The sequence below is a fragment of the Furipterus horrens genome, unplaced genomic scaffold, assembly GCF_987537825.1.
Source record: "Furipterus horrens unplaced genomic scaffold, mFurHor1.1.pri manual_scaffold_10, whole genome shotgun sequence".
Classification (NCBI taxonomy): Eukaryota; Metazoa; Chordata; class Mammalia; order Chiroptera; family Furipteridae; genus Furipterus; species Furipterus horrens.
In genome coordinates, this window is record NW_028327180.1 from 47,515,060 (window position 1) to 47,578,543 (window position 63,484).

Sequence of the window (63,484 nt, forward strand, 5' to 3'; positions counted from 1 at the left end):
GCTGGGGGAAGTTAGATTTCCTAGGGAAGGAGGAGTTGTCACTAAGTGAAGACCTAGCCACCCTATTGGATCTATGCCAGATACATCAGCTCCTAGGCCATAAACTCTGGTAGCCACATGGGGTTCCTGACTTAAGGTCTGTGGCTGGTTAAGTGTTAGAAGAAGAGGGTTGCACTGGAGAGGCTGGCAGTTTGGGGGAGGAGCTCCTTTGCTTAAAGTTATTTTAGGCAGGAGGAGTTTTACTTGCTCAGAGAGAGTGGCCGTTTGCCCACCGGGTTTTGTTGTCCACCAGATATTTTCCCAGGTAGGACAAGGGCCGTTCCCTAAATATGTAAGATTTCCATTATTTTCTAGATAGAGACAGATTTTTTTTTTTTTTTGAGACGACAGCCAGAGTTGATAAGTAAGGTCCCCACAAGACAAAACTTGGCATGCATCAAACTTCAGAGTTTGGGGATTTGTACTTTTAGTTACATTAATAATTAGGGTTATTGGCCTGACCCAGCCCAGAGTACCCTGGAAGGAGACTGTTATCAAGCAGAGCATTATAAAGGGCCCACAACCCCACCTAGGGGACATGACTTTTTCTAGAGAGTTAACTTCAGAGGGTCCCTCCCCTGCTCCGAGATTACTTCCCACTTAGCCTCTGCCTTTTCTTCTAGGGGTCCCTTTACCCTAGTGTAATGAGTCCACCCCTTTTCAGCAGTTCTCATGGCAGTCTTGGTGGTCAGGAGCACCTGGAATGGTCCTTCCCACATGGGTTGAAGTTTCTCTTCTCTCCACGACTCGATCAGGACCTCGTCACCAGGCTGGAAGCGGTGAACTGGAAACTCAAGCAGTGGGGTCTGGACAAGATCTTTCACTTTGAGAGAGGCACAGGTAGATGAAATAGCTAATATATATTTCTTTAAGAACTGATCCTTGGTCTCCAGGGTGGGTAGCTCAGTCCTCTTTCCTAGGTAAGGGAGTCCATATAGGAACTCGTAGGGTGATATCCCAATATCCTTCCTAGGAGCTGTCCTGATCCTGAGGAGAGCCAATGGAAGACACTTGGTCCATGGTAACTTGGTCTCCAGGATCAATTTAGTTAGTTGTTTCTTTAGGGTCTGGTTTATGTGTTCTACTCAGCCTGAGGAAGGAGGGTGCCAGGGGGTATGATATTCCCATTTGATGTCTAGACTATTCATAATGCCCTTTAACACTTGGGATGACTCCCATTATCTGAGTCAATATTTTCAACTAAGCCAAATCTGGGGATAATTTGTTCAAGAATTATTTTAACCACCTTTCTTCCCCTGGATAACTTTCTCAATGGTTGAGACCATGATCCAGGCCTTCTGCTTCTCCTCCTCTCTTCTAACATACACTTTCTGAGCTTCCCTGAGGAGTTCCTCAATCGTTCTTTCATTCCATCCATCTTCCTTCTGTAATTTCTCACTAATATCTGACCAGCTTTTTGTTACAAAGGTGACCTTTAAGAGTCCCTGCCCTACAGCATCCTCTGGATCTAGACCAGAATACTTTCTCATCTGGTCCCTGAGCCTCTGTAGGAACACAATGGAGCCTCATTTCTTTCTTGCTGTATCTCAAATGCCTTTGAGACATTCCGTGTTCTAGGGACGGACTCTTTAATTCCCTTGATGATGAGACTCCTAAGCTCTCTCGTCTGAGTCCTATCTGCTGGCCTGTTATGATCCCACTCAGGATCTACACCAGGGAACTTCTGTTCAGCTGGGACAACTCCCGGACCAGGAGGGTGTTCTCTTTCCCATATCCTCATAGCAGCCCATCTGATCATTCCCTTCTCTTCTCCACTAAAAAGGATGTCCAGAATAGACATTAATTCTGTCCATGTGTATGTGCAGGGTCCAAGGAACTGGTCTAGCTGTTCCACCAGTCCAAGGGGGACCTCTATCAAGCACTTCATCTCACGCTTGAAATTTCTAACTTCAGTGCTTGTTAAAGGAGCATTGACATATCCAATTTGCCCTGGACCTATGGGGACCTCCCTGAGGGGAAACATCAGCTGCTCTGAGGGAATGGGGAAGTTCTTTAGGTCTTGCTTACATTGTTCTAAATCCTTTCTTAATCTAGAATAAGTTCCCACTAGTGCTGTAGGTGTCATGGGGGCGGATACGGTGGGTTATCTGCTAGGTGTTCCTGGCCTCTTCGGTCTGTACTGTCTGTCCTCGGTGACTCTGCCCAGTTGGCCACCATCTGGCCAGGGCCATAAGGTGATGGGAGACAGGAGAGGGTCCCAGGCTTTATATATTCTTTTTTTTTTTTTTTCATTTACAGGGAAGAGACTTGTAGACCTGCTGGTAGGTTGCAACCAGCAGAGAGCATATTCCTTCTCTTCCTTAGAAGCTGATGCCTGATCACTCACATATAAGACCAGGGCTTGACAAACCCAATATTCATCAGACCCAAATTGGGGCCAGAAGACGGATTTCTCCTTAATGGGTTCCTTTGGCCAAAGGAGAAAACAATATTTTAGCTTTGTCTGTTTTTCCTTACTTTTGGCCCGGGGATCCTCTCCCCAGCGCTCTAACATTCTCCCCAATGGACTGTTGGGTGGAATGTCTATGGGGCCTTCCTTGGCCCTGTGAGAAATGCTCACAATAAAAACCGGGACACAGGACTTGAGCAGCAAAGCCAGGCGTTTATTCATGAGTCTGCAGAGTCAGGCGCACCCTCAGCCAGGAGAATGTGTGTGCAAAGTAGACCAAGAAAGCTGGTTTTATAGTAAAGTGCCCCACCCTAAAGTGAAAGTGATTAGCTTTCCTGCCCTAAAGTGAAAGTGATTAGCTTCCCCGCCCTAACACAATTAGCTCCCCCACCCCTCTCCTTCTCCCCTGTTTCTCCATTACTGGTTACTCCAGAGTTACAATCTAACTCCATCATCTAAATGCCCCTATTGTGATTTGTAAATATGCTAATGCTGTCAACTCCCTTCTCAGAGACCCTTTAATTACATTTGCCCTTTGTTATTATTGATTTTCTACTGGTTTGGGAGTCACTATTTCCTTGTTTCCTACATGACTGAAGAGGGGAGGAGTACTCATGTGGTTCCTAAAGGCCTACTGTGTGCTTGGCAATGTGCTGAGTACCTGACATATGCTATCTCCTTTAAACCAATCTCTAAGGTCAGGGATTGGACAAAGAAAAGGAGGAACTGCGGGGTGTGGGAGAAGGCTCTGATTGGGGTGTTGGGAAAGGATTCCAGTAAGAAGGAAGCTGGAGAGTGAGGAGGTTTCAATAAATACAGTGAAACTTGGAGGAAGGGCATTCCTGGCAAAGGGCTGGTGAGTGCAAATGCTCTGGGCTGGACCTCCTGCTGGGTCTAGTTGTGACAAAGAGAAATCGATGAAGACAATCTTGGTTTATAGCTCATAAAATGGAAATAAAAAAACAGTTGTTTTCTAGAGAACTAATAGTGTGAAGGCAACACTGACCGACCCCTTGCAAATTTCAGGACCTGCAGGTATGTACCTGCATGGCTGGATTGGCCTGGGGAAGGCTGATAATAAAAAAGAACAATTGAATTGGCCAAGAGAATGAGATGGGGTGGATCCACAATTTGGGGGGATGGGGCTTTGGGTCTGGAGGAGGGTCTCAGCCCAAAGTCCCCAGAGTGACCAGCAGGGACAGCACTGGGTGAATGGTTGATCCCAGAGCTGGGTGTGGCCTGGAGATTGAACCCTCTGGAAACAAGCTAACTTAGTTTACAAATGCCTGCAGTGTGCCAGGTCCTGGATAGAACTCTACAAATATCTACTCATTTAATCCCCATAACCAATTTTATACAGTGTGGGGTAAAAGTACATTTACAATTGTATCCACCTTTGAATACAATAATTAATTAATTAATTAATTAATTAAATACAAGAATAAACTGTGACTTGTGAAACACAGAGTTTATTCTGGCATTTTTATTTATTAATTATTGTATTGGAAATTGGATATAGCTGTAAATCTACTTTTGCCTCACCCTGTAAATAGGGAAACTGAAAACAAAGACATTAAGTCATACACCATAGGTCACAGAGCAGGCAAATGTCAGAGGTGGGATTCAAACTCAGCAGCCTAGCTGGGCCCCTTAATCCCTACATTCTACTAGCTCTCATTCTCCCAAATTCCCTGAAATGATAGTTTAAAAACCCAAAAACAAGGCTCTCTCTCAACAATTATTTAGCTCTTCCTGCGTACCTGTTATGTGCCATCATCTCTCCAGGTATGTACAATCATATCCATTTTACAGATGGGGAAACTAAGGCACAAAAGAGTGACACTGAGGGCCAAAGTGGTGCTTTATCCCTTGTGAGAATCCCAGGAGCATGTGAGGCTCATCTATCATTAGACCTGAATCCAGCTCAGGAGAGCAACCAGTGAGAGCCCCAAGCCTCTGCTTTCGCCAACCTCCAGGCCCCTGATGCCACTGCTGCCCCTAGCCAAATCCTTCAATGTGCCCTGGCTCAGGGCTGCACCCTCATTCACGCCAACCCATCAGTCCTCCTTCCCCACCCCAGACTAACTGGAAACAGTGGACTCACACCCAGCCTGGTAAGAGGGCTGAGAACCTTCCACAAAAGAGCCCCAATGATGTTATCTTTGACAGGAGGGAAATTGGCACCTCAGAGAAGCTATGGTATTTGTCCAGACTGAGCAAGCAGTCAGAGGTACAGCTACACTTGAAGCAGAGCTTCAGCCTCTCATGCCTCTAGGACTACCACTAAGGCACTAATAAGCAATGCTGTGTAAGCCCCCTGGTGCCCCGGGATCCCAAACAGCCCAGAGTCTTATAAAAATGTTTGACTCAAGGTACCTAAACACTTTGGCTCCAGAATGCAAAAGGAGAACAGCAACGTCCAGGTGAATCCATGTTTAATTACATTCAGGAACAGGTTGTCAATTTTATAGGGACTAACATCAATACATCTAGAAACAGCCCTGGGAAGACCCTAGGCAGCTCGCAGCCAGCTGTCTACTGAAGAGAGCTCCCTGTGGCCAGGCGATTTCCAAAGCAAAATGATAAATTACAAGAATAACTAACTGGTGAGCAGTTTGCACGTACAGGAGCTGGTTCATACTCAGCGTGTTTTTAATTCGTGCAATCCCCATAGCGACCCTACTAAGTGGAGGCTGTTGAAGCGATGGAGAAACTGAGGCACCAAGCGACTGTACAGCTGGGGAGAGACACAGCTTGGGTTTGAACCCCACTTGGCTTGGCCCCTGTGTTGTCGACCCCTGTGTTGTCCTCAACCTTGTGTTTCACTACCGGGAAATTAGTGCGATGGAAGATGCAGGTTCAGCAGTGACTTTTTTACTTGATTCGGGTCTAGATGTTGGGACACGTCACTGCCTGGGGGGTCCAGACCTGGACGAGGTGAGAAGCCGGGTGGGGATCCAATCCCCACCAATCCCCTCCAATCCCTGCCATAAACCTGCAAGACACGAGGGCAGGTTGTCTTCAGCTCTGGACCTACAAGCCCAGGATGGGATACAGCTCCGCCTCTGACCACGCCCCCATAACCGCATCTGATTGGACCATCTGACAGCCAATGAGAGGACGCATATTGCAAGCTCCGCCCGGAAGGTTCTTCTCACTTGGTGATTGCGACCCTGCCCGCTGTCCCCTCACCTTTCGCGAATCCTCTTCCAGACTAGGCCTCCCAGGATGTCTTTAACTGCTCCCTCATGCCTTGCCAGCTGGCCTCTACACGCGTTGTGTCCTCCGCCAGAAACACTCCTTCCTCTCTTCTGGATAAGTTGCTTTCTCTCCTGCTTTCAGCTGAAATGGTCCTTCCTCCTGCAAACCTTCCCTGATTCCCCAGACTGGGTAGAGACCACCCTCTGCGCCCTCAGCACCCAGTGTTCTTTTCGTACCAGTTTTATTGTCTGTTTCCCAATCAGGGAGCAAGCTCCTTAGAAACCAGGACGGGGTCTCAGGAAACATTGTCTCCCCTAAGCCTGGTATATACTAGGTGCTCAAGAAATATATGCTGAGTGAAATAATTAATGAATTAATCTGGTATCAAAGATTAGGGAACCCTCAGCCCTCTAGAGAGCAGTGGGGGCAGACTTGGACTCGCCCGCAGCTGGCTCAGCACAGCGTCTACCAAACAATGCTTGCTGAATACATGTATGTGGGAAGGAGGAGGGAAGGGATGCACGTCGTTTCTTAGAATGACATGCTTAATGGTGGCTCGTGATACCATTTCAGGAACTTCTGCAGCCCTCAAGGACCTAAACCGGTCTAGCTTGCCACCTCCCTCCGCACTCGCTGCCCTGAGGCGGGGTTGGGGAGTAGATTGAAGGAGAGGAAGGGGCACTGTCTTGTCCTATCCTCTCTTGGAGTAATGCTTGATGAGACCCTGAGTGGGAAGGGGCTTTTCAGTTTCTGTGGGTGTCTGCACTAGTTGGGTGAGTGCGGGAGGCCCTGAAGGCCCTGAAGAGGACTGGATTATAAACAAACAAAATACAACCCTGGCTGGTGTGGCCCAGTGGATTGAGCGCCAGCCTGCCAACTGAAAGTTTGCTAGTTTGTTTCCCAATCAGGGCACATGCCTGAGTTGCAGGCCAGGTCCCCGACTGGGGGCATGAGAGAGGTAACTGATGGCTATTTCTTTGCACATTATGTTTCTCTCCCTCTTTCTCTCTCATTTCCCCTCTCTAGAAATAAATAAAATCTTTAAAAAGAAAAAGAAAAAGCATTAAAAACATAAACAAACAAAATACAGCCTCTCTCCACTTACCACCCCCCAACTGCATCATGGTGATTTTACAAAATGAACTAATTGCAAGCAGGTGCCCACCTGGGCCAGGCCTCCCCCAACTCCCTCTTTCCTCTGCTCTTCAGAGTGGTGCTTAAGAGCCCAGCCCCTGAAACTGAGGGCATCTAGATTCAAATCCTGGGTCTACCACGTGCTGTTTATATGATTCTGGGCCCATGACTATAATTTTTTTGTCCTCAGTTTCCCCACCTATGCAATGGAATGGGTAATTACATGTGTCAATCTTGTAAAATGCTTGAAACCAGCTCACAGTTGTTTTTACAGTTCAATTTTCATGCCCACCTCTGCTCCCATACCTTCCATGGTTCCTCATGACCCTCAGAGTAAAATCCATGCCCTTTCCTGTGAACCAGGAGGCCCTGCATGGTCCAACTCCCACCAACCTCCCTGCATCTTCCTGTCACAACATCTAGTCACTCTGTGGCCTTCTTATAGTCTTCACACACACACACAGCCTGTTCTGGCTTCAGGGCCTTTGCACCTGCTACTTCTTCCGCAGGTGAAGCTCTTCTTTCTCCAGGTGCTTGTCCTTATACTGTCCCATGCCTGTGCTCAATTCCTCCTCCTCTCTCAGGTCTGACTTAAGTGCTGCTTTCCCTCTTAGATGCCCTTATGTCAGGTTTGGACACCCTTATTACATTCACAAGTCCCTGTTTATTTCAAATGCATGGACCTCTACCCACAGACAGCAAACTGAAGTTCTCTATCACCACACCACCAGGTCTATGGGGAAGTTTTTCCTGGGTATGCTTTTCTTCCTGTGTATTTCACCTGTGGAAACTGAGGCTCTGCTGCTGGGAGGTGGCTTGGAGCAGGTCTAAGCATATCTTTGCAGCAGAACCACAACATCTTGGCCTTATATAACCCAAGCAATGTATTTCAAAGCAAAAACATAAAGCACTAGGTCTTTCTGCTCTGGGACAGTAAATTGGAGTCACATGCTCCTCCCAGAAAACACCCACTGGTGGTCCCCTGAAGAACCCCCATGTTTCTCCACTCAGGACTCCTCCAGCCCCTACTTTTCCTTTCAGCCCATTCGTGACCCCCTTGGGGAGTGTGTCTGGTTTTCCTTGGGACAAGATTGGTATGAGTTTGGCTCAGAGGATTTGGCTAGGAGCTGTTTGTCAAGGTAATGAGTGCATCATCTCCCTGATGAACTCCTGTGCACCTTTCAAAAGCCCAGCCCCAACATCCCTTTTTCAGGATACCTTCCCTCTCTCCCCAGACAGAACCCCCACTTCCCCACTCCTCACTCCTCCAACTCCAGGACCCACCCTCTAGCCCAGCCTTGACTGCGCATGGCTGGGGGCATCTGTGGCCAGCTGTTTTTCATGCAAGCTGGGGTCTTCTTGGGGACCAGGACTGAAACCTCTTGGGTGCACAGGAAGATTGTCAGGAAGTGTTGAATGAATAGAATACCTGTTGCAAGGCATGGAGTCAGATGCTTTGAGTTCACATCCTGGCTGAAGTGCTAGACACTGAATTCATCTCCTGACCTCTCTGAACCTCACTTTCCAATTTATTAAATGTGTTTACTCAGGGCTTGGGTCCCAAGTTGTTGCAAGGATGAACTGAATTAACACATATGATCTCAGGGACCTCAGGTTCCCTCCTGTCCCATATGGGGAGTGATTCAACCCAAGACCAGCAGCTTTGTTCCTGTCTCCATCACACAGAACTTGGGCATTGTCAACACACATGCTTCATGAATGTCGACCAACAGGGCTGGTGAGAGAGGTGGGGAAAAGAGGAAAGAAAGGTGAATATTGAAAAGACTGAAACCTAAGTACTGATGAGGACATGGCATGGCACGACCTCCCTTGCAGACCACTTAGGGAAACAACCTGATCATTTCTCACCCCGTGACTCAGCCATTCTACCCATGAGTGTTTACTGGGGGAAGAGGGGGTATAGTCATCAAAAGATGTGTGCAAAAAGGCTCAGAAAAATTTTATCCATGATAGTAAAAGATGGAAATAACACAAATGTCCACCAACAGGTGAAATGGACAAATAGTGAATAATTGGTACAATAAGAAAAAAATACCCAAGTATTAGCAAGAATGTGTAGAAATGGGAACCCTCATACACTGCTGATGGGAATGTAAAATGGTACAGCTCTGTGGAAGCAATGTGGCAGTTTTTCAAAAAGCTAAACATGAAATTACCATATAACCCAGCAATTCCACTGCTAGGTATAGATCCAGGAGAATGGAAAGCTGGTACTCAACAAGAACTTGTACACAAATGTTCAGAGCAATCTCTTTACAATAGCAAAATGGTGGAAACAGCTCAGATATTCACCAATGGATGAATGGCTAAACACAATGTGTGGATAAACATCCATAGAAAAGAATAAAGTAGTCATGCATGCTACAATATGGATGAACCTTGAAAATATTATGCTGAATGAAGGAAGCCAGATAGAAATGGTGATACATTGTATGAAATGTCCAGGACAGGAAAATCCATAGGGACAGAAAGTAGATTAGGGGTTGCCAGTGACTGGAGGTTGGGGAGGATGAGAAATGACGGCTGATAAGGATGAGGTCTCCTTTGAAGGGGATGAAAGTGTTTTGCAGCTCAATATTAGTGAGGATTGCACAACATTGTAAATGTACTAAATGTACCTGAGTTATAAGTTTTAAATGGTTAAAATGATAAGTTATATGCTATAGGTAGTTTACCACAATACAAAAATAAGAAATGATACCCATGAAAAAGCTCAAACACCTGCTCCTCGTCATAACAGGAGGAGCAAGAGAAACCAGATCCAAGAGTGGAAACCTTGTGTGACCCCATTTCTGTGAAGTTCAAAATCAGGTAAAATTCACCTATAGTGACAGAGATCATGGTAGTGGTCACCTTGAGGAAGGAGAGAATCAACTGGAGGGTCCAAGGAACTGCCAGGGCTTGGAATAACCTAGATTCTCTGGAATGTTCTAGATTCCACCCTGAAAGCTGTCCCCTCATCAAGCCCCACTTGACTAAGCCCATGTTAAAAAGAGAAAAAATTACCAGGGGAAGAAAATGAGGACGTTGAGCAGTCATGAGGACCCAGAGTTCCATTTCCTTCACAACGTCATCACCTGGTCCCTGATGACTGAAACTGGCATGGACCTGGGCACAGACAAAGGTAGGAGGGCAGTGACCTGCTCCCAGTTCCTGGGATTCCAGAAATGGCCCCCTGGCGCTTCTTCATCTCTGGGGAGATGCTCCTCACATTTTCCACACCAGATTCCCCAGGCTGGGGACATTCTGGAACAGGGAAACCTCAGGGCTCCAGAACACTAAGAACATCAGAGGTCTATGGGGGCACTCTTCCCTCTCAATCGGACTCTAGTGAAGACACATCTTGACACCTCAGGGTCCTGTAAGACCAATTTGAATGAATAACTCACAGCTTTGAGCAGAAGGAAGGGTAGAGACTTCAGTCAGAAGATCCTGGGTTTGAGTGCTGAACCAATCAATAAATACACATGAAGGAATAAATTAATGAATAAATGGTGGGCCAGTGGGCTTTTCATCCCTGTTCCACAAGATTTTATCATATGATTCCCAGACACCCAGCCTTGTCATGCAAAGGCCAGGGCCCCAGAGAGGCCTCAGCCTGGTCTGGCCTCCAACAAGCTCCAATCCTGGTGGGGAGACAGAGCCTGACACAGACACTCGTACTCTCATGATTACTCAGAGTAATAATTTAAAAAATTATGAGCAACCAGGACACAGGGAAGGGAGCCAAGAAGGAGGGATTGAAATAGAGGAAGGATGCCAGGGCCAAAAAGAGAGAGGGGAAGTAGAGTGCCAGAACGTTAGATGGCATGTGGCCCGTGACTGTTACACACTGACCAGGAGGAAGTTGGGCTGAACAACTCAGATAGTAAAGAGCAAAGCCCAGCTGATCTTGCTTCCCAGACATTTTCATCTGTCTTGATTTCTTTTGTATACCTCCAGAGACAGGGAGCTCACTCCCAAGGGAGGCAGCATGGGCATAGGCAACTGTCAAAATGTTTGATGCAATGTGATTTTTCAAGTAGTGGCTGTCATAGGTAAAAGGGGTGAGTGAATGAGGTTGTTTGGGGAGGGAGGGAGACCCATGTGAGCTGGGCAGTCAGTCCTTGCCACAGGCTGGATCTGGAATCCCACCCCCCTGAATCTGAATCTCTGCTCTACAACTTATCGGCCTGATGACTTCATTTCTCCAAGCCTCAGTTTTCTCTTTCCTCTGAAATGACCCTAATAACAGCACCTCATAGGTTCGTGCATACATTCAATGAGCTAACAATAAAATGTGTGGCGCACAGCAGGTGCAGAAGTGTTTTGCCATGCTCCAGGCCCAGAGTACTCTGGAATGCATCCCCCCCCACACTGCACTTCGTTAACTAAAACTTCGGATGTGCTCACTTCTGCTTCATGTGCTCTTGCCCCATCCCATCCCCACCTGGCAAACTCTGACACATCACTCAAAGCCTCAGCTACAAAATACTTTCCTCTGTTCAAGCCGTGACCTAGGGAGCTGGGAACAGTTCCGATTGGGCCTACTGTGATGTGATGCGAGCTCCTCGAGGGCAGGGATTCTGATTGGCAAGTGGTAGACATGCAGCCAAAGCTTGTTGAATGGGTGGATGAATGGATAGGTGGGTGGGTGGATGGGTAGATGAATATATGGATGGATGATCGTTTGGCAGTTGCAAAGCGCAGACCCAAAAGTCGACTTCAAGAGGCCAGTAGGGGGCAGAAAACGCGCGGGAGGGGGACTTCCGAGTCGGGTCGTCAGCGTTTCCGGTACGGCCCCTTTAAGGGGCGGGGCCAGCGGGCAGGCTCTCGCAGCCTCAGGGCGGTACGAAGATGGCGGCAGCTGAGGCGGCGGCGACTGCGGCTGCGGCTGAGGCGGCGGCTGCAGTGGCGGCCGGGCCCTGGGCAGCTGAGACGCCGAGCTCATTACTACTCGTGGTGGGCGGCGAGTGCAGCTGCCCGGGGCTGCTGAACTACGTGCTGGAGGAGCTCGAACGAGGTGGGGCGGGAGTGGGGTGGCAGGGGTGGGGCGGCCCGGGTTGGGGGTTGGGCGGGGGCCCGGGAGGGTGGGACTGCTGGGGCGGAGGGCAGCTGATTCCCTGGAGCCGGGGATGGGGGATCGGGGCGGGAGGTGATGAAATCCAGCGGGCCGGGGCTTAGGCCGGGTGGCCGGTAGCCTGGGCGGCGAGGTCTATGGGTCGGGGGCTCAGATCCCCTCACTGTTAGTCGGACGGCTCGGGCCAAGACCGTGGGCGTCCGCCTTGGGCTGGGCTACTCCTCTCGGACCCGGGTCCAGACCACTGAAGGGACAGGACCTGGCTTTGGGACCGGTGCGATTGGGCAACACAGGTGACAGCTCCGCTTCCCGCCCGCTGGGCCTGTCAAGGTGACGGTGGCGTTGCCTGGAATCCCAGGCTGTTAGCAGCCTGGATGTCCTAGAGGGAGGAGCAGAGATGGGGAGGCCGGGCCTGGAGCCCCGGGGCCCACTTTCCAAGGCTCCAGGAGGAACGACTAATTGGGGTGTGGGCGGGTGCGGCCTATCTATGGGATTTGGCACCAGGGGAGGTGAGTCATAGGTGCACCTTCAGGCTTCAATTCACCTGCAGCCACTTGGCATACCACACCTGGTGTGCACCCCACACCATGGTTGGAGGGCATTCATTTCTCCAATTGGCAGTGCCTGGGGTCCACTGCTAGTATAGTGGGGCAACAGCACACTCAGTTCACAAGCTTGGAAAATGTTCCCCTGTGAAGTATTGGGTGGGGAAGACTGGAGGCTCAGCCCTGCTGTCACAGGGCCAACAGTGTGTGTGTGTGTAGAGGGGCTGGACCCAAGGTGAGTGAGGAGACTGAACCAGTTTTAAGCTTCCATAGTGTCTGGTTGGCGCAGAAGGATGCAAAAGGCAAAGAGGACCTAAAGAGAGGGAGGCCTCCAGACAGTGGGAACAGCTGGAGCCAAGGCTCAGAGGTGGGAATACGTCTGGTAGTGCGGTGGAGCAGTGAGACCCGTGGTGGGGTTGGGGCAGCTGCTGGAGGGGAGATGACTGAGATGATCAAGATGCGGGGGGGCAGGTTGAGGGGAGGGGGCTGATTTCCTACCTCGGTTTCCCTCCCCCACTACTAGGTCTCAGGTCCTGGGACATCGATCCTGGCATCTGCAGCCTGGATGAGCAGCTCAAGGTCTTTGTGTCCCGGCACTCAGCCACCTTCTCCAACATCGTGAAAGGTGAGACTGGAGACCCTGTGTGCCCCAGCTGCTCCCCTTTTGTGTTCACTGGGCAAGTGTCCTCTGAATGGCGAAACAACGGTAATAATACACCTGAGCTCTGCTGAGTGGAGCAGGGGCAGACCATGACCCAGAGGTATCTCCCTTGGTCATCCACAACCCATGAAGTAGGTACTTGTGTTTTTGTCCTTATTTGACAGATGAGGCAGCTGAGGTGTGTGGGACAGGGAGACCTGTGATGAGGGGGCTTTTTGGAGGAGAAGCATCTGGGATTGCTGTGTTAGGTGGAGGGAAGGGCCCAAGCAAAGGGACAGGACATTTGGAAAGTGAGGGGCTGCTGGGTGGGCCTGGAAGATGGTGTGTGCGCTTCGTGTATCAGAGAATATGTCTGGTGCATGGCACTGACCCCTGCACAGGGTTGGGCAAATAACAGGTAAGAGAAAGGTGCAAGATCTAGGAGGGGTTAGGGATGCTTGAGCTAGCCCCACATAGTCTGTGGCTCCCTGGGGATTCTGTGATAACAGAGCAGCAGCTGCTGGGCGGGGCCTGGGTGTCTGCAGCTTCCCCACCTCAGCCAGCCCCTTGAGTCACCTCCAGGCTGCTGTGAGAGTGGAAGGAAGTGACCAGTCGCCTCATTGTCCCAGCAGTTCTGGGTGATTTCCTGACCCCTCATGGGATGGGGGTACTGGAAATCCTGTCGGCCCTGTGTGACCTCAGTGACCACTTCCCCTCTCTATGCCTTGGTTTCTGTACCTGAATGTAGCAATATCCAGGTGTGTGATAAGAAGCACGTATGTTAGCCCTGGAGGGTCCTTGCCTCTCTAGCCTTCAGGCCTGATGCTCCATATTGGAAGCACATCTGGGCTCCATGGGACAGACTGGGGTTCGGATCTCAGAATCAGTCCCATTCCCATCTCGTAACTCCTGAGGCCTCCCAGCTCTGGGCTTCCTCCTGCTGCCCCTCATTCCAACCTGACTTGCCAGTTCCCTGTCCTCCCACAGTCCTGCCTCAGGGCCCATGTTGTTCCATCATTGGCCCTCCCTGGGCTCAGGTTCCTTGCCTATAAAATGAGGGTGATGATGGCATCCCTCACAGGGCTGACAGCTGTGAATTGGGCCTGATAAGCAGTGATGGCCTTGTTGTCACCGCTGTTTACAGTGGGAGGCCTGCTGAGGTAGGCTTCCTGTTCTTGCTTCATCCTGACCTGTGGCACTACTGTGTAGGCCAGCTCTGCCTGGCTGGGGTTCCTGGGAAACAGATCCTGGAGGGGCTTGTGGCTGCCTGGGGTCACACAGGGAGGCAGAGTTTGAACCCATACAGCCTGACCCTGCACACATGTCCCAGCTCCAAACTTACAGGATCCAATTCTCCAATAGGCCAACGTAGCCTGCACCACCGAGGAGACAGCCTGGAGACTCTGGTCCTTCTGAACCCATCAGACAAGTCCCTATGTGATGAGGTAGGGACATCTGGCTCGTGGAGGGAGTGGGCTGTAGAGACCAGTGCCATTCCCCATCCTTATCTCCTGTATCCCTGTCTTTATGCTGCCTGGAATCCTCTTTTCAGCCCCCAGAGCAGTGCCCTCTTCCCCAGGAAGCCTTCCCCACCCCCCAGTGCTCAAGTTTGGGAGAAAGGAATGGGAGAGAGAAGTCTGGAGGAGGGAGGTGGGAAGGCAGGGCCTGATTGATGATTGCGGTATGTGTGTTCCCTCTGGCTGGGCCCTAGTAGGTGTCTGAATTGACTTCTTAATACTGCTAGTTTGTGGATGTCTGTGTTCTCCTAACTATGAGAAAGATGAACAAGGTAAAGCCCCAGGACACCCCTGTAGAGACCCTTGTACAGGTTGATTCCTCTCACCAAAAATGCTCCCTCAAGGGGCTCATGAGGAGACAGCCAGGTGCATGGCATTGGGGCTGGGCCATGGGGAGAGGGGCCTTGAGGGAGCCCTGAAAGGGTATAGAGGACTTTTAGGAGGAAGGGACACTGAAGCTAGGCATTTTAGGATGAGCAGGCGTTTTGGTGGGGGATGGGCAACAGGAAGCCGAGAGACTACATTCCTGGCTTCTTGTCAAGCACTAGCCTGGCTGTGGGGTGAGGACAGGAGTCAGGGAGGTTATACATAGATTTGGGTTGGGGCCCACCTCAAAGTGGGGTGCTGGTCATGTTACTATGCAGAATAGGGCCTTTAACATTCTCCCCCTTTCTCAGCTCCGGAACCTTCTCCTGGACCCTGCCCCTCACAAGCTTATGGTGTTGGCTGGGCCCTGCCTGGAGGAGACAGGGGAGCTGCTGCTCCAGACTGGGGGCTTCTCGCCCCGTCACTTTCTCCAGGTCCTGGGAGACAAAGAGGTAAGCTCTCTCCTCCCTACCCTGCCTCCCTGGGCCCTGAATCCTAGCTCTTTCCCATGGGCTCTGTGGCCCCTGATGACCTGCTGTCTGGAACCCCATCGCCTCCTCTGTGGAAGGATGGTGGTGACATCTGTCCCTTGTGTTATCAGGGCACAGCTTCATCACTCACTACAGTGTGTGGTTCAGTGGTGGTCCTGTGAATTAACAGGTGTCCCAGAGGCTTCAAGTGGCACCCCACATTCCCTTCTGGAGTCCTTAGTCTGGGTGGGGCAGACAAGCAGAAGAAACCCTGAAAACCACAGGTTTATGGTTATAGTGAGTGATGTAGCCATGGGGAGAGATGAGCCAGTGAGAGGGCAAGGAAGGCCTCCCTGGAGGGAATAGCAAGTGTAAAGGCCTAGGGGCAAGGAGAGTGAGAGAAGGCAGAAGGGGGAGAGGGGGTCAAGAGGTGAGGCAGGACCCAGGGAGGACTGGATTTTGTCCTGAGGGTGACAAGTGACCCTTACAGCCCCAGGCAGTAGGACACAGTGTTCTTGTCAAGTTTTCCCAAGGTGCTGGGTGTTCCCTGGCTCCAGGTGGCCCCTTCATCATTTTCCCCCTCTGCAGATCCAGGATATCCTGGCTTCTGCACCCCTATCTGCAGATCCGCCCAAGCTCACCATCACTTGCCCAACCTTCGGAGACTGGGCCCAGCTGGCATCTGAAGTGTCTGGCCTCCAGAATGGGGTCCGGCTGCAGCTGAACCCACCAGTGCAGCGGCCGGCCTCCGAGGGCCTGCGTGAGTTCCTGGAGTACGTGGCCGAGTCCCTTGAGTTGCCATCCCCCTTCGAGTTACTTGAGCCACCGGCATCTGTGGGCTTCCTCAGGCTCGCCCGGCCTTGCTGCTACATCTTCCCTGGTGGCCTTGGGGACGCTGCCTTCTTTGCTGTCAATGGCTTCACCATGCTAGTCAACGGTGGCTCGAACCCCAAGTCGAGCTTTTGGAAGCTGGTGCGGCACCTGGACAGGGTGGACGCTGTTCTGGTGACACATGCAGGCGCCGACAGCCTCCCAGGCCTCAACAGCCTCCTGCGGCGCAAGCTGGCGGAGCGCGATGAGGCAGCAGCTGATGGGGGCTCTGGGGACGACAGGCTGCGCAGGCTTGTCTCGCCAGGCCTGGGTGTCGTGTTCCTCAATGCCCGCGGGGCCACCTCTCGTCTTGTGCGTGGTGAGGATGAGGCGGAGCTGGCCTGGAGCCTTCTGGCTCAGCTGGGCATAGAGCCCCTGCCCTTGAGCCGCGGGCCGATGCCAGCCGAGCCCACTGTGCTCTTCCAGAAAATGGGTGTCGGCCGGCTGGACATGTACGTATTGCACCCTCCCTCAGCTGGTGCCGGACGCACGCTGGCATCTGTGTGTGCCCTGCTGGTGTGGCATCCCACAGGCCCCACTGAGAAGGTGGTGCGTGTGCTGTTCCCTGGCTGTACGCCACCTGCTCGCCTCCTGGATAGTCTGGTCCGCCTACAGCACTTGGGTTTTTTGCGGGAGCCCGTGGTAACCCCCCAAGACCTGGCGGGGCCTAGGCGCACTGAGAGCAAGGAAAGTGTGGGTTCCCGGGACAGCTTGAGGAGAGAGGGCCGGACTACGTTGCCTGCCAGGCCTGCCCAGGAGCGCCCTGGGGTGGCCCGGAAGGAGCCACCACGGGCTGAGGCACCTCGCAGGGCTGAAAAGGAAGCTAGGCATTCCCGCGATGTGAAAAAGGATCCCAAGCCAAGCGCCCCTCGGACCCAGCCCAGGGAACTGCACCGGGCATCCTCTACTGTGGTCAGCGGCAAGAAGGCAGGTGTCCAGGCAGCCTCCAAGCCCCGAAGAGCTCCCAACAATCACCGCCCAGGTGTCCCATTGGCCGCTAATGGGCCCCACAGCCCCCCCAACTTCCGGTGTGGAGAGGCTGGCCCCCCAACTGAGGCCTGCAGTTCTCCCATCCCCGAGCTGGTGGCTGCACCCAGCCAAGGGAGCAGCCTGGAACTGGGGCTAAGCCCCACAGGGGAGGACAGTAGCAGCCTAAAGACTCAGGAGCAGCTGGTGGCCAGTGGCACCCCTCCACTGCACACCCCTTCACCAGCTGGAGCCCACCAGGGCCCAGCTGAGGGCAGTAGGCAGCTGTCACTGAGCCCTCTGCGGTGTGGGGAGGTAGGGCCAGATGCCTCTCCCACAGTGACCACACCTTCCCTGCCCGCTGAGGTAGGTTCCCCCCACTCCACAGAGGTGGATGAGTCCCTGTCCGTCTCCTTTGAGCAGGTGCTACCACCGCCCCCTCTCCCCATGAGTGAAGCAGGGCTGAGCCTCCCACTTCGAGGCCCCCGGGTTCGGCGCTCAGCCTCCCCGCATGATGTGGACCTGTGCCTAGTGTCACCCTGTGAGTTTGAGCACCGCAAGGCCATGCCCACGGCAACGGCCCCCACATCTCCTGGCAGCTCCAATGACAGCAGCGCCCGGTCCCAGGAGCGGGCAGATGCTCTGGGTGCTGAGGAGACACCGCCCACATCTGTCAGTGAGTCCCTGCCCACGCTGTCTGACTCAGACCCCCTGCCTGCTGCCCCTGGCACTGCAGACTCAGATGAGGACATGGAGGGCTTTGGGGTCCCTCGCCGCAACCCACTGCCTGACCCCCTCAAAGTACCCCCACCACTGCCCACCCCACCCAGCATCTGTATGGTGGACCCCGAGCTGTTGCCGCCTGAACAGGCCCGGCGGACAGAGGGCCTCAGCCGTACCCGGAAGTCCCTGGCCCGCCCTGCCCCCAGCACTGCCGCCCCCAAAGCCACTCCAGCAGTCAGTGCCAAGACCAAGGGGCAGGCTGGTGGGAACCGGGCCAATAGGCCACTCAGCGCCCGGAGCGAGTCCAGTGACAAGGGAGGTCGAGCACCTCTGTCCAGAATGTCCTCAGTCCCCAAGATGACCACTCGGGGCCCTTCAGGTAAGTACCTAGGGGTTGGAAACCTACAGTTGGTTACCAGCCCAAGCCCTGTCCTTAATGCTGTGTGGCCTTAATTACACCTGCCACCCTCTCTGGGCCTCAGGTTCCTCAATAAAACGGAAGCTCTGACCTCACTGTTTCCACATTTGGTGATTCCCAGTTGCTTAAGCAGTGATGTCAGTGGAAACACAGTGTCGTCGTGGATTTGCTAGTAACCACAGTGCCACAGTGCGTGAAAAGAAACAGGTGAAATTAATAGTATGTTTTACATAACCATTTGTGTCCAGGTTCTTAAAACTAGGTTGATAGTTGGCTGGGAGGCCCCAGCTGTACTGGCTACAATATATGGGAGGACACAGCTGGATCTGCAGAGGGAAAAGACTTGGGGGAGGCTCCCCTGCTCCCAGTGCCTGGTCCTGGGCATCCCTGGGGAACCAGGCCCAAGCTTCTGGCATCCTCTTGCAGTGGAGTCACACACCATCTGTTTAATTCCTGAGCAACAAGCTGTGATAGCATGGGAGAAGTGTCTTCCTCTGGGGAGACCCATTAGAGACTCAGCTGCAGGGTTTTCACTGAGGGCTGATCATATCGGCACTTCTGCCTGGCTTGTACCATAGTTCCAGACTCCCCAGAAAGAGGAAAGCCAGTGTTCAGCCTAAACCACATTATTACATGAACAGTGCAGGATTGGAGAGCCACCCTTACCGTTTACAGAAAGTTGGGACCCCTTCTGAAATCTTTTCCCAGGTCCCACCCGCTCCAGCCTGGTTAGCAGGCCTTCCTAAGAATAGCAGTCTCAAGCCTGCTGTTTACAGTTTTTAATTGTGATGTTATATACAGAACATGACATTTACCACCTTAGTAGCTATTTTTAAATGTCCAGTTCAATGGTAATTAGTATGTTCACATTGTGCAGCCATCATCACCACCGTCTCCAGACCTCCCTTCATTTTGAATAACTGAAACTCCCACTCAACACTTAACTCCCCGCTTCTCCCTCCAGCCCCCATCCTTTCTGTCTCTCTGAATTTGACTCCTTGGGGACCTCATGTAAGTAGAATCATAATATTTATCCCTTTGGTGACTGGCTTATGTCACTTAGCATAATGTCCTCGTGGTTTATCCATGTTATAACGTGTCAGAATTTCTTTTCAAGACTGAATAATATTCCATGGTATAGATGGACCAACCACATTTGTTTATTCATTCTTTCATGGACACTAGGCTCGCTTCCACCTTTTGGCTGCTATAAATAATGCTGCTGTGAACATGGACGTATAAACATCTTTTCAAAACCCTGCTTTAAATTCTTTGAAATAAATACAAAAGTGGAATTGCTACATTAAAAAAAATTTTTTAACTTGGAGTGCACATGACTCCCAGTTTTCCTGTAAATTATAGGAAGATTGGGTCAGAGCAGAAGGTGACCCCACAATTTGCGCAGATAATCTCTGCTCCTAGGCAGTTGTACAGTAATGTATAGTATAGCTGAACTAATGGACTTACAATGGATAATCGCTTATAATTGACACCAGCATCTAGTTTGATATTTATCTCAGTTGCTATGCCATTATGGCCATTTACTGATAGGAATCTTTATGGTTATATTGTATAAGCTTACAGGACACAATCACTAATTATGAGGCTTTGGTGCTGACTGAGCTAGTTGGGTCAGGTCCAGAATATGGAAATATGAAAGAAATCAGGACACACAAAGATGGAGTCAGCTTTGTTTACATCTGTGTCTACACAGGGATAGTTTTGGAAGTTGCCATAGATACCAAATAGAGGATTTTAAACTCTTGATGAAAAACATGAAATTAATACAGAATCAGAACAGTTTATAGTCTATGTATAGTTAATAGATTATCACTTCAAGTAAAATGTAGAAACCTTACAACCATATGGATCCTTTTACTCTCCTCCCCTCCCCCTTTTATATTATTGTTAATATGAACTATGTCCACATACATTGGAAACCTGACGAGATACTGTTAAATTGTTTGCTCTCAACAGTTAAACGTATTTAAAAGAATTAAGAGGATACATTTACCATTTATGTTTCTCCTTCATTCCTTAATTTTCACTCTGCTATTATTTCCCTTCAGCCTAAAAAGCTTTCTTGAGCTGGATGGTTCAGTTAATTGGAGCATCATCCCATACGCCAAAATGTTGCAGGTTTGATACCAGGTCAGGGCACATACTAGGTTGCAGGTTTGATCTCTGGTGGCGACATGTACAGGAGGCAACCAATCGATGTTTCTCTCTCTTTCTCTCTCCCCCTGCCACCCTCTCTAAAAATCAATAAACATATCTGGGTGAGGATAAAAAAAAAACAGCTTTCTTGAGCATTTCTCACAGAGCAGGTGTGCTAACAATTCTCTTCATTTTCCTTCTGAGAATTGTCTTTACTTTGCCTTCATCTTTTATCAATGTATATTTTCTCTGGATACATGAATAGGCATCTTTCTTTTGGCACTTCAGGATTAGCCATCCTAATCGGTGTGAAGTGGTATTTTGTAGTTTTGATTTAGGTTTCACTGACGATTAGTGATGCTGAACAGCTTTTGATCTGCTTGTTGGTCATTTTTATATCTTTAGAGAAATGTCTACTAAGTCTTTTGCCCATTTTTGAATGGGGTTGTTTGTGTTTTTCTTGTTGGGTTGTGAGAGTTCTCTTTGTATTCTGGATATGACTCCCTTATCAGGTATATGATTTACAGTATTTCCTCCCATTCTGTGCGTTGCCTTTTTACTCTGTTGAGTAAAGTTTGCCCTTTGATGCATAAAAGTTTTTACCTTAAAAAAAAAATTTTTTTTACAGAGTCCAGTTTGTCTTTTTTCTTTTGTTGCCTATGCTTTTGGTGTCATATCCAAGAAATCATTGACAAATCCAATGTCATGAAGCTTTTGCCTTATGTTTCTTCTAAGAGTTTTATAGTTTTAGGTCTTAAATTATCTCTGATCAATTTTGAGTTAATTTTTAAATATGTTGTTAAACAAGGGTTCAGTTAACCTCATTCTTCTGCATGTCTCCCAGCACTGTTTGTTGAAAGCCTATTCTTTCCCCTACTGAATAGTCTTGGCACTTTTGTCAAAAATCACTTGACCATATATATGAAGGTTTATTTTTTGGACTCTTTATTCCATTGATTTTTTAAAAACCTTACTAATTTGAGTCTTCTCTCTTTTTTTCTTAGTCATTTGATCTAAGGATTTGTCAATTTTGTTAATCTTGTAAAAAAAAACAACTTCTAATTTAATTGTTTCTATGTTGTTTTTCTAATCTCTATTTTATTGATCTCTGCTCTAATACTTATTTCCTTTCTTTTGCTAGCTTTAGATTTACTTTGTTATTTTTGTAGTTCCTTAAGTTGTAAAATTAGGTTTTTGATTTGAGGTATTCTTTTTACATAAAAGCTTTTAAAATGTAAGTTTATAGCTATAAACTTTCCCTTTAGCACCACTTTTTCTCAGAGATTGTCTTTGTCTTTGCTCCCAACAGTTTGAATAATGTTTCTCAGTGGGTCTCTGAGTTTATTCTACTTGTAATTCATTAAGCTTCTTGGATGTTTATGTTCATGCCCTTCATCAAATATGGGAAATATGGGGCTCTTTTTATAAATCTTTCTTCCCCTTTCTCTTCTTATTGGTGCCCCACAGGTTTCTTACACTCTGTTCACTGTCTTTAATCTTTTCTTTCTGTTCTTCTGACTCAGTAACTTCCATTATCATATCATCAGTATCACTGATTTTTCTGCCTGTTCAAATTTTAAATAGAACCCCTCTAGTGATTTTTTTCATTTCACCTATTGTATTTTTTTTTCAGCTGTAGACTTTCTTCTTTGTTTATTTTTGTTTCCTAGCTCCTCATTGATTTTCTATTTTGTTTATACATTGTTTTCTTGACATACACCCCCCACCCCACATCTTTTAATTCTTTAAGGACCTTTCACACAGTTTTTCTTTTTTTCTTTTTATAAATACGCTTTTCTCTTTTTTTTTTTTTTTTAAATGTATTTGTTTATTTTTTAGCGAGAGGGGAAAGGAGAAAGAGAGGGAGAGAAACATCCCTGTGTGGCTGCCTCTCACTTACACCCCCAACTGGAGACCTGACATGCAGCCTAGTTGTGTGCCCTGACTGGGAATCAAACCAGCGACACTTGGCTCGCAGGCTGACGTTCAGTCCACTGAGCCACAGCAACCAGGTCTTCACACAGTTGTTTTGAAATCTTTTTCTAGTAAGTCTGCCATCTGGTTTTTGTCAGGGCAGTTTTTGTTGATTTCTTGTTTTACTTTTGAATGGTCCATGCTTCCCTGTTTCTTTGTGTGCCTTTGAGTTTTTAATTTTTAAACTGGGCATTTTAATGTAATAATGTGGTAACTCTGGAAATCCAAATTTTCCTCTTCCCCAGGTTTCCTGTGGCTTTTTTTTTTTTTTTTTTTTCACAATACAAATATTTTATATTTAGATTAGCCAGCTGGACTCAGTTTAGATGATCCTAATTTTGTTGGCAACATCTGAAGCATCATAGTCAGGATCCAGTTGAATATTTGCCTTCTTCTCTCCATCAGACCTGCTCAGGATGTTGACCTTGACCACGTCAATGTCGTAGAACTTCTTCACAGCCTGTTTGATCTGGTGCTTATTGGCTTTGACCTCCACAATGAATGCAAGTGTGTTGTTGTCTTCTATCTTCTTTGTGGCTGTCTCGGTAGTCAGAGGGAACTTGATGATGGCATAGTGGTCAAGCTTGTTTCTCCTGGGGGCACTCTTCCGAGGATATTTGGGCTGCCTTCAGAGCTGCAGTGTCTTTGGCTACTATAAGGTGGGTGATGTGAGGATCTTTATTTGTGTGTGTGGCTATGGACGCCTTTGAGCACTACTTTCTTGACTTCAAAGCCTTTGCTTTGGCTTTAGCTTTGGGAGGAACAGGGGCTTCCTTCTTCACTTTGGGCGCCACTCTTAAGTTTTGGGAGCCTGGCATGTATTTGACACTCCCAGCTCATGGTGGCTCCCACTCACCACTTTGCAGTACTTGGTGTTCACTGCATTAGTCAGCACAGGGCTACAATGACCTAATAAGGCTGGTGAGAAAGCAGTGACAATGACAACAGTAATAGTAACTGTTGCTCATATTTACTGAGCACTTGTTTTTGGGCTGGGCCCTACTTCAGGTACCTAGGGTAGTCCTGCCCTCTGGGAGCTGATAGGTGTCTCTGGCTTCTCTCTCTGCATGACCTAGACACCCTGGTCTCTCAATCCTCTTCGAGCCTCAGCACCCACCTGAACTATCACCTCTTGTCTTTCTTGGACAGATTTCAAGGGAGGCTCCTGATGGGCTGCTATGACCTTTGGCAGGTCAGGGGTTCCTAGCACAGTGGCAGGGAGAGGGTGGCCCCCCCAGGGCCCATGGAGAAGACTGGCACCCAGAGGCTGGGGGTCATCTGAGGCTCTGTCTGCCAGGGCATTTGGCCTCTTTGGAAAGGTCACAGTCTGGGCTACTCAGGGTTCTGCCCCTCCATGCTATTCAGCACAGTGTCTTAAAGGGCCAGAGGGTAAACTTTTCAACTTTACAGGCCAGATCATCTTTGCCCCAAACTTAGCATCTCAGTAAGTAACTGAATGGGTGTTCCAGTAAAATCATCTTTACAGAAACAGATGGTTGCTCTATTTAGCCTGTGGACCACAGCTTGCCAGTCCCTCCTTTACCTGTATCATTCTGCCTACGGTTCCCCCTCACCTTCTCTTTACCCTCCCAACTCTACTGCTCCTGTCTCCCCCAGTGCTTTCTATAGTCACAGTAGCTTTCTCTTCATGAGGCTCCAGACAGTATCCTCACCACCACAGTCTCCAACTTCAAGTGACAGATGACACTTGCCCAAAGCTAGGGGTTTCATTCATTCACAAATGCCCCACGGCCCTTTGGGCCCACACTCTGAGCTGGGCAACATTTATGATCATAAAACATCAAGCATCAGGCAGGCTTCTTTGCCCAAGGCCTCAGTCAAGTGATAATGACTTCACTCACTCCGAAGTGGTGGGCTTGTCCCCCTTGAGGAGGCTCTGGGTTTGTTGCTGTGGTTCGGGCTCCAAGTGCAGGTGTTCCAGCTCCATCCAGGCCTCCCTGCCCTGGGTTGTCTTCTTTCAACTCAGTCCTTCCCATACCAGCTCTGGCTCCTCATCACCCTTGTGGGCAGTGATTTTTGTCTGTCTTGGTCACTACCATGTCTGCAGGATGCGGTGCCCAGGAGGTTTTGATAAATGTCCCTTGACTGGTTGAACAGATGGATACTGCAGTAGCAGTGGAGTCTTTCAAGCATCAGCTGCTTTTAGGGCTCAAATGCCATAACCCCCTCTTCCAGGAAGCCCTCCACAATTGCCCCCTCCTTTCAGCCCTAAGGATGTCTTATGTCTGGGAACTGGCCAGGGATGTTCCAGGCACTGAGGAGGCAGTTAGGGGTGTTTACAGAGTTCATTGAGTAACTGTCCATGCCAGGGAGGGCTTGTCAACCAACCACAAAACAGTAAGATCAGGACTTCTGCTCAGGAGGGAGCCACTCAGGTAAAAATAGAGCTGGGAGCCTCATCCCAGGCCTTGAGTCCCACCCAGCCCCTTCCCAGTCCCAGGAGTTCACAATTGATCCCATCCCTCTTGCCCACAGGGACAGCCAGCGGCCGGCCAGGTGGGTTGGAGACCTCCCCTGGCTCTCCTATCTACCTTGACTTGGCCTACCTGCCCAGTGGGGGCAGTATCTGCCTGGTGGATGAGGAGTTCTTTCGGCGGGTGCGTGCACTCTGCTACGTCATCAGCGGCCAGGACCAGCACAAGGAAGAGGGCATGCGGGCCGTCTTGGATGCACTGCTGGCTGGCAAGCAGCAGTGGGACCGTGACCTCAAGGTGAGTGACCACTCCAGGGCCTTGACAGGGCCTTACACAGTCTTGGCACAGGGCAGAGAGCGCCTCCTGGTGTCTTCCTGTTGAACTCACACACAAATGGGAGTGGGGCTCAGAGGCTCAACTGCATCCTCGAGGTCACAAGGAAAAGAGGGCAAATGCAGGAGTTCTCCGCAGTACTCGGAATGCTGTCCCTGTCACGTTCATTTCCTTATTTGTCTGCAGTAACTTAGGTGGGGACGAGGGGTGGACTGGTTTGATCACCTTTCCTGACCCCCAGTTCTTATTTTATTTTTTTAAGATTTAATTTATTTATTTTTAGAGAAAGGGGAAGGGAGGGAGAAAGGGAGAGAAACATTGATGTGTGAGAGAAACTGATTGGTTGCCTTTTGCATGCCCCCATCCGGGGACCTGGCCCGCAACCCAGGCATGGGCCCTGGCTGGGAATCGAACTGGCGACCTCTTGGTTCGCAGGCTGGCATTCTCCACTGAGCCACACCAGCCAGACCCCTGATCCCCAGTTCTTAACACCCCACAATATCAGAAGAATTTGCCAGGAGGAACAGGTGTGGTGTGCAGCATCTACACAGTTGAGAAACGGGGCTGGGCTCATCCCCAAAGGAAGCCTTGAAACAGAGCCTTGAAGGGTGAGGCAAATTTGTGTAGAGGGAAGAGTTTATAGGTACCTGGCTGCCCACTCAGCATGTGAGTGTGCAACCCATGGCCTTGCACACAGCTTGCAAAGCAGCCCGGGGAGATAGTCCAGGTGCAGGGCACAGCATGGGCAAAGGCCTGGAGGTGGGATTGAGCCTGGTGTGTCCAAGGAGCTGGAGGGAGGCCTAGGTGAGCCAAGAATGGGAGGCATGGAGAGGGGTTCATAGGCCGGGTCTCCTGGGTTGTAAGAGGGTCCTTTTGGTACCGTGGGGAACAGAAGGGACTTCAGGGACTAGCTAGCTGCTGGATGCAGACATCTAGGTGAGAAGTTAAGGGAGGCAGAGCACACAGAATCAGAGGAGGACCTCAGCTGCTAAGGGGCTGGGCCAGAGGGTGATCCCTTTCACTGCCCATCCATTTTTCCTGCCTACAGGTGACCCTGATCCCCACCTTCGACTCAATGGCCATGCACGATTGGTATGAGGAGACACATGCTCAGCACCAGGCGCTGGGCATCACAGTACTAGGCAGTAACAGCACCGTGTCTATGCAGGACGAGGCCTTCCCTGCTTGCAAGGTGGAGTTCTAGCCCTGCTCCCTCCCCACCCCGACTCTACCCCTCAGCCCAGATCTTCCACTGTCCTGAGAGTCACTGCATCAGAAATAAACCAAGTGCCCCACTCCACTGTGACCTCCATTTCTTCTGCCAATGGGAGACTCGGCAGCACAAGGGACAGTCACTCACCATCATGTGGGCTCCCAGGTCAGCATAGAAGAGGATGTGCCTCTCTAGTAATGATGGCTGGCAGTGGCACTTGGTGCTGACCACAGCCCTTTAACCTACCCTGGCCACTGAGGGGCCTGTTTTACAGACAGGCAAGGCAGCTGCTGGACCCCTGCCATATAGTCCAATCAGTGGCTGAGGTGAGATTTGAACCCCAGTGTCTGCCCCAAAGCCATAGAACAAAACCTGCTCTCTGTTCCTGGAGAAAATCGATGCTATGCCAGGTGTCACTGCTGCAGAAAGGTCTTAAAGAAAAGTCTGAAACCCAAAGGTTGCAAACTAGCAGTTTCTTGATGAGCCCCGGCCCTTATCACTGCATGTACAGTAACTCCTAGATAAAATTTTAGGTAAGACACCACCCATAAGGGGTTGAATGGTAACTCTAGAAAAACACCTGGGAATGTGACTGGATGTGGAAAAAGGGTCTTTGCAGGTGTAGTGAAGTGACGGATCTTGAGGTGAGATCCTAGATAGGGTGGTTCTAAATCCAGTGATGAGTGTCCTTATAAGGGGTAGAGGGGGAGACCCAGACCCAGAGGAGAAAGCTGTGCACAGACAGAAGCAGAGATTGGAGTGATGGCAGCCATAAGCCAAGGAACGCCAGAGTCCCCAAAACTCGAGAAGTTGAGGAAGGCACCTCCCTTAGAACCTTCTGAAGGAACCAACCCTGCTCACAGCTGTGTTTTTAAGCCCCCAGTTTGTGATACTTCGTGACAGCAGCCCCAGGACACTCACACACCATCAGATATCCTAAGTCGGTCAGCACACTGCTTTTCTCCCTGGAAACTGGCCTGAAGCACTTGGGTCTGCATGGGATTTTGTGGTACAGATTCTTTCTGGCTGTCTTAGCCAATGTCTTTGTGTGTTCAGGCTCCGGTAATGATAGCACGAATTGGGCAGTGTCAACAACAAACTCTTAATTCCCACGGTCTGAAGGCTGAAGTCTGAGCAGGGTGCCAGCATAATGGGATTCTGGTGAGGGCCTCTTGCTGGCTTGTAGACAGTTGTCTCTTGCCGTGTCCTCACATGGCAGGGAAGAGAGCGAGTTGTCCTGACTCCCTTAAAAAGGCACTAATCCCATCCTATGGGCTCCACCCTCATGACCTCATGGAATGCTAATGACCTCCCAAAGGCCCCACCTCCTACCACCATTTTATTGGGGATTTGGGCTTCAACATAGGAATTTAGGGGGACACAAATCAGTCCATAGGAGTCAGGGATCAGAGTCACAGGGCCAGTGGCAGGTGCAGAAATCTCTACTTTGTATATTTTAACAAGCCTGGAATACTTGGTGGATCTTTCCCTCCCTTTTCCATTTCTGCTGTTGTGTGTTTCTCATCACCCTCACTCAGCATCCCAATTTGACACACTTTCACCATCTAGAACATTAGGTGGTGAGACAGGAAGGGGATGTGGTGAATCAGGACCAGCTCCTAAAGGACTGCAATAGGAAGCATTTAAGTGACCAAAGCAAGTCACGTGACTGCCTAATTCAGGAGCAGAGACTAAGCTCCTCCCTTGTACCTGGTAGGAGGAGAATCAGAAGTAGTGGTGAAAATTAACTAGTGACCACTGACAAGTTCCTCAAAAAGAGTCTGCTTTGGCCTAGGGTTGGCAAACTTTCTGTAAAAAGCCAGTATATCTATTTTTTGGTGTTGCGGACCATACAGTCCCTGCCCAGACCACTCGACTCTGCCGTTGTAACTGAGCACATGGAAATGGCTGCATTCCAATCAAATTTTATGCAGAGGTTGAGGGCTGTGGTCTAGGGCATGACTGACCCTTTCCCATCTACATGCTAGAACAGCTTGCAGCTTGGAGTCGTACCCCCCATCCCCTTTTCCCTTCTTTCTCCTGTGCCACCATCTCTTTTTTTCCTCCCTCTCCCCAATCTCTGACAGCTGTATGGCCCAGCCTCTGCAGGAGCAACCACTAAAAATATCCCTGCAGCAACAAAGCCCAGGGCAGGGACCAGTGGGGAGGGGAGGTACTGGGCCTGCACAGGAGCCAGATATGTGCCCTTGGCCCATGCACCCATTCTGCACCACCTGTGAATTGGTAGTCCTTCCCTGAAACCCTGCCCCTGAGTGGCAACTCCTGCCTTCCTGGGATTTTTTGGTGTTGCCTCAACATTCAGATCCCGCCTCCGGGCCTTTGCACTCCTGGTGTCTGTTTGGAATGTCACCATCCAGCTAGTTATCATTCAGCAATGCCGCCCTCACTGGGCAAACAGTATGGAGAAGGGGAGCCAGACACAGGAGACTACAATCCACAAGGTGGAAGGGGAGCATACAGTGCCAGAGGAGGCCCTCACACCACCCAGGATACAGATGCAAAGGATCGAGTCACATTAGGGGAAATAGGCGAGCACACCTGAGGAGGGACCCACAGAGACAGAAAGTGAGAGGAGACATAACAGAAGCCTCGGAACAAGGGGCAGCTGCTGCGGGTCCTCCAGCTGCCTGCATGCCCCACTGAGCAGTTGCCAAGTTCCCCTTCTTGCAGCTGAGGGTGGGGCCCATTTGGGGACCCTTGAGTGAGAAGGCTAGTTTTGGGGCAGGGATTTGAGAGACACGGGAAGGGAAGGTGTGGGGCTGGGGGCCCCAGGTCCATCGTGGGGTGTGATTGGAGCACTTTTCTGGGAAGATGTGAGGTCTTCTGACATAGTGATGGGGAGGGGAGGGGTGGCTTCTTCTGGGAAAAGTAACATAATAACCTCTCTTCCAAGCCCCACCTGCTAGGACCTCTTCCCCAGGAAGCCCATACCCCAGCCCAGGCACTCCTCTGGCTATTCCTGACCTACTTCCTTTAAAAGGCCACTCTGTCCGCCCTCTTGTGTTTCCTTCTAGTCTACAGCCCGATTGCTGCTGCAACAGGCACCTGCCTACACACAGTGTGTGGCTTTACCTGCCTGGCACATAGGTGCTCGGGAAGTGTTGGTTGTGTGCCAGCTTGGGTGATATTGTGAATGTTGCTTAACCTCTCTGGGCACTCCCCGACCCCCATCTCAGAAATAAAAAAATTGACCTGTGAACCTCCAGATGAGGTGGCCTTGGGCTGTATTGGTTTTGACAGGACCTCTGAGTTTCCTTCCAGGCCTGCTTAGCGCCGGGCACCCCAGATGGGCCTGTTCAACATCCTGTCCTCCCCATCACCACAGCATTTTTTGGGATCCAAGTTCAGGGCAGGGTAGAGCTTTGGCACTAGTGTACCTAGGTCAAGTTATGTCCTGACATGTCTTCACTGTGACTTCAGAGAGTATCCTCTTGTCCATGAACCACAGTCCCCTTGCCTGTAAAACAAGAATCCTCCCCCTCTTCCGTACCTTGCCCCTGACTCAGGCTTTGAGGGAGGCAAGTGTGGGGACTAGAATGCAGTGCAGAGCCCACCTGGCTGGTTCAGATGGTGCCAGGGCCCCCAAGGAGCTCCCAGCCTGTTGGGAGAAGGGGGGCTGAACCTGACACAACACCCTGGGGTGAGGGGGTGAGCGCAGACCAGGGCTTCCAGATCTGATGTGAAACTGTGAGGAGAGCAGTCCAGGCAGAGGGAACCTCAAGAGCAGAGGCCCTGGGGTGGGGCTGATTTTGTTCAGACTGCAGAGATGGGGGCAGGGCTGGACTGCACAGGCCTGGGAGGCTATGGGGAGCAACTGAAGCCTTGACTGAGGGTGCTGGGCAATGAGGGGAGGGTCTGGAGCTGAAGAAGCAGGTGATAAGTTTCTATTTTAAAAAATACCCTGTAGCTTGGGGTTAACCTCCTAAAGCTGCTCTCTGTGCACCTGGAATGGCAGATTTCTCACTGTGGAGACATTTACATGAACTCATGTTTAACTTAATATAGATACAGACAGTTACATATGGAAATATTTATAGATTCGTGTATATACACAGGTTAGTATACACACATATATGCCCTTGCTCTGTCATTGGAGAGAGCATAGAAGCAGTGATACCCCAGTAGCAACAAGCACCCCTACTACACCAGTCCTGGTTACTAACACCATTCTCCAGTGAAGGGCATCAAGGCTGCTCCTAGGAGAAAAGGCTGATTCTCAGCCTGGGGCAGGAAATAGATGAGATGAGCTTGGAGCATCTTGTAGTGGCAGAGTAAGGAAGTGCTAAAAAAAAGACCAAGAATGTGATAGGGATATGAGAGACAACTGAAAGAGTTTCCAGTGGTCAAAGCTGGAACAATTTGAGCATGAAAATTAGTAAAATAGTACTGGATTATAACTCAAAGTGTAAAATAAATATCCATTAGTCCAAACTGAAATGAATAATTGAATAGATAAATAAAAGTGGGGAGAAGAGACGTATTTCTCAGGCAAAGGAATCCCAAATAATTTATGCAGATACTCTGACCTCAAGGAGGGTGAGAACTCTCTACTCTTAGGTGTGGGCTGTAAATTGTGCTAGTGGCTTGGAAAAGGGAAAGAAAGCAGCTTCACAGAAGAGACACCTGACAGATACCATCTCAGCCAGATGATCAAGGTCAATATCACAGTGAAAATTTACATTGATGGCATGTGCCCTGGTTTCAGTGTGATGAGAGGAGCCCTTCACCTCTGTGGTTCTCTCCCCCACAGCCATCACCCCAGTCCAACCACAAGACAAAGCACTGCACAAATCCCAGTTGTGGTAATCATATAATACCATATAAATTTAAAATCAACATGTTGTACACCTTAACTTTGCAGTTTATATATATATATTTTTTTTCTTTTTTTTCTTTTTTTTAAATTCAAGTTCTGAGCCATCCTACAAAACACCTGATCAGCCCTGGCCAATGTGGCTCAGTTGGCTGGAGCATCATCCTGTAACTGAAGGGTCGTGGTTCTATTCCCAGTCAGGGCACATACCTAGGTGGTGGCTTCGATCCCTCAGACTGGGCAAGTTTCATTGCAGGTCCAGCATGAAGGATCCCTGGTCCTGGCGCATACAGGAGGCAACCAATCAATGTTTCTCTCTCACAACGGATGTTTCTCTCTCTCCCTTTCCCTCTCTCTAAAGCAATGGAAAAACAAAAAACAAAAACGTCATTGGGTGAGGGAGAAAAAAAAACACCTGACCAAGTCTCAAAACTGTCAAGGGCATCAAAACCAAGAAAGTCTGAGAAGTTGCCTCAGCCCAGAGGAGCCTAAGGAGACATGGCAACTAAATATCACGTAGGATCCTGGGACAGAAGAAATACAGAAGGGAAAACTGAGGAAATCTGAATAAACTATGGACTTGAGTTATTAAGGTCTTAATAGTGGTTCAGTAATTGGGACAAATGTACTATATTAATGTAAGATTTGATAATAGGGAAACAGGATGTGAGATACATAGGAACTTTCCATACCATCTTCACAATAATACTGTAAGTTAAAAACTGCTCAAAATACAAAGTTTATTTTTAAAAAGGTAGTTGCCATGGCAACAGGGATTGTCTGAGTCTGAGGTAACAGGGCTCCAAAGTAGGAAACAGGCAGATTTCAGGCTGGAGAATACTGGGCCTGGACCCAGGGCCACTTCAGGGCATAGGAACATGGGTGCAGGTACATGGGCAAATCTAGGGTGTTTCAGAGACACAGGACTCGCAGGACCCATGTGAATGATGAAGGGAGAAGACTCTAAGGGACTCCCAGGCCTCTGGAAGGCTGGTGGAGGAGCAGGCCAGGGGGCACACAGATGAGCAAGGGACTGAAGTGGGGGATTGAATGGAATATGGCAAGAGCTAAGTCTCATTTTTGGAGGACCCAGGTGAGAGGGCCAGGAGACTTTCAGATTTGTGACATGACAGCATTCTTGGGGATGGTTTCCCTCACCAGATCCTGGGCTGCCCTCTTCAGACTATTGATTTGCTATGTGGCCTCCAGGCAAGTTCTTGCCTTCTCTGAGCCTCAGTTTCCCCATCTGTAAAATGAGAATAATGTCCCCACAGACTTGTGGAGGGCATCAAAGGAGCCGTGCTTAGTGCCTGGCACATAGTGGGTGCTCAGTAAATTGGTCCTCCCTTCTCCCTCCCATCGGGTTTCAGTTTGATGGAGCGGCGCCTGTGGCTTTAAATTATGCAAATAACCTGCAGGTGTTGGAAGGAGGTTGAAATTAAAAGGAGCCTGACTCAGCCAATCAGTGAGCTGGGCTGGAGGAGCTGGAAGCCTACATGGCCCAATGGCTGGCTGTGCGAGCTCCAAGTCCGCCAGGCCTCGGGAGCTGTCGCTGTGGTGGGAGGGCGGGGAAGGGGACTCTTTAGGCCACGCCCCGGAGGCGGAGCCACACGGGGGTGCCAGCCGCAGCCGCGGAGGGAGGGGCGGGGTGGGCTCGGGTGTCAGCAACTGAGCCGCAGGTGGCGGCGGTCGCGGGGCTCGGCCCGAGCTCGGGAGGTGAGTGCTGTCCCAGGATTCCCACCCAAGACCCCTTGGCCCTCGCAGCTCCGCGTACGCACGCACCGTGACCCGCAGTCCTGGTGGCCACTGGGGGCAAAGGCGCGGCGGAGCTTGGGGAGATGGCGAACAGGGGTTCAGAGGGCTGCGCGGTGGGCACGCCGGCCTCCCCGCAGTGATAATCAGGGACGCGCGGAAGGAGATAGGGACCCCCTGTCCTAGTTCCCGTCTGCTGACTTAGAATCGGAGCGTACAAGGGGGCGGCTGTGATTCGAGACCCCTCCCCAAATCCCTTTATTCTAAGCCTGGATTTGAGTCTAGGTTCTGAGGCTGCAAAGATGGGGGCGCCGCTCCCCCTCCAGCCTAGGACCCAAGATAGCCTAAGTGGAGGCCACCCACCAATTTTCCTCTTCTCAGCTGGGACCTGCAGACCCTCCTAGGACTGCGATGAGGAACCTCCCTCCTTTTTTCCCCACTGCAAACACTGTTCCAGTCCTGGTAGAGGAACTGAGGGTCCCCTGGGCCCCTCCGGTAGACTGACTGTCCTATTCCAGCACCCTACCCCAAGGATAGAGTAGGGGACCTTTCATTGGCATCCTCTTCGAGGACCCCAAGGTTGGAATTCTGGTGAGGGGGTCAGTGTGGGGTCTCTTGCCTGGTGGGTTTGGCTGGTCAGGCCAGGCCTGGAAGGTCCTGGAGTAGACTTGGGAGTGGTCCCTTCCTCAGTGGGGGTTGGGCAGTGAGCATCTGTTCCTGGGATTAAAATAAATCGAGGTAAATTAGGATCTTGCTGAAGGCTGACTGAGTAGGATGTGGAGGAGGGGTGGGTAGCCCCTCCATCTGCCTCAGATCCCAGGAGTCTTCTGCCCCAGTCGCAGTGGGGACCAGGAGGTGGCTCTGGGTGAACCTGTCTCACTGGTGACCTTGGGCAAGTGACAACACCTCCCTGAGCCTCAGTTTTCTCCTTTGAAAATGGGATTGGGAGCTTTGGAACCTGTATTCTACAGATTCTGAAACCCAGGCACTCCCATCTTTTGCCAGATCTTGACCCCACCCTTTTGCTTAAGATGTTGGTGGTTTGGGGGTGAGAGAGAAATGGGTCTGAAGACCCCCCTCTGCCCCCACATGCCTTGCTGGCCTTTGAGCTTCAGTTTATTGCACTGCAAAATGGGTTGATGATCACACTCTGGCATTGCTGGAAGGGCCCCTCTACCAGACAGTAAATTATATCACCAGGGTGCAATAATTGGAACAGGGGACCTACCACCCAGGTCTCACTGTAGGGCCTGCCTGGGGCACACCCTGACCCACATACCGTCACCCACACTAGGGGCAAAACAGTGCCTGGGCGGGGTCCGAGGCCAGCCTGTTCCCTTTCCCTTTGAAGCTCTGTCCCTGTAGTGGGTGCAGGGGTGAACACTGTGCAGGGAGTCCAATGCCTCAGGTTCAAATCTGATTCTCCTGTGTGTGGATTTGGCCCTTTGTGCCTTGGTGTGTTTTTCTGTGAAATGGGCTGAATCCTTTTTGGGAGATCAAAGAAGAGTGTGGGAGGATGAGAGTGCTATAAATACAGACATGATCATTATAATACTCATTGCAATATTACTGATTATAAATGGGGTCACAGATGCCTAGGTATGGGGACGAGGGAGGGGAGTCTGCAAAGGTGTCGCCTGCTGTATCTTCAGCCTGACAGTCAGGTCCACTGCATGCTCTGTAGGTGTTTGCCAAATAAAGTGATGGGGGGGGTGGGGCGGGGCAGTGGCAATGGGAAAGACTGAAAAATTCCTGTGTGAGCTCAGATGTCTACTCAATGGCTCAATTGCTGTGTAACATGGGGCCTGTGCCTCAGTTCCCCCATTTGATGATCAAGATGAGATAGTGTCTCTAAGTGCCATTGTGAGAATCAAGCCAGAGTGTGTAAATGGTCACAGCTCTGGTGGCCGAACCTGATGGAGGGAAGAAGCACATGACAGCTGGTAATTGAAAAAGTACGGCCAAAAGGCTGTTCACTGGGAAGCAAAGAAAAACCCCAGACTGGCCCTACTGTGAGCAAACTGGAGTTGAGGGGGAGAAAAATGTCAGGTCCTGTTTCACAAAACTCAAGAGGCCCAGAGAGGTCAGGGGCATCCCAAGGTCACCCAGTAGAAGGCCAGAAGCGAGAGTCCAGCCTTCTTTACTGACTGGGCTCCTATCCTGGGCCTGGTCTTATACTAAACCAGATGAAGGGCCCCAGGTTTTGGGTAATTGGTGCTGGGAAGGCAGGATTCACCTCCAGGAGGTGTCAGGGCTCATGTCAGACACCTCCAGCGAGGACTCTGTTCCCTGCTTCTGGTATCCAGAAGACGTGGGGCATCCTGGTCAGCTGAAAACCTGCTGCTTGACCTTGGGCAAGTTTCTGTCTGTCTCTGGGTTTTGCGCTGGCATTAGAGACAGGGGCACCTGCCTCAGCAAGGCTGACTGCTCCATTAGATGCTGTGACCACCGGGTCTCCAGCACAGTACTTTTAGGGGTCTGTGAAGATGTTTAAATTTCTTTTAAAATCAGAAGGGGGAAAAAAAAGAGCTGTGGAATCAAAGAAAACATTTAAACATATATTAATATATTTGTCTTTATGCCAATACAGTTGTAAATTCTTTTCTTAATGAAGCAAGGGGTCCTGGAAGGTAAAAGTACCTCAAGCCAGTGTAAGTTCTAATGCGGCCCCTGTGTTTTAAGTCTGAGCACTGCCCATTCATTAGCTGTGCAACTTTGTGTGTGAGGACTCCCTTCTTTGAGCCTTGGTTTCCTCATCTGTGTGGCAGGCATCATTGGCCCACCTCTGGATGGTGAAATGTGGAATATTTAGTCCAGGGTTGGCACTCAGTTTGTGGGTTCTATTATTTCACAACTGTCATGATTATGACTTATTGGGTAATAATGGCCCCAGGCTGAAGGCTGCAGGTTCAGAGGCTTCAGTTTACCCATCCATGGCCTGCTCAGTTCCAGAGAGGTCTCAAAGGTACTGCTCTGGGAGGGGAAGGTGAGGTGGCGGTTGGGCGGTTGGCGGGGCGGGTGTGCTTCCTGTCCCCTACACCCACGGGCCTCTGCCTGGCGGAAGTGACAGGGGCTGGGTGGCTATCTCTGGTGCTTGTCGTGTCTGACTGGAGCCAAGCCCCACTTGCTGTGCTGTTCGGTGAGTTTGAGCCGTGCTAGGAGGCCTCCACTGCCCTTCTTTGCCCCCCTCAAGAATAGAATGGATGTCTCTCTGCTTCCTGGGTTTCAGAAACAGCAGGTATCACTTCCTGTGCCGGGCCTGTGGAAGGGGGGATGCCCCCCATCACTGCTTTGTGTGGTGTGGTGGGTTGCCAGGCAGCAGAGTGGATATGGAGACCCAGAGCCGCCTATGGCGGTCCTGAACAGGAGTCCTTTGGCAGACAGGCCAGGGACAAAATCACAGTGACCTGGGACAGTGGGTGACCTCTCTGTGCCTGAATTTCCTTTTGTAAAATTGGGATTGTGCCTCATGGTGTGGTTGTGAGGGTTAATTGAACAGTGGGGGAGGGCACAGATGATGAATTGGGCACAGTGCCACACACATACTGTCACTCAGTGTATGTGGTGGGGTGCGGAGGTGGGGATCTAATCGGAGTTGTAAAAACAGTAGCCAGATTCTTGGTTTCTGTGAAACTTGGGCACTGGAGACTGAAGTTTCTTAGGAACCCCAGCATCCTCCAGCACATGGTGGTGTTTGGGAATTTTGTTGAATCAAATAATTTGTTTTGCTTGGACTCCTATTCATGCTTTAAAATTCCAACTCCCATGCCTCCCTCCTTCAGTCCAGGCTCCCCCAGTTCTTATTCCTCCATTTGGCCCAGCTCTGATCCTGCAATACCAGCATGTCTGTGTCCAGCTCTGTTCCTCTAGGCTGGGGGTGCTCCTCAGGGACCAGCTCCAGGGCCGAATCATCTCACAGACCATGGCATTGTCCTGGCCATGTGGCACATGGTGGGTGCTGGATGAAGTCAAGGGACTGGGGCCTACATGATAATGAATCATGTTAAACTCATTTTCAAGATTAGGTAAACTGAGGCTCAGCAAGGGCAGCTTTGTCCAGGGTCCTTGCTAGGTCCTTTCCTGGTGAGGCCCAGGGAGCTTTCCCATCCTGTGCTCAACCCTGTCCCTGTTGCCACTGCACCTCCTGGGCTCCCACCTGCTGCTGAGCTGCCTTCGGAGTCATGAATTATGAATGGGGCCTTCGGGCTCCAGTGACAAGCCCAGCCTCGGGGATGTGCCAAGGACACCAAGTGTCCCTCCGTCACCAGGCGATTTGGTCCACCCCCCCCTTCAGGGAGATCTTGGATCCCCCAGCAAGACCCTTTGTAGGCATTCTCTCTTGTTTTGCAGATGGGGAAACTGAGGCACAGAGCTGGACAGTAACTCAGATATACCAGGTGAACACTGGCTTCTGGGGGCAGGGTTGGGACACATGGGGGCACCAATTCCAGTTGGGTCACCATGGTGAGGGGTCAGCTCTCTATTCCAGGAGTGTGCATGAGATGGAGACTGTTGTAGAGGAATTCAGGAGAAATCCCACGGGACCCAAACATCATATGTGGCTAATCACAGTCCCAATGCCTATTTCTCAGCAGACCCTTTTCCCACCGGCGCAGCCCAGTGTGGAGCTGAGTGCTCAGGTCTGGACCCAGCTGGCTCAGGATGCAAATCCACTATCAATTCCTGACTGTGTGATCTTGGCAACTGGTTTGCCCTTTGGGACAGGAGCTGCTTTCCTATCTATAAAATGGCCCAGAACTTTTCTGCCCAGGCTAGGGCTCATCCGGTAGCATCCCCAATAGTAAACTCCTATTCATGCTTAAGAACCTAATTCCCTTGCCCTGTCTCTAGTTTAGGCTCCCCCCGCCCCTATCCCTCCATCTAACCCCACAGGATTTGGGGCATCTATATCCTCCTAGACTGGGGGCTACTTGGAGGCAAGGTCTGGACTGAATCATCTCAGGAGCCCTGGCATGCTCCCAGCCTTGGGGCTTTTGGTTCCTCTACCATCTTCTCTCTCCCTCCTCCACAGGGAGGACAGTTGGAATTTCCCCTTCTCAGGCCCAAAACCGTTGTGACTTTGCAGTTCAACCTTGCCTCTCTCTTCAGGCAGGAACTACAAAGGAGCCTGCACAGTTCTCCACAGAGGCCATCAAAATGTCGTATTTTGGGGAGCATTTTTGGGTAAGTAAGACCGACTCTTATTTTGGTGGGGGCTCCTGGAAGAGCTGTGGTGGGATTTTATGGAAGTGGGGGGACCTGGCAACTTGTGGGCAGAATCTTGGGTAAGTGAAGAATCTGTAGGGAATGGAAGTTAAAGTGGGAAGAGTCAGGCTGCATTTGAATCTACACCCCCTCAGACCAAATGGGCCTTGTGACCTTGGGCAAGTCACAGCTTGAACAACAGAGAGACTGAGGCTCAGAGTATGAATCTCTTACCTGATGTTTCCCAGTGAGAAGGTGCAGGGCCAGGCACAAACCCAGGGTCAGACTGAATTTTCAAGATCTAGTGTCATTCCAGCCAGGGGATTTCCATGTCTTTTCCATCCTGGAGAGTTGGGGAGTTTCATGGCTTGATCCCTAGGGACCACCTCACCCATTTGCCCTCTGGACTGGAGACCACATATATGACCCAAGGGGGCCAAGTGAGATGGACTTCTTTGCATTCATGCATTTACACTTTCCCACCAGGCCACCAACATCCCATACCCAGCCAACTCTTAGGGATGCTGTCCTCCCAAGAGGCTCCATCCCAGATCTGACGCCAAGGAGTCTGTGGGACACAGAGCCAGCCAGCCACCTCCAGTCCTGCAGTACCTTGGGGGCACCCAGAAAAGGAGCTAACACAGAGCCCTTTTTGCTTTGGGCTTTGAAGGCTGAGATTTTCCAGTATGTTGGCAAGGCATTCCAGGCACAGGGAACAGCCTGGACAAAAGCACCAAGGTATTATACTGGCTGGCTAGGGGAGGGCACAGGATTCCTTCTGCAGGTCCAGGCTAATGGGGAACCACAGAGGATGTGTGAACAGGAGAGTCTAGGAAGGACCAGGGCAGAAAGCCCCTTCCCCAGTTGCAGGCCCTGAGCTTGCAGAGAGGAAGCCCGTTGCTAGGCAACTGGTTGCCCCTAGCAACCGGCTCTGCTCCCTTCCTTTCTCTTCCCCATCTGGGGCTCCTCTTACTGGCTTTGCTTTCTTAAAGGGGCCACACACCCCTGCCACCTGTAGAGACCTGACCTCCACCCCCTTCCCAAGAGTCAGAGTTTCCAGATTTGCCTCTGAATTGACTGTGTGACCGCAGTGAGGAGCTGCCTCTCTCTGAGCCCCTGTTGGCAACTCTGTCTAAGGTGGTTGACAGGTTGAGGATCAGTCATGTTGGCCACGTGTTGGAACCCTGACAGCGGCACCTACATTTATTTAAAATTTCTTTTAATGGCATGAAACACCTACATTTATTTTAAATTCTTTTTAATTGCATGAGACATGCAAGCTCACTGCAGAAAATTCATATCAGCAAAGAGAAAATAGAAACCATTCCTGACCCATTCCCCCTGCCCCCCAAAGATAATCTGGTGCACAGTGAATAAGAGCTTTGAGTTTAGGATTTGAGTAGGAGTCTGCTGGGAGTGCTTGGGCAGGGACTTTACATCTTGAAGCCTCAGTTTCCCCATCTGGGAAAGGCAGATGAAATTCCTGCCTCCCCAGTATCCAAGCAGTGCCTCTGGAATGTCTGTTTCTTTTAATCAGTATTTTGTTTAATCTGTTGTTTGTGTTGGTGACTCTTTGCTGGGGGATGCTGGGGCTCTGACTAGCCTGAAGGAGGCTCTGGTCAGGGGAGATCAAGCCAGACAGGAGTGCTCTAGTGCCATTGGGCCAAGGCAGGGCTGGAGGCATAGAGGGCACTAGGGAGCCATGGGGGGGGGGGCAGTGTGAGTAGGAGAGGGCTATGATCAAGCTGTGCTAGAAATATCTCTCTGAGACTAGTGTGGGGGCAACACTGGAGTCCAGACGTTCTGATGGGAGATGCAGGTTTGAGGCAGACCCTCCTTGGGCCCTCAGCTGCCAGCCCAGCCCAAGGGAGGCAGACACGGCTGGGGGCTTTGCCAGGTCTGGGAAATGGGCCAGCAGTTGCCTCTGAGTCAGTCCCAGATGCTGACCTAGGCGGCAGTGCCTGGCACAGCCTCATGCGAGGATCCCCTGGCTGGGCTGGTGGGGGCTGCTGGAGCTGTTTGCTGAGCACTCACCACTGTGCAGGGAGCCCTGTGTCCAGCACCATACCAGCCTCATATCACCAAAACCTTTGGCAGGTGAGTGCTGTTCCTGTCCCCATATGTCAGATGAGACAACTGAGGCCCAGAGAAGTGAAGTCACCAGCCCAAAGTGACCCAGTGCATAAAAGGAGGATTTGACTCTTAAACTTTGAAAATACAACTACAGACATGGAAAGAGAGGAAACAGATTCCTGGGAGCGGGAGGAACCAACAGTGAAAGTTCAGGGAAGTGGGAATCTGAGGAGGGTCTGAGAAGGTTCTTGAAGGTCTGGCAGCTCCTTGAGAGGTGGAAGAATTGGGATGGGTGGAAAGAGATGTAGCCTGGTAAGGTAGGTGGCAGAACAGTGCAATGACGGGAAGGTGCAGCATGTCATCGTACTGTTTGCTGTTTTGAGGGCAAGGCCCAGAGGAAGCTGGGAGATAAGGTTGGAGAGGCAATTCCAGGCTAAGAGCTTTGGACTTCAGCAGCTTGTGGGCAATAAGGAGCCAATAATGATTCTAGAATGTGGAGTGACTGAGATTTGGGCGTGAGGCTATTCTGGGTCTGCCCCAGATTTGGCTTCAGTTTCTCCATTTGTGCAGCAAGAGGGATCATCTGGTGATGGCTTCTGGCTTTAGCATTCCAGCTCTGGGTAACTGGGAAGGTGAACCCCACAAATTGCGGGAGAATGGAGTAAACCATTTATGGAAGGCCTGCCAAATGCTGCTACAGGGGTTGCTTCAGTGATTGGTATTGGCAGTGAAATAACATTGGATCCTTCCACGAGCCTCCTCATTCAGTCTGAATTACACGGCCCCATTTGGTGCTAACATGTCTCCAGTTGCCTCAGACCCCGGCTGATCTCCCATGATGCCCTTACATATGACAGGGTCTGGCAGCATTAAAACATAGCTGTTGCCTTATTTTTCTCCTGTTCCCTTCATTATGGTATGGGTCCTGGTTTTCTACTTAGAACAGTGGTAAAAGTTGCCCTTTTAAATAAATGTGTTTGGAACAGAAACATGAGCAAACTTAAAGCAAAACATTAACTGATAGCACAAATTAGCAAAAACTAGGGTTGCCTTGGGGTGTTGGGGGTCCCTCATTATTTGGTGTTTATTCATGCCCCCATGAGAGGTAGATGACTCCCTGCCCCCATCTTAATGAGGGTCCACTAAAAGGGACAGTGACTTGCCTGGACCACACAGCACAGCCCTGGCCTCCCCCCACTGTGGTGATCCCGGTACTGGGACGAAAGAGGTTTTGTTCGGCACACCAGCAGGCACCAAGGTAGAAGCTCTGTTCCCACCAGCACCGGGTAACAGCAGAATAACTCACTTGTTCATTTATTCAACAAATTCAAATGGCTTTCTGTGCCCCACCCTGAACCGGATGTTGCTAGGTCCTGAGAGAGGCATCAGACTGAGACCTTGCCTGGGGGGCCCAGACAAGGAGTGTACAGGTCAAGGAGAACAGAAAACTGACTACAGTAACTTACAGGACAGTAGTCATAGTAGCTCACAAAACTGAAGTATTGTGGGCGGTAATGTGGCTTTTAGAGTTGGTTTGATCCAGCAACTCAACTCAACACACTTAATTCGGACTCTCTCAGGTTCAGCTTTTTTCCAAAGTTCATGAATTCTACTTGGCTTCCAATATTTCCTGTGTCAATATAACTCCTCGTTTATGGAAAAATGCAGACAGAGAAAAACAGGGGTGAAGAGACAGATGTTGGCAAAGAGACTCAGAGAGAAAAAAAGAGAAAGAGATGGAGAAACAAAGACAGAAAGGTAGAAACAGAGAGAGGCGACTAGTGAATGAGAACGCATCTTCTTCAGCTAGGGGACAAAAATCTCAGGCTTCTTTCTGATTAAGCCAATTTAATGCCCAGGAACCAATCCTTATGTGTGGGGAGAAATGAATTAATCCCCACAGCCAAGGGGATGGACTTCTGCTGATTGGTTCCTCTGTTTACACCCATGTTGCTAGGCAACCTTGATTTTTTTCTGTACCCATTTTTCAATATCCACCTCCATTCTCTGCAGGGGGAGAAAAACCATGGTTTTGAGGTTCTGTACCACAGTGTGAAGCAGGGACCCATCTCTACCAAGGAGCTGGCGGACTTCATCCGCGAGAGGTAAGGTTCCCATACCCTACCTACCACATGGTCTTGCCCACCTTCTGACCTCGCCCATCCTACCTCAGAGCTATACCATGCCCTGCTCCATCAGGTCCAGATCCCTGCAGACTCCAGGAACCAAACCTGCTTGAAGACCCTCAGAAACAATGTTTTCAACACTCTCAGTCCCACAACCTTCTGTAAACAGCATTCCCCAGGTTTTCTAACACCTGCAAAGATGATGGTATGACCTATTTAAAGGGGAATTTTGAAAACTCAATCTCATGCCCCAAGTATGATAAGAAAACACATGTGATAAAATAATCTCCATTTCAATATGTAAGCGCTCTGATGGTAGTATCCCAGAAAACATAATAAAATCAGATTGCAAGGTAGCCTTCTGCTCTCTGGTCACTCAGTAGCTGAATGTCTGTTAAATCCAGGCAGAGAGTTCAAAGTGTTATAACCAGGTTTTTCTCTTTATGGTTACCAAGTGGAACTCTCTAAGCCATACAGCACAGTCTGAGACTTCATTTTGTGGGTCTTCCACCCCTGGAATCATACAGTCTTGCCTGGGGTACTCCCTGGCTGTCTCTATCATAAAATGTCCCATGGGTAATTGGTTTTAACTGGGCATGTTGCTGCTCCAAACAAAATGGTGGTTCTCTTAGTCCAGATGAAAATGTGAGTGGGTTTTAGGTAGGCATTTATAAGTGTCTGTCTAGTGGGAAAAAGGAAATATGAGTGTGTCTTCTGCAATTAAATGAGAAAAGCCATGTAAAGCATTTACAGTATGTGCTCAAAAAAATTTTTTACATGCTGCTGCTTCTGCTGCTACTACTGTTACTGTTGTTCGTAAAATGTATTGCTTAAGGATAAAAACCTCTCCCATGAATTTCCTGAACACTGCCCCTGATATTGCCCTCACTAGAAGCCACTGCTGAGATGTTCGAGATGGGAAAAACTAAGGCTGGGAAGGCAGGGCATCTCCCATGGGTGCCCAGGACCTTCCCTACATTTTCCCTGTCCTCCTACCCAGGGCCACTATCGAGGAGACCTACTCAAAAGCAATGGCGAAACTTTCCAAGCTGGCCAGCAATGGAACCCCCTTGGGGTGAGTGGAGTAGGGGTCCCCAAGGTTGTGGGGTCCTGGGGTCATCAGCAGCCTGCCCTTGGGTGAACGTCTTTTCACATGTGTGATATGTAGTATAAGAAGGAGTCATCCCCCTACTTATGGGGCTAATTGGACAGAGGAAGACATATCATTCATTCACTCACTATCTCATTCATTCAGTTAACAAATATTTACTGAGTTCCTACTGTGTGCCAGGCACTGTTCTAGGCACTGGGGACCTAGTGGTCATCAAGACAGATAGAATCCTCAACTACCTTCATGCTGTGTTCATGCCATGTGCATCTAGGATGTGTGACAAGACCAATGTTAACTACAAACATGAACAAAGTCCTTTCCTAGGAAGGGAATGAAACAGGAGCATGAGAGGTTGGGTATTTCATCGGGGGGTGGGGGTCCTGGGTTTCATGAGCTGAGACTTTAGTAATAAGAAGGAGTCAGCCCTGGGAGTGTCTGGGGGACAGAGACCCCAGCAGGCAGCTCAGCCAATGCAAAGGCCCTGAGGCAGCCATGCACTATGTATGTGCAAGGAAGAGCAAGGAGGCTGGCATGGCTGCAGGGCCTGGGGAGGTGGAGATGAGATGGGGGGTGGTTGGATGCAAGGGGCAGATGCACAGGTAACTTTTAAACAAGGATGTAACGTGGTCTCATTGGCATTTGCAAAGTTCCCTGTGGCTGCTGTGGGGCACAAGTCTGTCAGGGGCAAAAATGGAGGCAGCAGGGAGGTAAGACAGGGGGGAAGCTGGAGGGGGATACTGTTGAGGTGGGTGTGCCCCACGAACTTGGTTTGGGCTGGTTGGGTCTTAGCTGCCTTTGAGTATCAGGTGGGGACTGGAGTCTAGAGTGAGGACTCTGGGGCCTCAGGACCTGAATTTAAATTCCAGCCCTGATGTTCATGTGCTCAGGGGCCTGGCATAAGTTACAAATCCTCCTAAGCCTCAGTTTCCCCACCTGTCACAAGCCTACCTTATATGGTTGCAGTGGGAGTTAAATGAGTTAATATGTGTTGAGGCTTAGTAGAGCCTGGCACACAGTAGGTGCCTGAGCTAATGACAGTCATGCTGTCTGAGGGGACCCAGGGGATGGGCCTGCTGGGCCCTGGGTGTGACCCTGCCCCTCTCCAGGACCTTTGCCCCACTCTGGGAGGTCTTCCGTGTCTCTTCGGACAAGCTGGCACTGTGCCACCTGGAGCTGACCCGGAAGCTGCAGGACCTCATCAAGGATGTGCTCCGTTACAGCGAGGAGCAACTCAAGGTGCACAAGAAGGTATGTGTGCTCAGCAGGGATTGCCCATGGGATGCGCGAGGGACGCCAGTGGCTGAAAGGAGCGCGGGCCTTCTGGGGCCTTTAAACGCCAGTCCTCAGCTTGTGCCTCTGAGAATTCTGGTAATTCTAAAACATCAAACCCAGAACCTCACAGACCAGGGCACTGGCAGACATTTCAGATTCAAAACCCTAGACCAGAGGTCTGCACGCTGCAGCCTGTGGGCCAGATCCAGCCCACCACTTATTTTTGTACAGCCCATGACCTAAGAATGTTTATTACATTTTTAAATGGTGGTGGGGGAGGATCAAAAGAAGAATATCTTGTGAGATGTGAAAATTATATGACATTCAGACTTCAGTGCCAGTAAGTCAAGTTTTATTGGCCCACAGCCATGTCCATTTGTGTATAATAGTGGCTGTAGCTTTATCAAGTTGAGTGTCCATGAGAAGCAAATCCATTTACTGTCTGTCCCTTTACAGAAAAAGCTTGCTAACCCTTGATCTAGATGGTTAGAAGCTACAGATATTATTTGACATTTCTAGACTCTTTCAAACCTAGAATCTTGAAAGATTCAAGCCTTAGACTCTCAGGATCCCAAAATAATTGCAGCTTGTAATTCTAGAGACATAGGTGCTTGGCATTTACAGAGTCCCAAAGCTGTAGTTTTCAACCCCGTTTAAAAGGGAAGTTAGGCCCTGGCTGGTGTGGTTCAGTTGGTTGGTGTTGTTCCTCAAAGTGAAGGGTCACCGGTTTGATTCCTGGTCAGGGCACATGCCTGGATTGCGGGTTCAGTCCTGGTCAGGGAGTGTACAAAAGGCAACCAGTTGATGTTTCTCTCCCTCTCTTTCTCCGTCCCTTCTCCTCTTTCTAAAATCTAAATAAATAAATAGGAAGTTGGAAAGGGAAGTTGGGCCCTGGCCAGGTGGTTCAGTGGTTGGAGCATCATCCCATACACCAAAAGGGGGGGTTTGATTCCCTGTCAGGGCACATACCTAGGTTGTATGTTCAATCCCTGGGATCCCTGGTCAGTGTACATACAGGAGGCAACCGATTGATGTTTTTCTCTCACATCCTTGTTTCTCTCTCTCTTTCAAATCAATAAACATATCCTCAGGTGAGGACTGAAAAAAAATATGGGGGGAATATAACAGTACTTAATACTGTACACTTACAAATGGTTAAGATGGTAAATTTTATGTTATGTGTATTTTACCACAATTTTTAAAAAATTGGGGACGAGGAAGTTTTCTATTGGCTAATGTGGAACAATCTTGGAAATGGACTATGAAGTGGGAAAATCAGTGAGGTAAATAGCACAGACTGCTGAAATTTGTCATTTAAAAAATGGGCTAAAACAAGTATTTACTTGGCCATGTGCTGATTATTTCTGGAGACATACCATGGTAACAATGGGGACTCCTAGGCAGAGGCTTGGGAGGCTGGGGATCAGGATGAGGGAGGTTTTAGGGAGCTCAGCCCTTAAAACTTTTTGAATTATGAATACATATTACCTATTTTAAAAGTTACAATTTTTGGTGTTAAAATAATACTCAGAAAAAGTTCTCTGTAGGACCTGGAACCCCACAGTGCTTGGGAAGCTGGGAATTTCTTGGTCCACACCTGAGGTCTGTTCAGGTCCTGCACCCAAGCGGGGATTTCAGGTGGCACCCATGCTCCCCTTTCTCCATTCTCACAGTGCAAAGAGGAAGCAGGGGGCACCCTGGATGCTGTGCAGGTCCTCGCAGGTGTCAGCCAGCTCCTGCCCAAGGCCCGCGAGAACTACCTGAATCGGTGCATGGACCAGGAGCGGCTGCGCAGGGAGAGTGCAAGCCAGAAGGAGATAGACAAGGTGGGCCCACGGTTGCAGGTCCCCTGCTGATACCAGCCCACATTGGTCTCAGGAGTTTGCTGAGGAGTGGGGGCTGCCTGAGGGTAGAGTGAAAACATATCACAGAGCTATGGTTATTGAACCTGAGTGTGGTCAACACACCCTGGGCACTCCAAAGAGTCTACCTGCTGGAGGTGGGGTAAGGGGAAGCTCCCTGAATGCCTTCTCTCAGCCCTGTCTTCTCCCTTGTGCCTCTAGGCAGAGACCAAGACCAAGAAGGCCACAGAGAGCCTGCGGCGCTCCGTGGAGAAGTACAACTGTGCACGTGCTGACTTCGAGCAGAAGATGCTGGACTCAGCTCTGGTACGAACTGGTGTCTCTACCTGGGAGACCTCCACGTCCTGGGGTCCAGAATGCTATGGGCCTCAGAAGTCCAGAGCCTCCCACACCCTCAACTCCCAGGAGCCTCAGAGTCACAAGCTTAAAGCTATCAAATTCTAGAGCCAGTTAGCTATTATTATTGTTGTTGATATTGTTATAATTTCAAAAGCCAAACCATTTTTTGTGCCTTGGTTTCCCCACCTGTAAAATGGGACCAGTATTTGCCTCTTAGAGTTGTGAAGGTTAAATGAGTCACTATATGTGAAGTTTTCAGACTAGTACCAGGTGCATAGGAACCAGTCTATGGGATACCTTTTTTTCCTGTTTTTTTGTTTGTTTGTTTTTAATCCTTTTAGAGAGAGAGGAAGGGCGGAGAGAGAGAAAGAAACCTCAATGTGAGAGAGAAACAGCAATTGGTTGCCTCCCATACATGCCTTGACTGGGGATTGAACCCACAACCTTTTTGGTGTACAGAATGATGCTCTAACCAACTGAGCCATCTGGTCAGGGCTATGACATATTATTTTTATTTCTATTATTATTGATGAGGTTTTTGAACAAATAGGGCATGATTTAGAAAATAAGAGTCTCCTGACATTTCATGGTGGCTAAAAGGCCTAGGTTCTAGTCCAGCCTCCATTCCTCACCAGCTGTGTAACCCTTTACAAGACACTGTACCTCTCTGGGTCTCTGTCCATTCAAATATAGAAAACCTGATTAGAATCACAGGGTTAAGAATCATATTTTTTTTCCTGATTTTAAAAGTGATAGAAAGTTACAAAGATAGAACCTTCTTTTAAACTGACAAGGAAGATATAGGCTCATGGAACTGAAAAGTTTGAAGGGAGGGCTCAGGCATGGCTGGCTCCAGGTGCTCAAATGGTGTTGGTAGGTAGTTGTGCCTTTCTCCTTTTCAAGTCTGTTTTTCTCTCTGGGGTTTCCCTGTCAAGCACACATGCCCTCCGTGTGTGTATGTGTGTAGCAAAGTGGAAACCAGCAGCCTACACATGCACCCTACCAATTCATTGACTCAAGATATGAAAGTGTCTTTTCCTATAGTTCCAGCAAAAGAACGAGGGCTCTTCCCCAAACCAATCACTGAGGCGAAGGGGTTGAAACATTCTGACTGACCAGGCTGAGTCACATGGCAACTCCTTGTGGCCTCTACCTTTCCTTTTGCCCCTCCCCTCCTTCCTCAGCATTTCCAAGCCATGGAAGAGACCCACCTGCAGCATATGAAGGCACTGCTGGGCTCCTATGCCCACTCAGTGGAGGACACTCATGTGCAGATTGGGCAGGTGAGTGGAGCCAGGGGTGCAGAATGAGGGTGGGGTTGCTGAGCAAGAGGGCCCTGGCCTTGCCCAGTTACACACTCTGTCCACCCTGCCCAGGTTCATGAGGAGTTTAAACAAAATATAGAGAACATCAGTGTGGAAATGCTGCTGAAAAAGTTTGCAGAGAGCAAGGGCACAGGCCGGGAGAAGCCTGGTGAGTCGGGGCATCTGGGGGCCAGGTTGCATGGGAAGAATAGGGTTCAAGAGGTGGGAGACTTCCCTGGGCCTCAGGTTCCTAATCAGAAAAATGGGCTGATGACCAATCTAACTCGGCAGCCCACAGAGGAAGAGGATTTGATACCTGATCTTATGTGTAAATCTCTTACAACCAGATACCAGAGGGGCCATGAATGCCAGACTCAGTTGTTCAAACTTTACCCCAAGGGCCCAAGAGAGCCATTGTGAGTTATGGAGCAAAAGACCATTTGAAACTGTCCAGATGCAGGGTCAGGGAAGTGTTGAGAGCAAAAGTTTTGAGGTCACCCTGGCCGGTGGCTCAGTTAGTTGGAATGTCATCCTGTACACCGAATGGCTGCAGGTTCAATTCCCAGTCAGGGTACATACCTAAGTTGCAGGTTCAATCCCTGGTTGGGGTCTGTATGGGAGGCAACTCATAGATGTTTCTCTCTCACATTGATGTTTCCTCACCCTCTCTAAAATCAATAAAAAATAACATATCCTCAGGTGAAGATTAAAAAAAGTTTTGGGGTCAGACCTAGGTTTGAGTCTTCTTCATTGCTTGCTGTGTGACCTTGGATATAAGTCTAGACTTCTCTGAGCCACAGTTTCTTCATCTGTAAAATGAGGATGATACTAATCCCAACTGGTGGTAGTATGAATGTTCAGTAATTTGATGCAGGTAATGGGCAAAGTATATGTCTGGCACACAATAGGAATTTAATAGATGCTGGCACACAGCCTATCTCAAAGTCTAGTCAAGCACTAAGGTCTGTCATTTCTCCCTCCTATCTCCATAGCTCAACCCTGGCTCAAGTCACCCCTCCCTATATGGGCGCCCACTCTAGCCCTTCACTGGCTCTAAAACAATCATGCCCTGCTCCTGCTCATATATCCTCTATGGCTTCCCATCTCCCTTAGTACAGTCCCAGCCCCTGGCCTGGCACTTGCAGCCCGGGCTACTGCATAGATTTGTGGTCCACTCCCTCACCCACCCAAGTTCCACCCAGAAAAGCCTAGAGTAGAAGTAACTCAGGCATCACCCTCCTTCAGCCCCCACCATTCCATCCCGAGGTGGGAACAGAACCCTTGGTCTGTCTCACTCGCAGCCATCTCTGGAGCTGCTTCAGCATCTTGGCTCATGCCCTGGATCCTGTTACCCTTCCCAGGCCCAGGCTCCCTCTCTGCTGAGTTTCTCCATCTCTTCTCTCCCAGGGCCTTTGGACTTTGAGGCGTACAGCGCAGCTGCCCTGCAGGAAGGCAAGTACGTCTGGACCTGGATGCCCAGGCTGGACTGTGGGGAAGAGGGAGGCAGAGCTGAACAGGAGGGGAGCACCCCCAGGACTCAGCTGCACCCATCATCTGTCCTCAGCAATGAAACGTTTGCGGGGAGCCAAGGCCTTTCGCCTTCCAGGACTGAGCCGGAGGGAGCGGGAGCCACCTACAGCTGTGTGAGGAAGCACCCCCAACCAGCCCTGGCCCAGGCTGGCCTGGGATCCCTCCCCCTGCCCAGGCTATCCCAGCAGTCCCCTGCTCAGGGTAGTGCAAGAGTATTCCTATTCCAGGCTAGACACGGAATACTTCTGTCCCAGACTAACTCAATGCAGCCTACTCAAGCTAGTCCAGAAGTCTTCCTTCTGCCAAGTCTAGACCAGGAGTGCCTGCCCCAGACTCACCCAGGATGACCTCTGACCAGGATGGCCCAGAATCCCTCCCATTGTCAATGCTAGTCCTATTTCTCCACTTAACCCATCCTGACAACTCTTACTTTGCCAAGATGAGCATGGAAATCTCCCTGCCCACACTAGTGCCCTAAGCCCATAGTCTCCCTGGTAGCCCAGGGTTCTTCTCTTTTCCAGGCTGCCCTTGCATCCCAGGCCTTCTCAGGCCAGCCCTCACACTAGCTCCAGGGTTCCTCCCCTTCCCTGCCACTGAGAACACCCCTTACTCTGCTAACTCCAGATTCACTGCCTCCCATGCCAGGCAAGCCCAGGATCCCCCCTCCCGCATGGCCAGCACAGGACATTATTGCAATCCAGGCCCACCCACCCCTTCAGTTTCCATTTCCAGTGCTGGGGGTTGAGGGGGCATGAGTGCAGTGGGGGAGCTGACACTCATATCTTTTCCCTCTGCAGCGACTCTGTGGAGCCTGTCTCGGTGGTGAGTGCCATTGGGCTGTTTCTGGGTCCCAGTCAGGGGGAGGGTACGAAGGGTGAAAGCCAAGGTTTAACAGGAAGAGTCTGACTTACCACCTGTCCTCCCAGCCATGCCCAGAGGTGGATGAAGAAGGTTTCACTGTCCGGCCTGATGTGACCCAGAACAATATCCTTCTGGCACCCTCTGGGGGCAGTTGTTGGCATAGCAATGATAAAGCTCTGTCCACAGTGATTTCTCCATTAGCAACCCTCTTTGTGTACACCCTGGGGGAGCCTCTAGTGTGGACAAAGCAAATTCAAATGCAGACACCTGCCCTGTGGGGGTCAGGGCTAGGCAAGAGGGAGAGAGGAGCGGCTGAGTTATAATAGAGGGGGATTAAAGAGGACTTCCTGGGGGAGGGGGCATCAGTGTTGGGGTTTAAGAGTTGAATAGGAATTCACTGGTTAGGGCAGGGCATGCTTGTGCAAAGGCTTGGATAGGGGCAGAGGAAGGGGATAAAACATGGAATCAGGGCCAAGGGTGACAAATGGTGAGAGAATTCTGCAGACCCTCAAAGAGTTTGAGCAGAAGGGACATGATCAGATTTGAGGGCTGACTAGCTGGAGGCCCTGCATTGGGATCTGCTTGGCCCCTTGACTGAGGTGCACGCACAGCTGAGCCCTCCCGGTTCTCATCCAGCGACTCTGACTTTGACGACGAGGAGCCCCGCAAGTTCTACGTGCACATCAAGCCTGCCCCGGCCCGGGCCCCAGCCTGCAGCTCGGAGGCCGCTGCAGCACAGCTCAGGGCCACAGCTGGCAGCCTCATCCTCCCTCCCGGCCCTGGGGTGAGGCTCAGCAGAGGTGTGCCGGGTGGGGCCGGTGGGGCTGACTGGATGCACCCAACCTCACGCCACCTGCTTTATCCACAGGGCACCATGAAGCGCCATTCTTCCCGTGAGTACCCTGTTCAGGAGTCTTTGATTTGGGTAGAACATGGTGGGGAGACTAGGCCTGACGTGTGGGTATGGTTTTCTACCCCAGCTCTGCTATGTGACTTGGGGTAGGCTGCTTACCCACTCTGACACTCAGTCTCCTCTTCTATGAAATGGGGTCATTATGAGAATATGAGACCCAAAAGGAATATCCTGGACAGAAGCCCAAACCTGGAGACAGTGTGGCACAGGTTCAAATCCCCCTCTGCATGACTGGTCAGTCTGGCCAGCTGGCTGGACAGCCCCGAGCCTTGGTCTCCCGGTCTGCGGAGTAGGGAGCTCTGCAGACAGGGTGATGGGAGGGCTCAGGGAGGTTCATCTCTCGTAGGGGACGCTGCTGGGAAACCACAGAGGCCTCGATCTGCCCCGAGGGCCAGCAGGTGAGTTCTACAGGGGTGGGACATGGGGTCAACACAAGTGGGCAGGTGGGAGCCATCCCATCATCTTCCCTCCCTGTGTCTCTGCCTCCCCTTCTGTCATCCAGGCTTGGGATTGAGAGTCCACTTAGTCATTCATTTGGCCTCTGTGGTTGGGGGCAGGATGACTTTGAGATGAGCCCTGAAGAGAAGCAGGCGTGGGCCCAGGGAGAACTGGGAGGGTGGAGGCCAGACCAAGAGCAGCATGTGCAAAGGCCTGAGCTGGTATGTGGCCGAGGCATGGAAACAATAGGACAGCCCCTCTTGTCCATTTGGTCCCTAGCTGTACAGAAAAGCTGCAATCAGATGAGCAGGTTTCTAAGAACCTCTTTGGGCCACCACTAGAGTCAGCCTTTGACCATGAAGATTTTACAGGTGATGGGGGTAAGGGCTTTAGGGGGCATTGCATGGGTGTGGCCAAAGGGAGGACGGAAGGGTAGGTGGCTTCCGTGGGCTGGAGGGAGGATGTGGGGGTCCTTTGTGGGTCAATGGGGCCAGGTCAGTGTGAGGGTAGGTGCAGCCACAGTGTGCATGGGTGGAGCCAGAGAGAAGGTGAAGCCTCTTGGGAGTGGAGGTGACAGTGGGTGGGTGGGTAGGTCACCAGTGGAGAAGTGACCAAAGGGCATGGCCTGGGGTAGAGGGGTAGGCCCTGGCTTTGAGGGGGGCTGGCTTTTCCTCAACATGAGTGTGGCCTACAGGAAGATGGCCGGGACTCCCAGTGGGCAGGGTCTGGAGCTGGCTGCCCCTCCCCCCCCCCAGGCTCCAGCAGTCTTGGCTTTACTTCAAGCCCCTCGCCTTTCTCCTCCTCATCTCCGGAGAACGTGGAGGACTCTGGCCTGGACTCGCCATCTCACACAGTATCGGGCCCCTTCTCAGATTCCTGGGTCCCTTACCCAGGCACCCCGCAGAGCCCACCTAGCTATAGGGTGCAGCCACCAGAGTCCAGGGGAGTACGGCCCCTGCTGTCATCGGACTCGCCACAGCCCCTTGCATCGTCCCCAGGCCCCTGGGGGCTGGAGGCCGTGGCTGGAGGAGGTAAGTCCAGCAGCCAGGAACTGTTATCAAAGCCATGAGGGGAGATAGAGCACATGCTTTTTGATCAGTGGCCTATCCATCTGGGTGCTGGGGACATAGCTAGGACCAGTGCCAGCAGAAACCCCCACCCTTGCAAGGACAATAATGAAATGGATATTTAACAAGGCAGGAGGTGGCAGGTACCCGATGAGTGCTCCCAAGGGTGGGGCCTCCCTGAGGAGAGACATCGGAGCTGAGCTATGACAGAGGGAAAGAGGAAGCTATATGGATGTGGGGGAAGGGCATTCCCAGCAGAGGGCACTGCCTAGGCAAAGACAATGCAGTGGGAGGTGGCTGGACCCTGGAGGAACAGAGGGGAGGCTGGTATAGCTAGAACAGAGTGATGACAGGGAAAAGGAGCAGAGGAGGCAGTATGTCAGCAGGGAGTTGGCACCAGGCATGGGGAGGCCGCCCAGGGGCAGGAGAGAAAAGGACAGGGCACAAGGCTGAGCTGAGGCAGGGCTACAAGGCAGAGGGAGGAGGAAAGAAGGCAGGAGTGGGCTTCTGGAGGTCATGTGAGGAGAGTGGAGTCCCCTTTGCATTCAGAGGAATGGTGGGCTATGACCACATGAGGTCCCCAGCCATGGTAACAGGGTGCTTGGGTGTGCCCATGGTTAGTGAAAGACCCTGGTTGGAGCTGCTTCAAGAGAGGGCCCAAGAGAGTGAGTGTAGACCATGGGTGTAAACAAGTTGAGTTGTCTGAGCTTCACTGTAGAACAGGGATTCTCAACCAGGTCAGCTCTGGCCCCCAGAGGACACTCAGCAATGTCATGACTGATACCTGATTGTCACCTCTGGGGGGATGGGTGGCAACTAGCATCTGGTGGGGTGGGGCCAGGGAGGCTGTTCAGTACCCTACAGTGCACAGGGTGGCACTGCCCCAGGAAATGATCCTCAATATCAGCGTGTCCCAGTGCTGTTGAGAAACCCTGGAGGAGAGGGGAAGATGGCCGGTAGGGCTGGTGGAGGGGACTTGGATGAGCAAGAGTTTGTAGATAGAGCAGAGCAGGTGACCCTGGGGAGGCAGGAGAGGGAGGGGAACACAGGTGTTAGCACCATGCTAGTTAACTTAGAAGGGCGAGACTCAGGAGGCCACCCTTACACGCTCGGTGAGAATGAAGGTCATGGAATTGCTGATAAAAACCTTCTTCCAAATCCCCCCTGAAGCATGCCTGCCTTCTGAAATCCGGTCCTTGCTAGGACTCCCCCAGTGATGGGGAGCTCACTTCTTACTGGGCCACCAGTCTGCTGTTTGGGGTCTCAGGGTTGTGGATGGTGTCTGCAGTTCTGTCTGTCATCTTCCTTGTATGCCCAGGACTTCAGACCACCAGGGGGCTCCCCACAATAGTTAGACTCCCAGTTTTGGGCTGAGTTCCACCCCTGGGGAGGCGCAGGAAGCCCAGGCAGCATCTCAGCCACGCCTTGCTCACTCACTCCCCAGACCTGATGCCCGTATCTGCTGACCTTACAGCCATGGAGGGCCTGGCAGCCCCACCCCGGAGACCCCGCTCCAGGAAGGTGTCCTGTCCCCTCATGAGCAGCAACGGGGATCTGGTAGGGTGAGGGGGCGTGGCAGGAGCTGGGCTGGGTGTTGCCTCTGGGGTCAGCAACAGGACACTTCTCCTTGGGTGTTCAGAGCCCAGCCTGTCTCCTTCCCTTCCAGTCTCACTCTCTGAGCCAGTCCCCACTGGGCTCTTCAGCCCCCAGCACTGTCCCAGAGCGTTCCAACTGCTCAACCCAGACAGGACACGGTACGTGTGGGTTTCGCCTCCTCTGGTCTGGGTTAGGGGGCTAAGTGATACAATTGAGGCCATTTAGGCAGAGGGTAGGCTCTGGAGCTTGAAAACTGTGCTTACTCTCTCTGTCTGCCCCTCATACCCTCCCCACCACCCCCAGGAATCTCCCGGGGCCCAAGCCCTGTGGTCCTGGGCTCCCAGGATGCCCTGCCTGTAGCCATTGTCTTCACCGAGTATGTCCATGCCTACTTCCGTGGCCACAGCCCTAGGTACGTGGTGCTGGGGGCCAGTGCAGACAGTGAGAGGCAAATAGGGCTCCCTGGGACTGTGCATCTGGGTTCAAACAGGGACAGCCATCAGGTGTGTTTCATGCCCTCCTTTACCGTGGAAGGGCCTTGAACACCAAGCTGAGAACCCAGGTCCCTCTCCTTAAGGGCAGTGGGAGCCACAGAGGGTGATGAGCAGGACTAGGCATTATTGTAGCCACTGTTTAGAGGAAGTCCTCTGGGGCTGCTGTGGGCATCAACCTGAAGGGAGGAAGACGGGAGACCAGGCCCATGGAGGGGCTGGGTGAAGGGTGAATTGAACGACCAGGTATAGTCTGGGGGCAGTGCCCAGAAGAAAAGAACTTCAAGTCAAATCAAGAAGAGAAAGAGAGCATTAGACCCAAAACCCAGCCTGAATTTATGCTGTGAGCTTCCTTGTGGCCTAGGGGGTAAGAGAACTAGGGAAGGAGGTGTTTCTGCCTCCTCCAGCCCAGCGTGGATTCTTGCTGGTGCCTGGATCGCTATCCAGGCAGGGACCCAAGGGAGGAGGTTGGGGGTAAGGATGCTGGGTGTAGTCAGGGCCTTGCTGCTTGTGCAGACCCAGGGAGTCACTGGCTACAGTGGAGCCAAGAGGGAGGGGAGCATGAGGTGGCAGGCAGAGCCCTGAGCCAAAGCGCAGTCCCCTCACCTCTCACCCAGCTGCCTGGCTCGAGTAACTGGGGAGCTGACCATGACCTTCCCAGCCGGCATCCTGCGTGTATTCAGCGGGACTCCATCCCCGCCCGTCCTCAGCTTCCGCCTTGTGCACACAGCCCCCATAGAGCACTTCCAGCCCAATGCTGATCTCCTCTTCAGGTACTGTTGGGAGGTGGGGGGCAGGAACAAGGGGTTCCAGAGGCTACTGGGGGCCAAGTCCTCTCCAGCTAGAAATTCCTCCTCTGCCTCTCAGAATTTGTGTGTCCCTGGGCAAGTCCCTTCCCTTCTTTGGACCTCACTTTCCTGCCCTCCTTTGCTTCCTCCGCAACCACGCTTAGCTGGGCTCAAGGTGACTCAGAAAAGTCAGCATCTTTGGGGTAGGTGGGATGCTGGGGACCCTGAGAAGGCTTCTTCTGAGTATGGGAGTGATCATTCCATGTCTCTGCAGTGACCCCTCCCAGAGCGACCCTGAGACCAAAGACTTCTGGCTCAACATGACAGCCCTGACTGAAGCACTGCAGCGCCAGGCAGAACAGAATCCAGCCGCCTCCTACTACAACATAGTGCTGCTGCGGTACCAGGTGGGCTAGGTGGTGGCATGAGCAGAGAGGGCAAGGAGGGGGTGCGGGGGACAGGGTGGAAATGGGCAGGGCAGAGGGGGCCGGGAAGGGATAATGGGGAGACCAGAGTAGGAAGAGTAAATCGTGGTGGGGTAGGCGGGACCTCCAAGTACAGACCATTTCATTATGCAAATTAGAAGTGCCCCTCCCAGGACCCTGCAGCTGCACTCCTCAGACCTTATGAGAATGAGGCCCTCTCCTGCCCTCTGCTGGAAGTGTGATGTAATGCAGACTCATCTCTGCAAAGTCTCCGGGAAAGGGTGGGCCTTTGGGGGTGGTGTGTGCAATGCCGACTCAAGCCAGCTGCTAGTGTGCGGTGTGGCAGGACGGCACGGCCCAATCTATGTCTCTCTCCTTTTCTCGTTCTTTCTAGTTCTCCCGCCCGGGTGCCCAGTCTGTGCCTCTGCAGCTGAGCGCCCATTGGCAGTGCGAGGCGACCCTCACTCAGGTCTCGGTGGAGTATAGCTACCGGCCTGGTGCCACAGCTGTGCCCACACCACTCACCAATGTCCAGATCCTGCTGCCTGTGGGGGAGCCTGTGACCAATGTCCGCCTACAGCCAGCTGCCATATGGTGAGGGCACGTGGAAGGCCGAGAGAGCTTCAGTGGTGCCCCTGAATCCCCAACTCTCCCATTGGTGAAGCAGCTAAAGGGTCCACCCTGGACCTAACAGGTCACTGTGAGCTCACAGTGCTTACACAGTAATAATACTTGGCACCGAGAGATTCCTCCATGTTAAGTGTGTTCCATGGGCTCTGCACGCTCTTAACAATCCCTCCGGGTGTAGACTGCCACCATTCCCATTTATGGAAGGAAACTGAGGCATAGGGAGGCTAAATTGCTTATCTAAAGTCACAGCAGGATTTGAACACAATACCAATGTTGCCTTGGTTTTGTATAAAGGATAGAACATACAACAAAGAAGCCAGACCTATAGACCCAAATGCACCATCTAAAGATGCTGCAAGGCTGTGGGCCCTTTGGGACCAGCTGCTCCACAATTCACCCATTTCACAGATGGGGAAACTGAAGCAAGGGAGGGGACCTGGCTTGCTCAGGTCATGGAGCTGAGAGGGAACTGAGCTGGGACCCTGAGTTCTAAGCTTGACCAACCTTCTCTTGATGCCAGGAACCTGGAGGAGAAGCGGCTCCTATGGAAACTTCCCGATGTGTCTGAGGCAGGGGGTGAGTTTATGGTTATACATGAGGGCTCAGGAGTCTCATGTGGAAGGCTTATTTAAACTGGGGAGAATTGCGGATGTGCTGGGGATAGGAAAATGTAGGCATGTAGATAGGCTTGAAAGGGCTTTGACAAAGCTGAAGAAGAGGCACACTGGGAATGGGCACAGCAGGTGCAAAGGCCCTGAAGCAGGACTCCTTTACAAAGCACACAGTCTCATGGGACCAAAAGAAAAGAATTCAGGGCACAAGAGTAGGTCAGAGGGGCGGAGAGGCCACAAATCCAAAGACCTGGGTGGAGGGCCAAGGAGGAGCCTGGGTCACAGTGGGGCCGGGGCCAGGGATGGGACACAGCTGACCCCAGGCCTCCCCAGGCTCTGGCCGCCTGTCTGCCAGCTGGGAGCCATGCTCAGGGCCCAGCACTCCCAGCCCCGTGGCCGCTCAGTTCACCAGTGAAGGGGCCACTCTGTCCGGTGTGGATCTGGAGCTGGTGGGCAGTGGCTACCGCATGTCACTGGTAAAAAGAAGATTCGCCACAGGTATGCCCCCACCCTGCTGCTACCTCGGCCCTGGGAGCCAGGGTGTCTAGATGGGGGAAGCATTTCAGATATTTGGGAAGGGTATGTGGATTTTGGAGTCTGGAGACCCAGATGGGGTGGTCACAGGCAGGGAGGGGTGGCCAGGGTCCCAGTGGGAGGGGACAAGAAGGAAGGTGAATATTTCTGGGTTGTTCCCTGGAGGGTGGGTGTTCTTGCAAGGATCCAAGACCAAGTGCCAATGCAATGACACCCTCACCCTCACCCTGTTCTCCTGCCCCCACTGGGGCTGCTGACCCAGGGGGCACTGAGTTAAGGGGTGTTTTGGGGGAGATTGTGGGATCCCAGGGTAGAAACAAACAATGTTTCCCCACTCATGGCCCTGCCCTCACAGGGATGTACCTGGTGAGCTGCTGAGCCTGGGAGGCTGACCAGCCCACTGGCCACCATTCTGCACTGTGTCCTGGTGCTTGGTGACTGCTCCCTGCCTGCTTGCCGGATCCAGGGGTCCCCACCTGGCCTCCTCCAAGGCCTTGATTCTGTGGAGTGGAGCCTCATGCTCAGCCTGGCTAAACCTGAGACTCCCTACTGCTCATACTGACTCCCACACAGGTCCTTGGACTTTTAACGTTCTTTGAATAAACACTTTGTTTTCTAATAAAATAATATTCCTACTGCTAGAAGTTTCCTTCCCATCGCCAGAAAGGAGCGGAAGAGAAGATGGATGCACAGGGAAGATGAAACATCCCTAATGTTCCCCATCCCCCCCGCCCCTACCGCCCAGCCTGGGCAGAGTGATACTAGGACAGAAAAAGCCAGACATGGATACCGTCAGCCCCATGGACACTTCTAGTCCCATGGACACCTCCAGTCCCGTGGACTCAGAGCTGAGCTGGTGGAGGGAATGAGGACTAGAGGAACCCACAGGGGGGTGTCAGGGAGACTTCGTAAGGAGGGGGTATTCTAAATGGGGCTTTGAGGTATGAGTAAGTTTGTAAGGTAAAGCTTGGCAGCCCAGGCAGAGAAATAGAGTTCCATGAGAAAGCAATTAGTCAATCCATGACTGTCAGTTGAGTACCTACTGTATGCTAAGCAGCAAGGACCCAACTGTGAACAGGAGGAAGCTCTTGGAAGCCATAGGACTATGAACCCCAAATCTGGCTTTAGAGCCTCCTTGGTGTCTGTGTGACTTTGAGCAAGTGACTTGACCTCCCTGGGCCTCAGTTCCCTCATCTGTAACCCACCTCACTAGGTGTCTGAGGGAAGGTGTCACACCTTGACCAGACCTGGTATGGGAAGCACCCAGCAGTGCTGGCAGCTTTTCTTTGATTGAAGCTAGGATGGGGTGTGCCTCGGTGCAGGTGGGCCCGAATGGGCCTGCTTGGGGCCCAGGACAGGCATAGTGACCAGCATGCTGGGGAGGAGATCTGAGCTCAGCGGAAATTCCTGGGTCCTACCTAACATACAAATGAGGACCCTGCATGCCTGAGCCTGAGGCTGTACAGAACCCGGTAACCACCCGGGAGCCAGATAGGGCTCAGGAAGCAGGAAGCAGGGTTTGGCCTGTGATCTCTGACCATTCGACCCTGTCTTCCAAAGAGATGGGGGGCAGGGAGCCTGACTGGTGTGGCTCAGTTGACTGGACGTTCTCCTACAAACCAAAAAATCCCTGGTTTGGTTCCTGGTCAGGGCACATGCCTGGGTTGTAGGCCTGGTCCCTGCAACCCCAGTTGGGGGCGTGTCGGAGGCAATAGATCAGTGTTTCTCTCTCACATCCATATTTCTCTCCCCCTCTTTCTCCCTCCCTTCTCCCTCTCTAAAAACAAATAAATATTAAAAAGCAAACAGAAAAGGGGTTTCTGGCTGTGCCTCAATTTCCTCATCTGGGAAGCGGGGAAAAATCCTCTAGTTAGGAGCAGTCGGCAGGGTCCTCAGCTCAGTGCAGTCAATGCTACTTTTCTATGGAGGGTGGATACACCAGTCACTGCATTAAATGGGGGCACTTCAGGGGTGACTTCTTTAGCACATACGCTTCCCTGCCTAGCACAGGCGGGGCCCACCCCTTTTCTGGGTCAGCCCCATCCAGGAGCCAGAATCAAAGCCTGATCCTATGTGTGCTACTCCTCCATCCAAAGTCTTTGCATGCACATGTGTGCGTGCGGCCTGTGTGTACTCTCAGTGGCCTCAGGTCCTACAAAATGATCCCTTTGCTGGTCCTATGCGGCTGAGTGACTGGTAAGCCATGTCCATGTGACAGGCCCCTGACTGAGGGAACACTTTATCACCACCTCCTGGTGGCTTTACTTTGCTTTCTTTGGGTCACAAATGAAAGTTGGGTATCTTTTAAAACAAAAGGCATTTCTCAAGGTTGGGCTTTTAGCTGCCTGGCCATCCAAGGTGGTGTGACACGTGCCAGGAGGAAGGATGGGACGCCCCTTTAACTTGCCAACTCTGGGCAGGTAGACTGGCATTTTATGATATCAGTGTCTCCCATGCCTGGGAAGCCCAAAACCTCACAGCAGGGCACAAAGTGATTAGGTCACTTGCCAGGGGCCACCCCAGTTGGTTAGTGTCCGACTCAGGACTTTCTAAAAAATTAATGTGAAACTCATATCACAGAATTAATCATCTATAGTCGGGCCTGGGGTCGGGCACTTTAAGCAAACATAATCAGTCTGAAGGTCTATGGGAAGAGCTAGTGCTTATGGAAATTCTTGTATGCTTTGTAATGGTGAGAACACTACACATTAGAACCCTACAGGAACAACTCCGTTTATAATAAAGCTCCATGGCTCTAACTTCCCCTTCCCTGAATTTCCTTTTCCCTCATATAAACAGTCCTCCATCTTGGCACACAGGCCAGAATGAGCACTTGGCTTGCTGTGCCTGCGGGCACTGGATTGCCACCCTTTCTTTTCCCCAAGTAAATCCTTTGGTGACAAAATACCTAGTCGATATTATTTTTCAGCTGACAACCTCTAGTTCCAGAACATCCCATCACCCCCAAAGGAGACCCCATTCCCATGAGCAGTCACTCCCTATTCTTCCTCCCACATCCCTGACAACGCCTATCTGGCTTGCTCTCTATGGATTTGCCTGTTCTGGACAATTCACATAAATGGAATCAGACAGCATGTGGCCTTTTGTGTCTGGCTCCTGTCCCTCAGCATGACATGTTCCAGGTTCATCCACACTGTAGCCTGTGTAAGCACTTCAGACCTCTTTATGGCTGAATAATGTTCCATGGTGTGTTTGAGCCATGTTTTGTTCTTCCTCCATGAGCTGATGCACACCTGGCTTGTTTCTGCCTTTTGGTGATCATGGCCAGCGCTGCTATGAACTTGACTGTGCAAGGGTTGGTGGGAACACCTGTTGTGGATTATTTTGGGTGGATACCTAGGCGTGTGATTGCTGAGTCATGAGATAAGAATAGTGTAGGTTTGAACCTGGGCACTGCAGCCTCAGAGTCTGCCCTGGGAACTTTGGAGCCACTCTGGGAGTTCTTTCCTGGAACCCCTGACAAGACAAGCCTGTTTCCTGGGGCCAGTGGGCTGATAGTGTACAGATCTCTCTTCCTCCACCCTGGAGGATGGTACACATTTCCCAGTGACACTGCATGAGGGGCTCTGCCTGGTGTGGGGGCACCAGCGGGGCCACTCCCTCAACGTCAGGCCTTTGAGTTGCATTCTGGCTCCTTTATGAGACCCAGGAACTCAGGAAACCCGGGGCCCCGTAGGGTAGGAGAGGACTCTGAACCTGAATCGTGGTGAGGGAGGTGGGGCGCCCACGGGCTCGAGTTCAAGCGTTTATTGCAGCAAATTAGTGGCCTGCGAAGTCCCCGTTGTCAATGCAGCTACATTTCCTGTGTCTCACTTCTTGCGGGTACTTGTAGGTCATGCATTTAGTCTGTACTGAGCGTGCTCCCCAGATCTCTCCTAGCTACTGGAGCCAAGGTTTAGGTGCTCCTCTTCACAGAAGGGGAGACTGAGGACCCACTCCCTTCCCTGGGAAGAAGCACGGATGGGGGAGGAAGCAGGGGGTGACTAGAACATCGCCTGGTGCCCTGTGGACCCAGATCTCCTGACTCCAACATGTCAAGACTAGAAGCTTCTAGAGGCTCAGACGGTGGAGGATTCAAACCTTCACCAGCCCCAACTCCAAGAATCTTCAAATGGGACTTACAACTTACGGAATCTTTCCGAACGCTAGCCGGTGGCCTCAGGTGTCTGGTCTCAGGTTTTAGGATTGGCAACTTCCCAACCCTTGCAGAGACCCGAAGAGCCGCTGGGTTCAAACTGCTTCCTGCCCCCTTATTTCCCTTCTTCCCCGAACACACGGTGGACCAGCGCTGGGAGGCGGGCCCTGTGCCCGGGGCTTGAGAAGGCGCGGCTTGCACACCACCTGCGGCGGGGAGTTCACTCTCCTGGTTGGACCCAGGTAGGATCGCGAGCCCCAGAGGACAGGGGGACCACAAAGAAGATGGTAGATGGAGCAGGGCGGAGAGGGGAAGGGGCGGGGCCGGGGAGGGAAGAAGGAGGGGCCGACGGGGGCAACGTCCCCCGGCCACTGGGAAACTCGGCCCAGCTGGGGTTGGGGGGGTGGTGCGGGGGCTGACTCGCAGGAGGACGGGAGGGAGGCTGTATGGGGTGAGGCGCGGGGCGTGGGCTCGCGCTCACCTGAAACTCTTCTTCCTTGTTGCCTGCGAGGAGGAGCAGAGGCCGCAGACTGGAGCTTGTCTGGGGGTGAGTGTTGGGTTTTCCTGAGGACCTGGTGGACCCCCGTGGTGGAAGGGAGGGAGTGGGAGCTCTAGGGAAACACGGGCAGGTACAACAGAGGGGGTCAGATCTCCACGTGTGTTACCGTGAACCTGCCAGGAGATGCTGGATCCCATCCCCTTACCCCGTCTCAAAATCCCTGTCGCCCTCACTCATTCCTAATAGTAACCCCAGCCTCTCCAAGGCTAGTGCAGGCCTCGCCGGGAAGGTAGTGTCCCCCAGGCCTGGGTGAGGGGGAGACCGAGGCCCCTGGAGCTCTGTCATCCGTGGTTCCTGCATTGCCCGGATGGACAGGAGGCGACCCTGGACCCCTGCCCACCTCCAAGGGTAGGGTGGGATGAGAAAAAGTGAAGAGTGAGGAATGCAGGGCTCTTTGTGTGCTCTGGCCATTATTAATACTGTTGTCGTTATTGTTGAGATCGTTAGATGTTACGGTGGTCAGTGTCGTGGGCTGTGAAAGAATACAGGAACAGAAGAAAGTGCAGAGAGTGAAGT

The 63,484-nt window shown here is 51.3% G+C and overlaps 2 protein-coding genes across 4 annotated transcripts; both read left to right on the forward strand.

Annotated features, from left to right (window-relative positions):
• The first annotated feature begins 11,632 nt into the window (after positions 1 to 11,632).
• Positions 11,633 to 26,578, forward strand: MAP1S (microtubule associated protein 1S). Of its 3 annotated transcripts, none has more exons than XR_016513638.1 (7): positions 11,633 to 11,807; positions 12,933 to 13,034; positions 14,412 to 14,494; positions 15,244 to 15,384; positions 15,991 to 18,340; positions 18,444 to 18,586; positions 25,007 to 25,068. XR_016513638.1 is itself a non-coding variant. In XM_090289933.1 (7 exons), the coding sequence occupies exons 1-7, from the start codon at positions 11,642 to 11,644 to the stop codon at positions 26,480 to 26,482; spliced, it is 3,234 nt and encodes a 1,077-aa protein (XP_090146059.1). In that variant the 5' UTR covers positions 11,633 to 11,641; the 3' UTR covers positions 26,483 to 26,578. The 3 variants fall into 3 exon arrangements, 2 of the variants coding, with proteins under 2 accessions (XP_090146059.1, XP_090146060.1); XM_090289933.1 differs by lacking the exon at positions 18,444 to 18,586 and adding an exon at positions 26,327 to 26,578 and having other exon boundaries at positions 25,007 to 25,242; XM_090289934.1 differs by lacking the exons at positions 11,633 to 11,807; positions 18,444 to 18,586 and adding exons at positions 12,200 to 12,373; positions 26,327 to 26,578 and having other exon boundaries at positions 25,007 to 25,242.
• A 9,603-nt stretch (positions 26,579 to 36,181) lies between these two features.
• FCHO1 (FCH and mu domain containing endocytic adaptor 1) lies at positions 36,182 to 58,891 on the forward strand. The gene is made up of 27 exons (XM_090289935.1): positions 36,182 to 36,216; positions 38,187 to 38,261; positions 42,369 to 42,460; positions 43,482 to 43,556; positions 44,699 to 44,840; positions 46,538 to 46,690; positions 46,928 to 47,032; positions 48,250 to 48,348; positions 48,442 to 48,538; positions 49,777 to 49,821; positions 49,934 to 50,012; positions 50,697 to 50,721; positions 50,826 to 50,883; positions 51,366 to 51,544; positions 51,629 to 51,653; positions 52,020 to 52,071; positions 52,391 to 52,482; positions 52,867 to 53,142; positions 54,623 to 54,735; positions 54,845 to 54,932; positions 55,078 to 55,186; positions 55,883 to 56,038; positions 56,328 to 56,460; positions 56,873 to 57,072; positions 57,629 to 57,684; positions 58,053 to 58,217; positions 58,609 to 58,891. The coding sequence occupies exons 2-27, from the start codon at positions 38,235 to 38,237 to the stop codon at positions 58,629 to 58,631; spliced, it is 2,664 nt and encodes an 887-aa protein (XP_090146061.1). The 5' UTR covers positions 36,182 to 36,216; positions 38,187 to 38,234; the 3' UTR covers positions 58,632 to 58,891.
• The last annotated feature ends 4,593 nt before the right edge of the window (positions 58,892 to 63,484 follow it).

Bases quoted from the DNA above. Each gene is read 5' to 3' on its own strand.
- MAP1S (XM_090289933.1), top strand. From the start codon at position 11,642: ATGGCGGCAGCTGAGGCGGCGGCGACTGCGGCTGCGGCTGAGGCGGCG. The intron at 15,385-15,990 runs GTAAGCTCTCTC...CCCCCTCTGCAG, and splicing joins AGGTCCTGGGAGACAAAGAG to ATCCAGGATATCCTGGCTTC. The intron at 18,341-25,006 runs GTAAGTACCTAG...TCTTGCCCACAG, and splicing joins GACCACTCGGGGCCCTTCAG to GGACAGCCAGCGGCCGGCCA.
- FCHO1 (XM_090289935.1), top strand. From the start codon at position 38,235: ATGTCGTATTTTGGGGAGCATTTTTGG. The intron at 43,557-44,698 runs GTGAGTGGAGTA...GCCCCTCTCCAG, and splicing joins AGCAATGGAACCCCCTTGGG to GACCTTTGCCCCACTCTGGG. The intron at 47,033-48,249 runs GTACGAACTGGT...CTCCTTCCTCAG, and splicing joins AGATGCTGGACTCAGCTCTG to CATTTCCAAGCCATGGAAGA.